The sequence below is a fragment of the Rutidosis leptorrhynchoides genome, chromosome 8 (assembly GCF_046630445.1).
Source record: "Rutidosis leptorrhynchoides isolate AG116_Rl617_1_P2 chromosome 8, CSIRO_AGI_Rlap_v1, whole genome shotgun sequence".
NCBI classification, from domain to species: domain Eukaryota; kingdom Viridiplantae; phylum Streptophyta; class Magnoliopsida; order Asterales; family Asteraceae; genus Rutidosis; species Rutidosis leptorrhynchoides.
The window spans coordinates 207,293,061-207,365,149 of NC_092340.1; the positions used below are offsets into that span (position 1 = coordinate 207,293,061).

A 72,089-nucleotide genomic window follows, 5' to 3' on the forward strand; every position below is an offset into this window, starting at 1 on the left:
TGCTATACGCACCCATGCTATTGCTGATGTGACAGACAAATTAACTAGACGCCTTGCTCCAAACAAGTCTCTCCCTGCTGCTATTACGAATCTGATGCCTCCTGGAACCCTGGAGAAGGTTGATGAAGCTAAAGACAGATTGATTAATCTGAAGATAGATGTTTATGATGAAGTATGCAGCAGAGAGGAGTCCTCTCATCAGGATGTGCTCAATGTTGAATTTTCATAAATTTGTAACCATTTGATGAGCAACCGTTTGTAATAAACATTGATAACTTGAATGCCACAAATATATGCTTATTGTAGTGATTATGCTTTACTTGTGTGCTTGCACCAAATACTTTAATGTTTGTTATGTATAACACATCTGCTATGCACGAAGCATATCATAAAATTTTGTGTACAATTGTGTATTGTACAACTGAACAAAGCATTTTTAAGGTAATTCGTTTTTGAAAGTTTTGCACTGTGAACTTCTACCAAAGGAATAACACATGCAAAATTAAAATCCCACTTTACAAATATTATTCCTTCAAACAATTAATAGGATATTTAAAGTATGTTATACGCCTTCCATCATCAAATTGATGAGGAATAGTTATGGAGTGTTCTTTGAAGAGTGATTATAAAATAATTTTTCTGCCGTACGCCTTCCGTCATAAAGTATATGAGGAAGAATTTTTGAAATATTACATAAATATTAGTTATGAGTTAGTGACTTGTCCGTCATATGCCTTCCGTCATAAAATATATGAGGAAGAATTGTGTAATATATTTGACCTTCATAAAATATAAACTTCTTTCGTTCTGTGAAGTAAGTTTTTATAATGTTTGTCATGACAAGTATCTGAGTTTTGTATCATGCCTCGGTGCGTTCTAGTAAAACTTAAACATTTTCTAGCCGATCTCTTGTGCCTTTTGTTGGCCGGCACAAAAGCTTCCGCCATCGGAGGTATAAAAATACACTCCTTCTGTGGGCAGGATATAAATGCAATGTTCTACATTTGTCACGGGTAGTACTTTGTTTAAGAAAAATATAAAATTTATTAATCAGTACTGAGCAATACATAAACGATTGATGACGAATTTAGGTGGATCAAGCCTAATTAATACATCATGAATGTTTAGTGTATGCTTATTGCGAATACATGAACTGTAAAAATGACCACAATGGTCTACAGTAAATTGATACACGTTGCTCTTCAGAAAATGCTAACAAACTGTGTTTATTGAAATGATAAATTCTGCTCTTGATAAAAAATGCTAACAAATTGCTTCTTCCCACGCCGAGCGCCCAGCGCTGTCCGGCCCAAACACTTGATTATGGAATGAAAAACTCGTGAACCTCATCTTCCCTGAACAACCGATTTCTCCTCCTCTGATTCATATTGCCTTCTGGTATGCTTGCGAATGTTGATCGTTCCCTTGTTGGTGCCACATACTGTGAGTGTATGGCGGCTACTCCGTTAGGAGTTGGGAATCTGATCTCTGCATGGGCCGTTGATGTTATCGCTCCAAATGTTGCTAACGCTGCTCGTCCAAAAAGGACATTGAATCGTGAATTGCCATCCAAGATAGTGAAATCGATTGTTTCTGTTCTCATTAGTGGAAATGTTCCCAAAACAACTTCCAAACGAATTTGCCCCATTGCATTCACTGGCGCTCCTGTTAGCCCAGAAACCTTCAAATTCGTCCGCCTAGCTCTTACCTGCACATGCCTTGGAAAAGCCTTGAAACAATGCCAATAAATGATGTCAGCCTCACTGCCTGTATCTGTGTAAATATGGCTAACGAACTTGTTTGCAATTTCTGCTGAAATGACCACTGGCTGAACGGACAAAGCCCAATTTTGAATTGGTTGAAAAAAAATTGGAGCATATCTCCAGCTATCAACATTTTTATCCGACTGCTCACCGTCCTCATAGTGACTTCCTGATAATGCTGAAAACGAACATATATTTCATAGCATTATCCCTCAAGAAAGACAAGCTTTTAGTTGCAATTGTTCTATTTACAAGTGATATTCGTTTAAATAATAAAAGGTGAAGACAAAAGACAGATTCAACGAATTGAAGGCGCAAACGACCAAAAAGCTCAAAAGTACAAAATACAATCAAAGAGGTTCCAATTATTGGTGAGAAACGTCTCTAAATTACAAAAGTACAAGACGCGAAACGCAAAGTACAAGATATTAAATTATACGCAAGGACGTTCGAAAATCCGGAACCGGGACCAAAGTCAACTCTCAACGCTCGACGCAACAGACTAAAAATTACAAGTCAACTATGCGCATAAATATAATATAATATTTAAATAATTCTTATAATTATTTATATATTATATTTATTTATAAAAACTTCGACAAGCAAAGAAACAAAAATATGTGAGCTGCTACCTACCCCCATGCGATCGCATGTCCTGGAGGCACAAAAGCCATGCGATCGCATGGCCCTGAAATCCAGGCCTGGTCCTTTAAATTCGCGTGTTTTGGCTCAGTTTATATATCATATATCTTTCTTCTTCTTACTCATACGTAAACATATATATATATATATATATATATATATATATATATATATATATATATATATATATATATATATATATATATTATAATTTTAATTTTAATTTTAATTTTAATTCTAATACTAAGGGTATGTTAGCGAATGTTGTAAGGGTGTAAGTCGAAATTCTGTCCGTGTAACGCTACGCTATTTTTAATCACTGTAAGTTATGGTTAATGTTATTTTTAAATTAATGTCTCGTAGCTAAGTTATTATTATGCTTATTTAAGACGAAGTAATCATGATGTTAGGCTGAAAATATTAAGATTGGTTAATTGGGTTTTGTACCATAATTAGGGTTTGGACAAAAGAACGACACTTGTGGAAATTAGACTATGGGCTATTAATGGGTTTTATATTAACTAAACGATACCTCGTTAAATTAATATATAGACTTATAATTTGACGTATTTATATATAACCACATACGCTTGACTGAGTACGGTGGGCGGGATATCTATAAATACCAATAATTGTTCATTTTACCGGACACGGAACTGGATTAATAGTTAATAGACTTGTTGAAATAGGGGTGGATTACATTCAAGGGTAATTGGTGTAATTGTTAACAAAGTAGTAAAACCTTGGTTTACACGCAGTCGATAACCTGGTGTATTCATTAAACAAAGTATTAAAACCTTGTTATAATTCGAATCCCCAATTAGTTGGAATATTTGACTTCGGAAATAAGAATAATTTGGCGAAGGCTTTCGCACTTTATATTTATGAATGATGGACTATTATGGACAAATCCGTATGGACATATCGAATAATCCAGGACAAAGAACAATTAACCCATGGGAATAAACTAAAATCAATACGTCAAACATCATGATTATGGAAGTTTAAATAAGCATAATTCTTATATTTTCATATTTAATTGCACTTTTAATTATCGTACTCTTTAATTATCGCAATTTTATTTTATCGCATTTTTATTTATCGCAATTTCATTATTGTTATTTATTTTACGCTTTAAATTAAGTCTTTCATTTATATTTTACATTAGGTTTTAACTGCGACTAAAGTTTTAAAAATCGACAAACCGGTCATTAAACGGTAAAAACCCCCTTTTTATAATAATAATAATATTACTTATATATATATTTGTATTTTTATAAGTTAAACTAATATAGCGTTAAGCTTGTTTAAAAGATTCCATGTGGAACGAACCGGACTTACTAAAAACTACACTACTGTACGATTAGGTACACTGCCTATAAGTGTTGTAGCAAGGTTTAGGTATATCCATTCTATAAATAAATAAATATCTTGTGTAAAATTGTATCGTATTTTATAGTATTTCGTTGTAAAAATAATACTATTTCCTAGCACACCTCGCACACATCAAGTATTTTTGGCGCCGCTGCCTGGGACAATTCTGCTTAAACGCCGGAAGCGCAACGCTAATATATATAATAATAAAAAAAGATTTTTATTAATTTTTAGTTTACTTTTATAAAAATATATTTTTGTAAAAAAAATTATACGTTTTAAATTTTAAAAACTGAAAATATAAAAAGAAAAATAAAAATATAAATATTTTTAAGAGTTTGTTAAATATATAAGTTTTATAAAGTTTCTTTATTTTTATTTTTTAAAAATATAAGTTTTATATAAATATTCTATATATTTAAAACAGAAAAACAGAAAAAAATATATATAAAAAAAACACATTCGGCCCGATCGCTGTAGCAGCCCATATCCAGGCCTGGTACCCGAGTCCATGCGATCGCATGGAAAACCAACTAACACCTCATGCGATCGCATGAGGTGAGTTGACAGGTCTGGTAACCTTAGCCGCCAGTTTAGGGTTAATAATTATTATTATTATTTAATTTAAACCCTAATTAGGGTTTAGTTATTAATTTAGTTAATTTAGTTTTTATTTAATTTGTATTTTAAGTTTAATTAGTTTAATTAAATTATAAAATTAATAGTTTTATAAAATAAATAATATAAAAATAATATTTTTATAAAATTGTACTTTTTATAACTTTAAGTATATTTTTATATTTTGTATCTTTTTATTTGTTTTAGCATAATATTTGTATTTTTCGTTCGTATTTAGTTTTAAGTCATAGTTTTTGCCATAGTTATTTTTATTTCTAGATTTTTAGGCTTTGCCGTAAAATCCCTTAAGTGATTTTTCTTTAGACTAAGATTTAGGTGCTTTAGAATTTTGCGACGCCTTTTTAAGTTTTAGTACCTTTTTAAGTTATTGCCATTTTGGATTTAGTTTTTCTTTTAAGCTTTAATATTTTTAGACGCAACTTTTAATTCATAGTTTTTAGTGCCTTTTAAGTTACGATGCGCTACTTTCTTATTTTTATTTTTCGACACCTTTTATTTTTCGACCTTTTTCGACGCGTTTTTTTTCTTTCTTATTTCTCGACATTCTAGTTTTAGGACTTAGATTTTTTTTTCTATTTCTTCTCTAAAATTTCTTTAAATTACGAAAAATTATTTTAAGCGGTTAAATTGATAGACATCAAAATTTTCTGGTTCGTAGTAATAGTTGGATTTGTACGTGGACCGGGTTATTTGAGCCAAACAGTACTCAATTATATTGAGACCAAACGAATCATGCCCCTCTGCTGCATCTTTTGGCTATTCGAAACGTGGGCAAAATCAGAAAAGTCTATTAATTTGATAACTTATATAATTTTTCTTCCTTTTTAAAAACTAATAGGATATTCAGTGAATGCACCGAGCAAAACGTTCACCACCTTTTGTACGTTCACCACCTGTAACTCGATATAGACATCTACCAAATATTGTCGCCGTTGATTTTTCTTTAGAATCGTCATCCAGTCGACCAAGTACTCCAATTCAAATTTTCGATAATAAATTTTTTGAACCCGACCTCACAATTGAGAATCCGGAGAATATTCAGGGACGATTCTGAGATCCTGAACCACTAATCTTTCCTCCGGAACTACCAATCATTCAAACAGAGATTGTTGAGGAACTAACCATTAAATCAGAATCCTCTAATGATTCAGATTCAACAAATTCAATTATGGAGAATCTGGAACCTTTAAGTATGGAAGACCGAATGCGAGCTAAACGCACTGGCCAAGGTCACGCAATTACTCAACCTGACATTAATGCGCCAGATTATGAAATCAAAAGACAAATCCTACACATGGTAACTAATCAATGCCAATTTAGTGGTGCGCCGAAGGAAGATCCAAATGAACATCTTCGTACCTTTAATAGGATCTGTACACTATTTAAAATCCGAGAAGTGGAGGATGAACAGATATATCTCATGTTATTTTTCTGGACTTTAAAGGGAGAAGTCAAAGATTGGTTGGAATCGTTACCTGAAGGGGCGATTAATACATGGGATGTTTTAGTTGAAAATTTTCTTAAACAATTCTTTCCGGCATCTAAAGCCGTAAGACTTCAAGGAGAAATTGTTACATTCACGCAGAAACTAAATGAAACTCTATATGAGGCGTGGACAAAATTTGAAAAGTTATTGAGAGGATGTCCGCAACATGGTTTAGACACTTGTCAAATAGTACAAATATTCTACCAAGGATGCGACATCACTACAAGAAAAGACATCGATATAGCAGCTGGTGGTTCCATTATGAAGAAAACAGCAACTGATGCTTACAAAATTATTAATAACACTGATTCCCACTCACATGAGTGGCACCAAGAAAAAGATATCGTTAGATCATCTAAACAGCTAGAGCCGATTCTAGCCATGACTTTGATTTCATTTCTGCAAAGATAGATGCTGTCGAGAGACGAATGGAAAAGATGACTAAAGATATCCACTCAATACGAATTAGTTGTGAGCAGTGTGGAGGACCACAATTGACAAAAGATTGTCTCAGTATTGAACTAACAATGGAACAAAGAGAGAATGTTTCATACATAAACCAAAGGCCTGGAAATAATTATCAGAATAATTATCAACCGCCAAGACCGATCTACAATCAAAATCAGAACTATAACCGAAATGTTCCATATAACAACCAACAAGGTCCAAGTAATCAACAAGTATCCAATAATACTTACAACCAGCAAAGACCTAATTTTCAAAACAAACCACCACAAACCGATGATAAAAAGCCAAATTTAGAAGATATGATGCCGAAGTTAGTTGAATCTCAAACACAGTTTTTCACATCTCAGAAACAAACGAATGAACAAAATGCTCAAGCATTTAGAAATCAACAAGCTTCTATTCAAAATTTGGAACAAGAAGTAAGTAACCTAGCAAGGTTGATAGGGGAAAGAAAACCAGTAAGTTTACCTAGTGATACAAATGCTAACCCCCGGAATGAAACAGCTAAAGCCATTACCACGAGAAGTGGTATTACACTTAAACCACCTGAAATACCTGTAATTTCTGATGAAGCTATTCCTACTCCACAAGAACCACAACCTGAGCAAGATAAGGAAAAAGAACCGGTAGTTGAAAAGGTTAATGAAGATAGCACAGTTAAGGCTAAACCTTATGTTAAACCATACCAACCACCACTTCCTTACCCGAGTAAAATGAGAAAAGAGAGACTTGAAGCCGAGCAATCCAAATTCTTGGATATGTTTAAACAGATAAATGTTAATCTTCCTTTCATTGATGTGATTTCAGGAATGCCTAGATATGCTAAATTCTTGAAAGATCTAATCACTAATAGAAAGAAAATGGAAGAACTCTCGGTTGTTACTATGAATGCTAATTGTTCTGCAGTGCTGTTGAATAAGATACCAGAAAAATTATCAGATCCAGGAAGTTTCACAATTCCATGTTTTCTGGGTAGTCTTAGTTCAATAGAAGCATTGGCAGACTTAGGTGCTAGTATAAATTTAATGCCGTATTCACTATACGCTAAACTAGACCTTGGAGAATTGAAACCAACACGAATAAGCATACAACTAGCCGATCGATCAGTAAAATATCCTAGAGGGATAATGGAGAACATGCTAGTTAAAGTTGGTACTTTAGTATTTCCAGTAGATTTTGTTATTCTAGACATGGAAGAAGATTCTCGAGTTCCTCTCATATTAGGAAGACCATTCTCAAACACGGCCAAAGCAATAATAGACGTGTTTGGTAAGAAACTGACCCTAAGTATAGAGGACGAGAGTGTTACCTTTTCAGTTGATAGAGCCATGCAACAACCTCAATCTACAGATGATACATGTTATTATATTCAAACTATAGAATCACATGCAGAATTGTTAGAAGAATTTCCAGAATTACAAGGAACAGGAGAATGTTCTTTAGGAGAAGGAACTGAACCAATTGATGAAACTGAAATGTTAGCTACACTTATGGCTAATGGATATGAACCAACAACAGAAGAAATTCATATGCTAAAAGAAGAAGACAGATATCGATACAAATCATCAATAGAAGAACCACCGACAATAGAATTAAAGCCACTTCCAAACCATTTGGAATATGCTTATTTACATGATGAATCTGAATTACCTGCAATAATATCGTCTTCTCTTACTGAAAATGAAAAATCTAAACTCATTTCTGTGCTAAAAGCTCATAAACCAGCTATTGCATGGAAAATTCATGATATTAAAGGAATAAGTCCTTCGTATTGCACACATAAAATCCTTATGGAAGAAGGTCATAAAACGTATGTGCAACGCCAACGAAGACTAAATCCTAATATGCAAGATGTTGTTAAGAAAGAAATTATTAAACTGCTAGATGCAGGTTTAATTTATCCAATTTCTGATAGTCCATGGGTAAGCCCAGTTCAATGCGTACCTAAGAAGGGTGGCATGACTGTCATCACAAATGAGAAAAATGAGCTTATTCCTACTAGGACTGTAACAGGATGGCGTGTTTGTATTGATTATAGAAAATTAAATGACGCCACCAGAAAAGATCACTTTCCCTTACCTTTCATTGATCAAATGTTGGAAAGATTAGCCGGAAATAGTTACTATTGTTTTCTTGATGGTTTTTCCGGATATTTTCAAATTCCAATAGCACCCGAGGACCAAGAGAAAACCACGTTCACGTGCCCTTATGGTACTTTTGCTTACAAACGCATGCCATTTGGACTTTGCAACGCCCCTACAACCTTTCAAAGGTGCATGATGGCGATTTTTCATGACATGATAGAAGAATGCATGGAAGTTTTCATGGATGACTTTTCAGTTTTCGGTGATACATTTGAATCATGTCTAGTTAATCTTAAACGAATGCTTATTAGATGCGAACAATCAAATCTAGTTCTTAATTGGGAGAAATGTCATTTCATGGTTAAAGAAGGCATCGTTCTTGCTCATAAAATTTCAAAGGAAGGAATTGAAGTGGATAGAGCTAAAGTAGATGTAATTGCTAAACTTCCACATCCCACCAATGTTAGAGGAGTTAGGAGTTTTCTAGGGCATGCCGGTTTTTACCGACGTTTCATAAAAGATTTTTCTAAAATTGCCACTCCTATGAATAAACTCCTAGAAAAGGATGCTCCATTCATCTTTTCGGATGAATGCATCAAATCTTTTAATATTCTTAAAGAGAAACTCACTAATGCGCCGATCATGATAACTCCAAATTGGAATCTACCGTTTGAACTTATGTGCGATGCAAGTGATTTTGCAATGGGAGCCGTTTTAGGACAAAGGATTGAAAAACGATTTCAACCTATATATTATGCTAGTAAGACGTTACAAGGAGCACAAACAAATTACATAACTACTGAAAAAGAACTCCTTGCTATTGTCTTTGCTTTTGACAAATTTTGTTTATATCTAGTTCTAGCTAAAACGGTGGTCTATACCGACCATTCTGCTCTTAGATACCTATTTTCGAAACAAGATGCCAAATCACGATTAATCCGTTGGATCTTACTCTTACAAGAGTTCGATATTGAAATCCGAGACAAAAAGGGAGCAGAAAATCTTGCCGCTGATCATCTTTCTCGTCTTGAAAATCCCGAATTAGAAGTTCTAAATGAATCGGCCATACAAGACAACTTTCCTGATGAATATCTATTGAAGATAGATTATAATGAAATTCCATGGTTTGCAGACTATGCAAACTACTTAGTATGTGGATTCCTTGAAAAAGGATTATCGTACCAAAAACGAAAGAAATTCTTTAGTGATATAAAACACTATTTCTGGGAAGATCCACATTTGTTTAAAAGTTGTCCCGATGGAATAATACGCCGATGTGTATTCGGAGATGAAGCTAGTCAAATCTTAAACCATTGTCACACAGGACCAACAGGAGGGCATTATGGGCCACAACTCACAGCAAGAAAAGTTTACGATGCTGGATTCTATTGGCCTACAATTTTCAAAGACGCACACCTTCTTTGCAAATCCTGTGATGTTTGTCAAAGGGCCGAAAAAATAAGTCAACGTGATGAAATGCCACAAAATATCTTTCAAGTATGTGAAGTATTTGACATTTGGGGTATTGACTTTATGGGTCCATTTCCAAAATCTCATAATAATCTCTACATTCTCGTAGCCATTGATTATGTATCTAAATGGGCGGAAGCACAAGCTCTCCCAACTAACGATGCACGAGTTGTAGTCAACTTTTTAAAACATCTTTTTGCAAGGTTTAGAACACCGAAAGCTTTAATAAGTGATCGGGGTACTCATTTTTGTAATAATCAACTTGAGAAAGTTCTTAAAAGATATGGAGTAACTCATAAAATCTTCACCGCTTATCATCCACAAACAAGTGGACAAGTTGAAAATACCAACCGAGCTTTAAAACGTATTCTAGAGAAAACCGTAGGATCAAATCCGAATGAATGGTCCATGAAATTGGAGGATGCACTCTGGGCTTTTAGAACAGCCTACAAAACTCCAATTGGAACCACACCTTTTAAACTCATTTACGAAAAAGCATGTCATCTTCCAGTAGAAATTGAACACAAAGCATTTTGGACTTTGAAGACATGTAATCTTGATTTACATGAAGCCGGACGTCTACGATTAAGTCAACTAAACGAATTAGAAGAATTAAGACTTGAGGCATACGAAAATTCGTTAATCTATAAAGAAAGAACGAAGAAATGGCATGATAAAAGAATCAGAAGTTCAAAAGAATTTAAAGAAGGAGACAGAGTTCTTCTTTTCAATTCACGATTCAAGCTATTTTCTGGAAAATTGAAATCAAGATGGTCTGGACCATTCATAGTCAAAAGAGTTTTCCCATACGGAACAATAGAGTTAATAAATTCAAATGGGATTGAATTTAAAGTTAATGGTCACAGAGTTAAACACTACGTACATGGTCCGATGGAAGTTGACAATGAAGTCAATCATAATTTCACCACCCAAGAAAACCTTCAAAATGAAAACATAAATATGTTATCAACAACATATGAAAAATCAAAATTGGAAAATAGGGAGGATTCAAATTGGAGTGATGAAGAAGAATTCTTATACAAACCTCCCATTCCAAGAAACGAAGAAAAATGTGAACAAGAAGTTAAAATAGAAGTGAAAGAACCAAGAAAAGAACACCCGAAAAAGGTTTACAAACCAACTCGACTTACTAAAGCAGGAGACCCGGGTGAATTTATCATTTCTTGCTTGCTTAATGATGGTGCTGTATATAATGGACTCGCAGATTTAGGAGCAAGTGCAAATATTATGCCTCTTTCCTTATACAAAAGATTAGGTATGGGTAAATTAAAATCAACCAAAATAGGTGTTCAATCATTTGACCTAACCATTAAACACCCGGTTGGAATAGCAAATAATTTACTTGTTAACGTGGGAAGTTTGACCTTTGTTACAAACTTCATAGTGATTAATATGGAGGAAAACCTTGATATTCCTCTAATTTTAGGTCGCCCATTTTTAGCAACCACCGAGGCATTCATTGAAGTAAGAGAAGGTAGAATGATACTTAGGGATGGTGATAAATCAATAACCTTTGTGAACCGAAAGTTTAGATCTCCACCAACCAAAACTGTTAAACCAATTAAAACGCATAAGTGTGGGGAAGATGAAGAAACACTTAATGATGATCCGATCACAAAGAACCCCGTTGATGATAAGAAATTAGATGAGCCCGTTTTTAACAGTTCAATGAAGAAACTTTATAAACGGATTCACGATGCTAAGATTAAGGGAAACTTTAAGTTATGTAACCGATTAATATTCAATTTATCACCAAAAGAAAAGGTGATGTTAGTTGAATTTGTGAAACTTACGGAGGAAATCAACAAATGGATTGAAGTAAAAGTCAAAGATATTCAAGTTGTTGATGATCCAATTGAAAATAACATTAATCACAATTTCAACTAAGTGTGGGGAGGTTCGAATCTTTTTAGGGTAATATGTATTTCTGTTAGAGTTAGATTTTCTGTTTTCATGTAGTTCTCGAAAATGGAACCCGAATGGTCTTTCCCTAGCAGACCCTAAAGAACTAGTCTTCTCCCCCCATTCTGAATTTTTAATTTTTTAGGTTTTACGAGATGAAGACTTCCTGTGAACTAAACCATGGTCTAATACTACACGCTTTGATCACTAAACGTAATAATGACACCCTTCCAAGTGAAATAGTATCATTAATCAGAGGCAAATTGGACGGAGTAAGAAAAGAATCCAGGAACGAAAATAATAAGTTACAATTTGGTAAAGGAAAATCAAAATCCGCAGCGAAAAGGAGAGCTCGACACCTTGAAAGATGTCACAAATGCGGAAAATGGTCACACGAAGGAAAATGTTCGACGAATCAGACATATTCCAATACCGAATTTGTTACTTTATGCAGAGACCGACCGTTCATATGTTTAGAAGAAAAAACATTAAATGCTCGAGGTTACGCCTATGTAGCTATGGAAAACCAATTAGTCCGACTATCTTATGAGTGGGCTAAAGCAGGTCACTAAGAATCCTATTTCACAGGTAAGTTTGTACAGTTTTCAATTTTTATTTTTATTTTTTTATTGTTTTTAACCTTTTGATAATAAACGCTAAATCGTTCGCTATAAAGTATTAAATTGGTACTCAATAAAATTAGATTTTGCGACCGAAATTATTGATATCATACAAAAATTTATTTCATCACTGCGAAATTTACCGTTTATTCTTAAGGTATAAATATCTTTAATCAATCAACATATTTCAAAAATTCGTCATGAGTTAAATTAGGTCGTTGAACCGAAATTACTTTACCGAAAAGAGGGACGTGTGTTTTTGATAATATTTGATTGATTAAAGTGGGATAAAAGACCAAAAAGATTTTTAATTTTATTTTTACTTTGTTTTTAAAATTAATATTAAAATAATATTGTAAACTTTTTAAATCAATATATTTAAAATTGTAAATATTTGAAAAATTAATATTTTTAATATAAGTTTGTAGGTTTAAAAACAAAAATATAATTTAAGTTTGGTGTGAATTTTTAATATGAATTTTTAATTTTATGCATTTTAAATTTAAGTTTGGTGTGAATTTAAAAACAAAAATTTACTTTATTTCGTTAAGTTAAAATTTTGATTTTTAAAATTCATCGTGAGTTGAAGACTAGGTCGTTGAATCGAAATTGCTCTACCCAAGGGAGGGACGAGAACTTTTATTATCATTATTTTTAATCTTATTGAACTAAAGTATGCCAAAAAAAAAAAAACCCAAAAATCTTTACTTTTAAAACCGCGCTTTGAATTGACGAATTTTAAAATTTTGTCGAGGGACGGACTAGGACAACGATCCGAAACGCCCTCATCCTAAAAAGAAACAAATTTTTAAAATTTTATTAATTTTATGTTTTATTAAAGTATAAGGTTTTATATAGCGAAAAAAAAATAGGAAAAACACTGTACCCGGACCCCCATGCGATCGCATGGGTTTTGAACTCCAACTCCATGCGATCGCATAGAGCTGAAAAACAGGCCAGATAGAAAAAGCTCAGCGAGTCTGTTCTTCACACAAAACACACATATATACACGAAAACACACTCAAATCCTCTCTAAAATTCACCATTTTTCACCGTAATTCGTCAAATTTCTCGCTCTAATCATGAAATTGTTCAGAAGTTTATCAAGAAAGGTAACAATTACACCCCTAAACCTCTTTAAATTTGATTTTTAGTGTTCTTGAGCTATATTTTTCCTAATTTGATTTTGTTAGTTTCTAGTGTAATTAGAGTTAAATTGTTAGTATTTTATGCATGTATAACCTAGATTGATGCTATTTAACATGATTTGAAGCCAAAAACTTCAAAAATTTTAGAAATCTAGGGTTTGTGTTCTTGAGCAATTTGGGGCTTTTTTGATATAAACAGGTTATGACCGATTTTTGTCATAAATTATTGCTAAATTGAGTAGTGTAACATGTTTAGGTAGTTAAATGATCCAAACATTGATCCTAAACATGATTTTTGGAGATTAAAGTGGACTTTTTAGGTGCAAAATTCATGAACTTGATTAATTTGATATAATTGCCATTTGAGACTTGTTTAATTGTTAGTAATGACTATTTTGACATGTTATTTGAGTTAAATGCTTATGAACTTTGTCTACATTTTCATATGTGCTTATTTGAAAAAGTATAGAATTGTAAAAATTATGAAAATGCATATAAGTTTAAGTTTGATTTAACATGTTATTGTGATTGTTTTAAATTGTTATTTTGCTAACACTAATGCATATTTGGATGCACAAATTTTGTGTTTAATGTGTTTTGCAGAGAGCCGATACTGGAGGTTCATCATCGTCATCATCTAGACGACCAGCTCCAGAACCTGAACCAGAGATGCAATATGAACCCGAACAAGAACCACAACAGGAACCACAACAACAACCTGATCAACATGTACCTTATTATGATCCGCTACAGTTTGTTACTGAATTCATAGTATTTCCGATGCATCCGCCTGTAGAATACCCAACGATTCCTGAACACACATTGCATCCTAATCTGAGATTCGATAGACGATGGAGAGATTACCCGGCATATCAAAGTAATAAATTCAAATTAATAACGAAAGATGTGGAGGTGCCTAGGGTAATTGATTGGGATCCTTTGGAAAGGGTCCAACTTGCTGACCGTGTTAGGGAGCATTTGATACAAAGGTATGGCAGTTCTTCTCTTACAGATTGGGAACGATTATTCACCATTCGTAGACCTGTATATAAGGAATGGTGTGTAGAACTTATGAGTACTTTAGCGTTAAATGTAGATGTAGATAGATTAGATGATAGAAGTTTTCTTAGGTTTATACTTGGCGGTAGGATGTACAGGATGTCCATGCTGGACATGGCTAGGGCATTACAGATATATACGCCCGCTGAATTGCTACTACCCGATTGTATGAATTTGATTTATAGTGATGAAAGGGTAGGTAGGAATTTTGACGCGAACGCCGTCTGGAGGCGTATGTCGGACTATAATGTTTTTGGACGGGAAGGAACACATACCTACTTACATATTAACAAAGCCGAGCTTCGCATAATTCATAGATTTTTGGCTAACTCGATTACACAGAGAGGTCACAACAAGGAAAAATTGACCTTACATGATTTATTTTACCTAAAGTGTATTCGAGACCCAAGAGGCTTTGTTAATATCCCCTACTGTGTTGGTTTTTATTTATCTAAGATGGTTGAAGGAATACAGGAAGGGGGGATAATTGGAGGAGGTATTTTTGTTACTCTCATTGGAGAGTATTTGGGTGTAGATAAGGACCAAGGGGGTCCACTTATGGAATGTAGGGAACAAGTAGAGCTTTTAGGATTGAGGGTTTATGCGGGTGCTAAGGTATTAAAGAGTAGACGCAACCAGGCAATACCCTATGTAGGTAGTCAACCTCAGGTAAAGAGAGGCTCAGATGAGGAGATGGAGGAAGCGGATGACATTAGGAATGTCATTCGGGAGGCTATGACTGATGTCTATCAGCGTGTAGATGAGGTTGACATGACAAACGCGGAGAGATTTCGTCGGATGGAGCAGTGGCAAGCCCGGAATGATTACGAACATTCCAGGCAACGACAGCATGATAGATGGGACTATCATCAGCGTCAGATTATGAGCCGGCTGTCACCTCAGGAGCCCTACATCCCGACCAGACCAGCTTACTATCCTCCACACCAGCCCGAGATGAGACCGCCTTATACTTTCTACGACCCTAACCAGGCATACCAGTACACCTATCACCAACCATGGAACCCGAACGATGACATGAACTGGAACCCCTATCCAGATTGATTTACTTCCGGTTGGTAATTTATATAATTTTTAATTTTTATTATTTCTGTTTATTTATGTTTAAACACATTATATTATGATACTTTTATTGTAATGTTTAATATTTTTATTATGTTGTACTAATATTTCATATTTAATTTGAAAGTGAGATTTTAAGTCCCATTTCAAATTACCATGCATGTTTATATTTGTATGTATGTATATTGTCGATTGTACAAAACAGGGTAAAACAGCGCATTTTCAAAGACTGGCATTAAGTTCAGCAAAAGCTAGTACTTTTGACGACAAAACGAAAAACAAATGTGATGTAACAACAAGACGGAATGAACAAATGATATGCACCATTTATCATTCAGCATACAAACGCCAATATGTTTGGAAACTTTGGTAAAATTTAATCATTTTTCTACGCTAATCACCCTCAATAATTTAAATTGTTACTGATTTTTTGCAAATGAGGGCATTGCAAGATCTTAAGTGTGGGAAGGGGTTAAATTCTTTCGGAATTTTAAAATTTTTTGATTTAAACACTTCGTTACCATTAAAAATACTAGTAACACAGTAGTTGTATTAGAATCTAGTGCTCTCTGATAATAAAGAACAGCCCTAGTCTTATATACTGACTACCCAATTCTAGTAAAAATTTTCAAAATTTTCAATTAAATGAACTCAAAATCATGTTTATACATATTTATGAACAATAAAACTAGGTGTTAACACCGAAATTATTGTTACCTCGGAGAGGACATAAATTGAGAAACAAACTAAAATGTTAAAATTCATTTAAAATGGAATAGAGGACAATAAAAAGAAAAATAAAAGCCAAGTGTGAAAAAAATTACCAAGTTATTTAAAACATATATCACATATTTTTGTGCAAATAACTGAAGATACTCTTGCTTTGGACTAATCTAAACAGTTTTACCCGATTTACTGTAATATATTTGAAAGAAAAGATGGATCTACACGATGAATCAATTCCATCATTAAAAGGAAGTAAAGTCTTCCGAAAAAGACACGCGCTTCTTGATTCAGGTCATGAAGTTGTCGTCCAGACTAGTTGTAGGTTGACGAAAAATCTAGAAAAGTCATCTCTAAAATCAGCAGAAAATCCACGGACCTCAGCATCAAACAGGGTCGTCAAGTGGTCAGACTTATCCTAACCATGAGAGGATCTGTCTAGTAAAATGGGGAGGACGCCGTGCAAATTAGCTGGATAAGACTAATGAATCAGATCCCCAGAAAGGATAATCTCCTTAAAGATCAAAAATCAGCTTTTAAGCCTGATATTACTCAATCCTAGAGATTGACCTTAAAGATTGAGAATTACAAACTCATGGAATTCAATGATATCTAAACTCGAGCTTGAACGAGAAAATATTTTGATCAAAATTACAAACCGATTTGTTTTCTGAAAACCTATTTTTAATGCGTTCATTACCATTGAATGTAAAATCCTAGGAATTCACCTGGAATTCATTAGGTCGCCTGAACCAAATCGGGTGTCAACCGTAAGAACGGTGGTTGCATAGCATGGTCAAAGACAGGACCTTGTGCCAGACCGGAAAATTATAAGGGTGAGCTTTACTATTGCTCCTACCAAGGATAGTAATTGCATCCGACACGTTATAGACCATAATTAAAAGCATGTCAGGGGACATTGCCTTAACAGTTGCTTGTTCAACACTTTCCTTTACAACCGGACGGTAGTTTACCAAAAGGTAATATACGGAGCAAGTATACTGGACGTGTTGCTTTCCTAATACAAGGTTAGCAAGTGGGTGACACAAAACCATAAGTTTTGAGCTAAAATTTTCAAATATGAAACCCACCAAACCCACAAAAATAATTTGCAAACACCGGTGAAGGGTTATTCCGGAAAACCTATCTAGGGTAAAAGCTAGATTCAATTTTCAAAAGATCAAATATTTTCATAAAGATCCAATTTCCTTAATGGATCTAAATTTTCATAGTCATGTGAGACTGTAAACCACAACGTTACTACCATTGTTTATACCGCCGTATAGAAATCACTGATGTACAAAGTGTGAAAAATAAAGAAGTGATTCTAGTATTTTTATTTCAAGACTATATTGCTTGAGGACAAGAAACGCTCAAGTGTGGGAATATTTGATAATGCTGAAAACGAACATATATTTCATAGCATTATCCCTCAAGAAAGACAAGCTTTTAGTTACAATTGTTTTATTTACAAGTGATATTCGTTTAAATAATAAAAGGTGAAGACAAAAGACAGATTCGACGAATTGAAGACGCAAACGACCAAAAAGCTCAAAAGTACAAAATACAATCAAAGAGGTTCCAATTATTGGTGATAAACGTCTCAAAATTACAAAAGTACAAGACGCGAAACGCAAAGTACAAGATATTAAATTATACGCAAGGACGTTCGAAAATCCGGAACAGGGACCAAAGTCAACTCTCAACGCTCGACGCAACGGACTAAAAATTACAAGTCAACTATGCACATAAATATAATATAATATTTAAATAATTCTTATAATTATTTATATATTATATTTATTTATTAAAACGTCGACAAGCAAAGAAACAAAAATATGTGAGCTGCTACATAACCCCATGCAATCGCATGGCCTGGAGGCACAAAAGCCATGCGATCGCATGGCCCTGAAATCCAAGCCTGGTCCTATAAATTCGCGTGTTTTGGCTCAGTTTATATATCATATATCTTTCTTCTTCTTACTCATACGTAAACATATATATATATATATATATATATATATATATATATATATATATATATATATATATATATATATATATATATATAATTTTAATTTTAATTTTAATTCTAATAATAAGGGTATGTTAGCGAATATTTTAAGAGTGTAAGTCGAAATTATGTCCGTGTAACGCTACGCTATTTTTAATCACTGTAAGTTATGGTTAATGTTATTTTTAAATTAATGTCTCGTAGCTAAGTTATTATTAGGCTTATTTAAGACGAAGTAATCATGATGTTAGGCTGAAAATATTAAGATTGGGTAATTGGATTTTGTACCATAATTAGAGTTTGGATAAAAGAACGACACTTGTGGAAATTAGACTATGGGCTATTAATGGGTTTTATATTAACTAAACGATACCTCGTTAAATTAATATATAGACTTATAATTTGACGTATTTATATATAACCACATACGCTTGACTTGGTACGGTGGGCGGGATATCTATAAATACCAATAATTGTTCATTTTACCGGACACGGAACTGGATTAATAGTTAATAGACTTGTTGAAATAGGGGTGGATTACATTCAAGGGTAATTGGTGTAATTGTTAACAAAGTAGTAAAACCTTGGTTTATACGCAGTCGATAACCTGGTGTATTCATTAAACAAAGTATTAAGACCTTGTTATAATTCAAATCCCCAATTAGTTGGAATATTTGACTTCGGGAATAAGAATAATTTGGCGAAGACTTTCGCACTTTATATTTATGACTGATGGACTATTATGGACAAATCAGTATGGACATATCGAATAATCCAGGACAAAGAACAATTAACCCATGGGAATAAACTAAAATCAATACGTCAAACATCATGATTATGGAAGTTTAAATAAGCATAATTCTTATATTTTCATATTTAATTGCACTTTTAATTATCGTACTCTTTAATTATCGCAATTTTATTTTATCGCATTTTTATTTATCGCAATTTCATTATTGTTATTTATTTTACGCTTTAAATTAAGTCTTTTATTTATATTTTACATTAGGTTTTAACTGCGACTAGACTTTTAAAAATCGACAAACCGGTCATTAAACGGTAAAAACCCCCTTTTTATAATAATAATATTACTTATATATATATTTGTATTTTTATAAGTTAAACTAATATAGCGTTAAGCTTGTTTAAAAGATTCCATGTGGAACGAACCGGACTTACTAAAAACTACACTACTGTACGATTAGGTACACTGCCTATAAGTGTTGTAGCAAGGTTTAGGTATATCCATTCTATAAATAAATAAATATCTTGTGTAAAATTGTATCGTATTTTATAGTATTTCGTTGTAAAAATAATACTATTTCCTAGCACACCTCGCACACATCACTTCCATTCAACCACACCATTTTGATTACAACGTCTGGAGTTGACTCACGCTCCGTGATCCGGTTTCCGTACTGGTTTCTGTTATCTCCTCCGCCATGCTCTTCCCTTCTTCTGTTATCTCCTCGACGACCTTTTCCACCATCATTCCTTTGCCATCCAAATTTCCTACGAGGATCATTCCTCCTATACTGTTTGCCTGGTAACAAGTGGTTTAACTCTCCTGCTTTGATCTTTGCGGTGATTTCTCTCATCAGGGATTTGCAATTATCTGTATCATGACCCCATGCTTCATGAAAGTCACACCATAGTTCACTTTTTGGACCCTCTCTTTCCTCCATGGGTGCCGGAGGATTGAAAGTGGTCCGGATTGGTTCAGTGAAAAGAATCACTTTCGGAGTTTTAGTCAGCGCCATTATCAACGGATGCCTCTCTATTGGCCTTCTATTGTGATGAAAATCATTGGGATGGTTGTTGCCTCTCCATTCGCCATTGGAATTGTCATTCCTCCTCCGATTTCTGTCAAAGTACCGCCCTCCGTTGTGCGGTTTGCTACTGCTGCTGCCGTCAAACTTATTCATCCCCCGCTCACTAGCTCGAACATGCTTATGTGCAACTTCCAACGCCTGATGTAGAGTTTTTGGCAAGTCATAACTTAACGCATGAACAAGTGCACTAAACCGTCGCTGATCCAGACAGAAAATAAAACCAGATACTAGCTGAGATTCTGGACAATCAGGTATCTTCTGTGCTTCAAGTGTGTATCGCTTCATGAAATTACTCAAGGATTCATTGTGATGCATTGTGATCTCATGTGCATCAAGATGTGTCAAAGTACAGCTTCGAAGGTTTTGATACTGCATAACAAACTTTGCACGGAGGTCCAAATAACTTGTAATGCTCCTTGGCGGCAAGCTAGCAAACCATTCCCTTGTCATTTTCTGCAGCACCATTGAAAACATATGACAAGCTACCTCGTCATCCCAATGCTGCAACCTCATAGCGCCTTCAAACATGGTGAGGAAATCCTCAGGATCTGTTGTACCATCATAAACTCCAATTGCCGGTATGCCAAGATTCCTGGGCAACGAATAGTTGGCAATTCGATCAATGAAACAGTGAGTGGATTCTGCCATAGCTAGTGGCTTTGTAGCTTGCTCTCCAGTAATGAGGGCGAAGAAATTATCTACAGCCACAGCACGGACGGCGGGCTGCGCTAAATGTTTGCTATACTTGCCGGAGCTGTCTGCTTAAGGATGTCATTTAAAAGCAACACTGCCTGCTTCTCAGACATGAACTCATCTTTGCCATCAACCTCATCATCAGAATCATTATTAACATAGCTCAAATCATTATCATCTTCAGAGTCATCAATAAGACTGCCCAACTTGTCAAGTAGCCTGGATAACCTGTATTTTGATATAGATTGCCTTTTCATGATTTGCTTGTCTTTGCCATCCGCCATCCGCCGAAAAGGTATAAATGATGGACATCGTCGTGGTTGCATCAATGGTCGTCGTTCTGGATTAGTAACAAAATTTGGAAGTCTTTCTACACTTTTGGTTGTCGTTTCTTCGATTACTGGCCTTTTCTCCGAATTAGTTGCCAAATGCTTAAGCCTTTCTGCAGTTTCAGCAACTGTTTCTTCAATCGTACCATCTAGTGGTGGAACAGGTACATCTTCAACAGTTATCATGTCGTCAGTTGATGGATTGTTGACTGCTTCAAGTACAAATGGAGCTTCATTTGTTTTTGTTCCTTTTCCGTTTCGTGTGTTCTTTGCATTAGTGGATGGTGCCATTGTTAACACCTATTTCCTTATAAGGTAAGGCTTAGTGTGTCAACACAATACTAGAAGTTATCTAGCTTTAGGAGGGCGGAGTGTTGCCGATTGATGTTTACCCTTGGGAAATAATCCCTGCAGACCCGGTTCACAAGTGTAGAAACTTGTGAGGTGGCTTAATCAATCTGTCGTCCGTAGAGCGTAAAAGTGCTAGCCGGATGACTTCTAGTGAGAGAGAGTAGAGAGAGAGAGAGAGAAGTGAAGTCTCAGCTCTCAAAGTTGTTAGAATATCTGAACTGTGTAAAATGACGACCCAAGGGGTCTATTTATAGTGTCAGATCCACCAGATTGCTCGGGGACACGTGTCAGATGTTGATACGTTCTGTTACTTGTGATCCGAAATTTACGCTGAAGGTGGTGTCCTCCAGCCAGGGCTTACGCGCTAGGCGGCCTTCAGGGCTTACGCATGACGGAGCAGCCTGTACAGCAGAGAACGCTGGACGGATAACTCCACAAAACTGTTGTTTCCAGTCTTCCTGATGCTACTTTTATTCAACCATTATGCATTTTATGCGTGTATACGATAGGATACACCATTAATGTACATATTTATTGCATTCACTAAGCTTTATGCTTACCCCTCTCGTTGTTTACCTTTTTACGGGTACTGTGATTGTGAAGCTAGCTAGTTGTTAGACGCGTAGGAGCGCTTGGACTCGATGGGGTAGCTTTTGGATAATCGGACGCGGATTGGGGATTTGATAGTCCCCGGAATTATGCTTTTGGTATCAGGTTGGGTTATTGAGTATTAACCCGTAATTCGTGTGATTGAGTCATTATTGCAAATGCTTTTATAATATATCATATGTGTACCAAGAGTCATATTAATATGTTAAATGTGTCATTATGTTAATGTGTATTCGGTTAAAACTATTTGGAATGGTTTATGTAAAGTGAATGTTTAATGGGACCTAACTTATAAAAAAAAGGTGCTTCGTTTTTGTTAAACGATTTTGGGATCGTTACAGTCTTATAATGTATTTTGGCATTATTTGTTAAACTCATTAATCACATTTAGTAAACTTTTGTTTATATATAGTTTCATGGTTAGTACATATGTCCCGAATGTGCAGATTTTCATAGTGGCAAACAAAACATATGCACAAAATTCTACTTGACCACTTGAATAATGGGACCAACATCAACTTTCACTTCAAGATTAATATGTATTCAACCAACTCCCGTCATGACTCTAACTGTTAACACCTATTTCCTTATGAGGTAAGGCTTAGTATGTCAACAAGAGACTAGAAGTGATCTAGCTTTTAGGAGGGCGGAGTGTTGCCGATTGATTTTTACCCTCGGGAAATAATCCCTGCAGACCCGGTACACAAGTGTAGAAACTTGTGGGGTGGCTTAATCAATCTGTCGTCCGTAGAGCGTAAGAGTGCTAGCCGGATGACTTCTAGTGAGAGAAGGTAGAGAGAGAAAGAGAAGTGAAGTCTCAGCTCTCAAAGTTGTCAGAATATCTGAACTTGTGTAAAATGACGACCCAAGGGGTCTATTTATAGTGTCAGATCTACCAGATTTGTTTGGGGACACGTGTCGAATGATGATACGTTCTGTTACATGTGCTCCGAAATTTATGCTAAATACGGCGCTCTCCGGCCAGGGCTTATGCGCTAGGCGGCCTTCAGGGCTTACGCATGATGGAGCAGCCTGTACAGCGGAGAACGCTGGACGGACAACTCCACAAAACTGTTGTTTCCAGCCTTCCTGATGCTACTTTTATGCAACCATTATGCCTTTTATGTGTGTATACGATAGGATACACCATTAAGTCCCCCCAGTTTAAGGACTTAAGCATTTGAAAAATGATTAAGTTGTTAAACTTTTGATAACGCGTGCCAAACCAGCCTGTTCATTGCCCACTTGCATCGGGGAAAACATTTTAGGCATTAAATGCAGACGAATTTTACTGACACTGTTATGATTGTCTTCTTACGGATGAGATCATCCACGCACCTCCAGTTGTAAAAAGTATTATTTCGTACCCTTCGTTTAAACTCGCCCATACACGTGTCTCAATCATGACCATAAAAATTGCACCGATGAACCCTTATAAAAACCGTCATAACCCTGTTACCATCACTTTTTTACCTTTGCCAAGATCCAAAAAGCATATTTCTCCCAAATCTTCATCGCCTTCTTCAATCTTCAACTTTTTAAGGTTTACCGTCTTCCAAGGTCAGTACACTTCATCTTACTGCTATTTTCTTGTTGTTGATATCTGTTACTGTATTATCATGGCTTCTTCACGAAGTACTGGCCAAGAACACGCCAAGCCTTCTTCATCAAATACTGCTAACATTCCAGAAGTTAGCACGATGGCTTCATCATTGACTAGTGAATACTTAGATGGATTAAAGATTGCCTTTCGCCATCTCAATCAATACAACCCTGTTCTTCCCACTATCGGACAAACTGCTGACAATCCTCATGAGGGAAAAATTACTTTATACGCTTTACAAATTACCCACGGCAACCTCCGTGTTCCCCTTACTAACTTTCTTCTTCGCCTTCTTAGATATTACGGGGCCTGTCTTAGTCAGATACATCCCCATGGTCTTCAAAAAATCATCCTTTTTGAAATGTACTGCAATGCTATTAATATAAAGCCTCGCAATAATATTTTTATCTCTTTGTTTAGAATCCGCACAATTAGCGATTGCTGGCTTACTATTGATAGTAAGAAAAATAATCATTTTGTTGGTCTAAATAGAGTTTCAAACTTGAAGGACTGGAAAAGTCCATTTTTCTTTGTTGATGAAACTGTTATTCCGAAAGAATACTCCGTTGTCCGGAAGTGGGGTGCTATTGATGCTGGCATAGGAAAGGGTGTTAAAATTTCTCCCGCAGAACAGCGGATAGTAAATAGCTTGAAAGGACTCCGTATTCCACCCAGATCATACGAAAGGTATGAGGGAATCCTTGTGCTGTGCAAAGTGAGCCAAGAATGGCCAAGCAATTCTGTGCCAGTACTTCGTGAGAAAAAACAGGGTAGGATGTGATATGATCATCCTATTATATATATAGATTTTTGTCCACTGTTTGTCATGTGTACTTATATTGCTATTAATGTGTAATCTTTGCAGGCAACTCCGTGATGCAGGTCCGCTCTGCTCTTTTATCCCCTGATCTTGATGATGATGTGGAGGTCACTGCTCGTGACAAAACTGTTGAAGAGCTTGAGGCGGAGAGAGTTGCAGCTGAAGCTAAAGCTGCTGCTGATGCTGAAAAGGGGAAAGAAATTGCTGTGAGCAGCTCAGACAGCGAATCCGGGTCTGATCATACAGACACTGAGCGGACAACGGATGACACCACCACCGCCACCGCCGATCAGCAAACATCGGCATCAATTGACATCACGGGTGAAACCAACCCTACTCCTCCTCCAACCCAAAAGACAAGAAAGAAGAGCATAGGCTCTAAAAGGGTGAAGAGTACTGAGGAAGGCAAAAAGCAAAAACGTAGGAGAAGTATGTCCATTCTGCTCTTTTTTGAAAATGCACATGTTTTTGCTTATAACTGTTATGTTTGTTCATAATACTAATTTGTTTTTGTTAGTAATTTTAGCAGAGTCGGATGATAGCCAAGGGAAGGCTACGGAGGGCGGTGACCGGAGGCCGGAGAGGAATCTTGAAAGTGAAAGAGAGAAGGGCCTGAAAATGCCTGACCCAAACTTTGCCCCCTTCGATGAATCTGAATTTCATGAAGATAGGCCTGAAGGCAACTCTGCTTATGATTCTCCTATTCCTAATATCACTAATCCTGCTGTCACCTCCTCCAATGTTCAAGAGCCAACTCTTCCTGCTCATGTGAGGGCTTTGCAAGCCATCATTGCAAACCCCGCCACTAAAGATAAAGAATTTGCAACTCTTATTCAGGTATGAACGATAAGACCCTCTGCATATATATGCTTGTAATTTATTGATGTGAGCTGTTTGAAATAACTTATAAAATTTTATTGATGTACAGGGTTGTGTTATCCCCGAGCTGAAACCCCAATTCTCTGCTCTCCGTTCTCATCAACTCAGGGAATCAACTATGGCAGCTCATGTACTGCTAACTAACCACCTGGACTCTGTGCTGCAACTGCAGGAACATCAAGAGTCTATTCTTGCCTTTGCTCGTAAAGACATAGCTGAAAGTGCAAATGCTCGTAAAAGAGCTGCTGATGCTGAGCGTGCCTTAAATGATGCGCAGAAAATAATAAAGGCTAAAGAAGTTGAGTTAAAAAGTGCTCAAGATGTTGCTGCTGTTCTGCAAGGGGAAAAGGATGCTGAGCAGGTGAAAGTGGGTGAGCTGGAGAAACAGCTGAGTGAAGAGAGAGAGAAGTCTGCTGAGCTACTCCGGAGGGCGGAGAAAGGCGAGGGCAATTTTGCTGAGCTTAAGAAAGGTGTGCCAGGTCTGATAGCTAAGGTGCTTGGATCCAGTCTTGTAGGGAATCCCTACAATGATTATATTGATGCTGCCTGCGCCCATGCTATTGCTGATGTGACCGGCAAGCTGTTCAAACGCCTTGCTCCCAACCAAACGCCTTCTGCTGCCATTGCCAAACTTATGCCTCCTGGTACTCAAGAAAAAGTTGATGAGGCCAAGAACAAATTGATAAATCTGAAGATAAATGTTTATGATGAAGTATGCAGCAAAGAAGACTCTTCTGCTCAAGATGTACTTGGCGTGCAGTTTAATTGATCTTTGTAAAAATTTCAAACAATGTTTTCTAATAAACTTCTTACTGACTTTAACATTATATATATATACTGACTTTATTGTGATGACTATGTGTGCTTATATGCTTGTTGCAAATATTTTTATGCTTAACGCTTTAAAACCAATCAATTATGCACCTGAGCATAAAATTTCTATACACAATTGTACAGTGTATAATTTGAGCAAATTATTTTGAAAAGTGCATAAGGTAACTCACATGTAAATGCCTTGCAGTATCAAGAATACGATGTCTGATTACGCCTTCCATCATAAAATTAATGAGGAAGAATTATGAAGTGTTTTAGAAGAATGACTATAAATCAATAAACTCTCCGTCTTACGCCTTCCGTCATAAAGTATATGAGGAAGAATTGCTAATTATTTTGCCTTCATACATAAAATATATAACTCCGTTCTGTGAAGTAATTTTTTATAATGTTTGTCATGACAAGTATATGAGTTTTGTATCATGCCTCGGTGCGTTCTAGTAAAACTTAAACGTTTTCTAGCCGATCCCTTGTGCCTTTACTGGCCGGCACAAAAGCTTCCGCCATCGGAGGTATTTAAAAATACGATCCTTCTGTGGGCAGGTTATAAATGTAATGTTTTACATTTGTCACGGGCAGCACTTTGTTTAAGAAAAATATAAAATTATTGCTCAGTACTGTGCAGTACATAAACGATTGATGACGACTTTTAGGTGGATCAAGCCTAATTAGTACGTCATGAATGTTTAATGTATGCAATTGCTAATGTATGCACTGCAAAATAACCACAATGGTTCACAGTAAGTTTGATAAACGCTGCTTCATCTTATAATTCGAAATGTGTTCTTCAAATGCCAAACAGGCATGAGTACAACGATTGTAAAAGACTGCTTTTATTGAAATGCTAAATGAAACTGCTCTTTATTGAAAAGATAAACACTGTTCTTGATAACTTGTTGACAAATTGCTTCTTCATATGCCGAGCGCCCAGCGCTGTCCGGCCTTCACACTTGCTTACGGAATGAAAAACTCCTGAACTTCTTCCTCGCTGAATAACCTATCACGCCTTCTCTGACTCATTCTGCCTTCTGGCCCATTTGCAAACGTTGATCTTTCCCTTGTTGGCTGCACATACTGTGAATGTATGGTTGCAACTCCATTTGGAGTGGGGAATCTGACCTCTGCATGGGCCGTCGATGTTATTGCCCCAAACTTAGCCAAAGCTGTTCTTCCAAAAAGGACATTAAAACGAGAATTGCCATCTATGATTGTGAAATCAATTGTTTCCGTTCTCAACAATGGGAATGTGCCCATAACAACTTCCAAACGAATCTGCCCCATGGCATTTATCGGTGCTCCTGTTAGTCCAGAAACTTTCAACCTCGTTTGCCTAGCTCTGCTCTGCACATGCCTTGGAAAAGTTCTCAAACAATGCCAATAGATGATGTCAGCTTCACTTCCTGTATCTGTGTAGATACAATTGACAAACTTATTTGCTATCCCTGCTGAAATGATCACTGGTTGGACGGACAACGCCCAATTCTGAATTGGCTGAAAGATAATTGGGGCATATCTCCAGCTGTCCAAATTGCTGTTTGATAATTCACCTTCTTCATAATGACCATCGTTAATCCAAACCATCCTGATTACAACTTCTGGAGTTGTCTCACGCTCTGTGATCCGTTCTCCGTACTGCGGTTGGTTCCGATTATCTCTTCCGCCATGCTGCTCTCTTCTGTTCTCTCCACGGCGTCCTCTGCTACCATCATTCCTTTGCCACGCAAATTTCCTGCGAGGATCATTACTCCTGTACTGTTTGCCAGGCAACAAATGATTCAGTTCTCCTGCCTTGATTTTCGCTATAATTTCTCTCATCAAAGATTTACAATTGTCCGTATCATGGCCCCAAGCCTCATGGAAATCGCACCACAACTCACTCTTTGGACCCTCCCTTTCTTCCATAGGTGCTGGAGCATTGAAAGTGGTCCGAATTGGTTCAGTGAAGAGGATCTCTTTCGGAGTTTTGGTAAGCGCCATAATCAACGGGTGCCTTTCTATTGGCTTTCTGTTGTGGTGAAAATCATTAGGGTGATTGTTTCCTCTCCATCCTCCATTTGAATTGTCATTCCTTCTCTGATTTCTGTCAAAATACCGTCTTCCGTTGTGCGACTTGCTACTACTGCCAGTATCAAACTTGTTCAACCCACGCTCACCAGCTCGAACATGCCTCTGTGCAACCTCCAAAGCTTGATGCAATGTTTTTGGCAAGTCATACCGTAATGCATGAACAAGTGCACTAAACCGTCGCTGGTCCAAACAGAAAATGAAACCAGATACAAGCTGTGATTCTGGACAATCAGGAATCTTCTGTGCTTCAAGTGTATAACGCTTCATAAAATTGCTCAAAGATTCGTTATGATGCATTGTGATCTCGTGTGCATCAAGATGTGTCAGAGTACAGCTCCGTAGATTTTGGTATTGCATCACAAATTTTGCTCTCAAATCAAGAAAACTGGTAATACTCCTTGGCGGCAAACTAGCAAACCATTCGCGTGACATTTTCTGCAATACCATAGGAAACATATGGCACGCAGTTTCATCCTCCCAATGCTGCAACCTCATAACACCTTCAAACATAGTCAGAAAATCTTCCGGATCCGTTGTGCCATCATAAACTCCAATTGCTGGTATAGCAAGATTTCTGGGCAATGGATAATTAGCAATTCGATCAATGAAACACTGCGTTGATTCTGCCATCGCTGGTGGCTTGGTGGCTTGTTCTCCAGTAATGAGGGCAAAAAAGTTATCCACAGCCACAGCACGGACGGCGGGCTGCGCTAAGCGTTGCTTGTATTTTGCGGGAGCTATCTGCTTAAGAATGTCATTTAAAAGCAACACTGCCTGCTTTTCTGACATGAACTCATCTTTGTCAATTTCATCATCAGAGTCATTATTATCACAACTCAGGTCATTATCATCCCCAGAATCATCAATAAGACTGCCCATCTTGTCAAGTAGCCTGGATAACTTGTACTTTGATATAGATTGCCTTTTCATTATCTGCTTGTCTTTGCCATCCGCCATCCGCCGAAAAGGTATAAATGACGGACATCGCCGTAGTTGCATCAATGGTCGTCGCTCTGGATTAGTAACAAAATTTGGAAGTATTTCTGCACTTTTAGCTGTCACTTCTTCGATTACTGGCCTTTTCTCCGAATTAGTTGCCAAATGTTTAAGCCTCTCTGTAGTTTCAGCAACTGTTTCTTCAATCGTACCATCTAGTGGTGAAATAGGTACATCTTCAACAGTGACCATGTCGTCAGTTGATGGATGATTGACTGCTTCAAGTACAAATGGAACTTCAGCTGCTTTCGTTCCTTTTCCGTTTCGTGTGTTCTTTGCATTAGTGGATGGCGCCATTGTTAACACCTATTTCCTTATGAGGTAAGGCTTAGTATGTCAACAAGAGACTAGAAGTGATCTAGCTTTTAGGAGGGCGGAGTGTTGCCGATTGATTTTTACCTTCGGGAAATAATCCCTGCAGACCCGGTACAAAAGTGTAGAAACTTGTGGGGTGGCTTAATCAATCTGTCGTCCGTAGAGCGTAAGAGTGCTAGCCGGATGACTTCTAGTGAGAGAAGGTAGAGAGAGAAAGAGAAGTGAAGTCTCAGCTCTCAACGTTGTCAGAATATCTGAACTTGTGTAAAATGACGACCCAAGGGGTCTATTTATAGTGTCAGATCTAACCAGACGCGTACTGATATCATATATCAGCCTAAATTAGAAACAACAATACAACATATAACATGAAAGATATACAATAGAAATGTAACCAACGTACACCATCCAATGGTGACTTAAAAAAAATTAACCTACCTTCACATAGCTGACACCAAGGTCCTTTCTTGAGTAGCCACGATCCAAATTGCGCATCACGTAATTATTGTAATCCTTTACAATTCTCATTATTATATCTGACGTGGAAATACCTTCAGTCCGTTTTGTCTCCTTAAACCGTCCAATAGATTTGACCTACGCAAGATTCACCCAACAATATTAACAATAAAGCATAAATGCACCACTCTCAGGGAGAAAAAAAAAAAGGCACAACTAACAAATATATCCCATCCCGTAATGAGGAAACAATAAATTCCTTCGATTGCAAAAACATTACAGTCTGGTTTGGGAACAGATGTAGATAATTATCATTGTGGTATATTTTTTTATTATATATAATAAAACCTAGAAGGATACAAGTACTGAAACCATATAGCTAGCTCATTTCAAAAATCTAAAATGGTATAGAAAACAATAAACATTTAAAGTTAAGTAATTGTCCCTTGCAATGCTGACTGTTTTGGTACTATTTTCTTCAAGTTGAAGCAAAAGATGTAATTTGGACAGATGTCACAGGGCTTCATAGCTTTTTATCTTAATTAAATAATATCTAAACTTACAAATTCATAAACATCATTTCCTGCCCCACTTGCATCAGCATAACTGAGAATTTAAGAAAAAAGCAATTAACACATTACATAATTAGGGTGCACAACTCAAAAACATAATTATTTGTTTGCCATTCTGAAAAAACATAATAGCTATTTACCACATTCCATTAAGTGAAGTTTTTGCTCACATTGCACTTTATCAGCACGTATTATACACAAAGATGTTGAAGAGAAAGAACATTTGTGGCATCGCATAAAAAAAAAAAAAAAAAAAAAAAACTACTATGCAAATATATATATATGAGTGTGTTTTTGTCAATGTGTGTGCGCACTTGTATAGATAAGATAAACAAAAAATGTCAACTGTACTTTCATGGAATGATTTCCCATTTGCTAGATCATAACAAGCAGCAATCCACGTTATCAATTATCAAACTGATTTATTTATTAATGGCTAATTTAGAAGCTAACCGGAAACATGTGTATCACATGCCTAAGTTTTAAGCTTAAAAAATCAAATCCAACTTAGAAGTACCCAAAAGAAGATAACATATTCATAGGCAATTAATTCTTCACCTATTATCCATAACAAATGATTTGCCTTTTTAACGAAATTGTTTGACATATACCCCTTTAAGGTAAAGAAGGCCCTGTGAACTTTAAAGAACATATTGAATATAGTTTTGGGTAGGTTGACCTTACGGGAGAGAGTCATGAGCCACATAGTCAATCTGATGCTTGTCTATAAATTCCTGGTTCATAACCCAAGGAGCATCTGGGATAACTTCATCAACCCACCTGCACAAAGGTAAATTTAAGTAAACAAAAAACTATTAGAAAGATACAGTATATGTACAGATAATCAGAATTATAATTTAAGTGTATTTAATAAACAATCATGACTTTCAGTACAAGAATCATACTTGCAATGACGGAGGGATTCTGATGCGTGATTATGACTTTTAAAACGCAGTTTAGAACAAGCTTTCTTCACCCAACAGATCTGAAACTAAACACCCAATTGGTAACAGTAACAGCCCCAAAACAGAGTATAAAACTCTGAAATAAGAACACAAGGATAGAGAATCTAAACCCTTAATTGATAAAGATACCACCACAATTAGAGATCTAGAAACACTCCAAATCTTCAACTACAGCTGATAAAGATTCCACCACAACTATAATATCAGATATGAAGATTTGGATTTCACCACAATGTTTGATAAAGTAACACCACAAACACTGATAAAGAAACCACTCTTAGCCACCGGAATCAAAGATTCGTAAAGACACAGAGATTTTGTAAATAGATAAGCTCTATCAAACTTTTCATTCAATCATTAACCAAGTTTTACAATTACAAGAACTCTCTATTTATAGTAGAAGCTTAACAGCTATTTTCTAAATAAGACAAAAACATAAAAAGGAAATGGAGACAAAAAAGGACAAACAATTACAAATTAGCCAATAAGAATAAAGGACACAATCTGCAAAAAGCCTGCCATTTGTTAGTGCTCCTTCCCATGATAAAAGCATCCAATGATAAATGGGAGTCTTCCTTGGACAGCTAACATTCTTCTAGAACAGCCACACACGTGTTAAGCACATGACCTGACCGGTTTATTGAAAAGCATAAGTAAACTTTGAATTGTGTTGGCCATTCAGACGGAAAATAGCATCGCGCGCTGGTTGTACTAGAGTTTCGTGTGCTGATTGAACTAAAATTCTTTAGCTGGTTGAACTAGCTGGTTCGCCTAAGCATAACTTTGCTGGTTCGATTTGCTGGTTACCCGGCTGAGTGAATTAAAGCTTTACTGGCTGAACTAAACTCATTTGCTGGTCCGGCTAGCTGGTTCTTCTTCGTTGCTGGCTTGCCTTCAACTATCAAAAACTTTATTCATGAAAACATAACTACTTCAGTTTAAGGACTGAAGTAGGGTCACCCCTGAGCTTCTTGAACCAGCTCCAAAAACACTTAGATGATACGAAATAGATGGTAACACGACCATTGCTTGGCCTGATTCGGGTGTAACATCTTTTGAGCTCGAGCTGGCTGTGTTGCTGGTTACATTGCCCAGCTCACCCGCATCATCCTCTCCCTCTAAAAAGGAACTTGACCTCAAGTTCTCGAGGTTGTCATCTTCCAAGTAGGGCATCAAATCACCAACATTAAAAGTGCTATACACAGCAGTATCACCAGGCAGCTCGACCTTGTAAGCATTATCACCAACTTTTTCCAACACTTTAAATGGACCCTCAGCTCTTGGCATCAGCTTGTTCTTCCTTTTTGCTGGGAACCTTTCCTTCCTTAGATGAATCCAAACAAGATCACCAGGAACAAAAGTGGGCTGCTTTCTGTGCTGGTTAGCTTTAGCCTTGTATTGCTGGTTGGTCTTCTCAATTTTGGCCCTCACTTGCTCATACAGCTTCTTCATTTCTTTGGCCTTTGCTACTGCATCAACACTTACCTTAGGCTCAATTGCAAAAGGAATCAGATCAATGGGTGTGAGTGGATTTGCACCATAGCAGATTTCAAATGGTGATTTTCCTGTGGAGTAATTAGGGGCTCTGTTAAAAGCAAATTCAGCTTGAGCAAGCTTCAAATCCCACTCCTTCAAACTTTTCTTCACAAGTGCCCTTAGCAACATTCTCACAGTTCTATTGGTAACTTCAGTTTGACCATCAGTTTGGGGATGGTGAGAAGTGCTGAATAAAAGCTTTGTTCCAAGCAGCTTCCATAATGTCTTCCAAAAATAGCTTAAGAACTTTGTATCTCGATCAGACACAATGATTTTGGGAACTCCATGAAGACGAACAATTTCTTTGAAGAATAAAGTAGCAACAACAGTAGCATCATTGGTTTTGTTGCAGGCTATGAAATGAGCCATCTTTGAAAACCTGTCAACAACCACCATAATAGAATCTTTGCCTCGCTGAGTCCTTAGTAAAGCAACAATGAAATCCATGCTCAAATCTTCCCATGGCTGGTTGGGAACAGGAAGAGGAGTATATAAACCCTTGTGAAAAGTTGACTTAGCTTGACAGCAGGTAGCACAACGATTAATCACAGCTTTGACATCTTTATCCATACATGGCCAGTAGAAGTGTTCACTTAGGATATCCAATGTCTTGTTAATCCCAAAATGACCAGCTAAACCACCTCCATGTGCTTCTCTAATCAGCAACTCCCTGATTGAATCTTTTGGGATGCACAATCTGCTGCCCTTGAATAGAAAACCATCTTGCTCAATATAATCTCTTTTGGACTCAGCAGGAGAACAGTTCAAAATAGGAGCAAAGTCTGGATCAGCTTCATATAACTCCTTAACAAATGAAAATCCAAGAACTCTAGCTTCCAGAATTGACAACAAAGAATATCTTCTTGAAAGAGCATCAGCAACAACATTAGAAGTACCAGCCTTGTGTTTAGACACAAAGGAGTACATCTGCAAGAATTCAACCCATTTTGCATGCCTTGGATTTAATTTGTGCTGCCCATTAATGTATTTTAATGCTTCATGATCAGAAAAGAGAACAAACTGCCTTGGCTTCAAATAATGTGACCAATGATCAACAGCTCGAATGATGGCATAAAACTCTTTATCATAAGTGCTATAATTCAGCTTTGACCCATTTAGCTTTTCACTGAAATAAGCTACTGGTCTTTTTCCTTGCACTAGCACAGCTCCAATGCCAACACCACTTGCATCACATTCAAGTTCAAATAACATATCAAAATTAGGCAAAGCAAGTATAGGTGCTGAACTTAGCTTCTCTTTCAATGATTCAAATGCTGATTGGGCAGAACTAGACCATTCAAATACCCCTTTCTTCATACAATCAGTAATTGGAGCAACAATTGTGGAGAAGTCTTTGATAAATCTTCTATAAAATGAAGCTAAACCATGAAAACTTCTGACTTCAGTGATGGTAGAAGGACTAGGCCATGATCTGATTGCTTCCACCTTAGATGGATCCATTGAAATGCCTTCTTCAGAAATCACATATCCAAGAAACACTACTTTGCTGACAAAGAAATCACACTTCTCCAGCTTTGCATATAACTGATTCTGCCTTAATAGCTCAAATACTTTCCTCAGATGATCCAAGTGTTCTTCTTTAGTTTTTGAGTACACTAGGATGTCATCAAAGTAAACAACCACAAACTGACCAATAAGTGGCCTGAGCACTTCATTCATAAGCCTCATGAATGTGCTGGGTGCATTAGACAACCCAAAAAGCATAACCAACCACTCGAATAATCCACCTTTGATCTTGAAAGCTGTCTTCCATTCATCTCCTTCTTTCATTCGAATATGATGATACCCACTTCTAAGATCAACTTTGGAAAACACACAAGAACCATGCAGCTCATCTAGCATATCATCTAATCTAGGTATGAGATACCTATACTTGATGGTGATGTTGTTAATAGCTCGGCTGTCTACACACATTCTCATAGAACCATCTTTCTTTGGAACCAGCAAAGCTGGTACTGAACAAGGACTCATGCTGGTTCTAACATATCCCTTGGCAACCAACTCATTAACTTGCTTTTCTAATTCTTTTGCTTCATGAGGGGAACATCGATAAGCTGCTTTATTAGGAAGAACAGATCCAGGTACAAGATCAATTTGATGTTCAATACCCCTGATTGGTGGTAAACCAGTAGGTAACTCGGTAGGAAACACATCAGTAAATTCGGATAACAATGGCTTTACCCTAGCTGGTATTTCATCATGCTGGTTCAACTCATCACTTTCAACCATCAGCAATAAATAAGCACCAGTACCACCCTTTAACTCAGTATCAACTTCAGCTTGAGTCATAAACAAAGTTTTATCATTCTTAACAGTAGGGTCAGCTCTAGGTATTTCACTAGGCTTTAAAGAAGTGAGGGTGATCTTCTTTCCATTCACATACAGCGAGTAAGTATTTTGATGTCCATTATGATAGACATACTTATCAAACAACCAAGGTCTACCAAGCAGCAAATGACAAGCATCCATAGGAATAACATCACAAGTAATCTCATCTTGATAAATAGTACCAATAGAAAATGGAACAGTAACTTGGCGAGTAACCTTTACCTCACTGCCTTGGTTAAGCCATTGAAGTTTGTATGGATGAGGATGCTTCTTTGTAACCAGCTCAAGCTTTTCCACCATGTGAGCAGATGCTGCGTTTGCACAGCTGCCTCCATCAACAATCAGGCTGCACACTTTACCCTTGACTGTGCATCTTGAATGAAAGATGTTTTCTCGCTGGCTCTTATCTTCAATAGTCTCAGCTGAGTGCATTACTCTTCGAACCACTAAAAACTCTCCAATATCAGCAGCAACAAACTCTTCACTATCAGACTCATCATATGCTGGTTCAGTTTCAAAACCCCCTTCCAAATCTTCAATCTCCCTTAGTGTAAGAGCACGCTGGTTAGGACATTGAGCTTGAAAATGCCCAAATCCATGGCACTTGAAGCATTTTCTTCTATCATCTTTAGGACCAGCTACAACCTGCTCTTTGCCTTTAGATACTTTGGATTCTGCCTCGTTATGCCTAGGCAGCATAGATGATTGACCCTTCATAGGCAGCACAGCTGGCTTGGAATAAGACTTAAAATTAATTTTCTTTTTTGCTTGTTTCTCTACTTGAATAGCCAGCTTGCAAGCACTCTCAAAAGTCCATAGAGGCTGCATTTCAACTTGATCAACAATAGAAGCATTTAAGCCTCCAACGAATCTTGCTATAGTGTGTTCTTCAGCTTCTTTAACATTTGTACGAATCTTGAGCTGCTCAAACTCTCTGATGTAATCAACAACATTCATGCTGCCTTGCTTGAGTGTATTCATCTGGATATACAGCTCTTGCTTGTAAGCTTGAGGAACAAACCTCTTTTGCATACACTCTTTTAACTTGGACCAGGTTTTGATTGTTTTCTTCCCTTCATATTGCCTTTCTTTTTTTAGATTATCATACCACATTGAATCATACTTCTTTAATCTGATTACAGCAACTTTAAAGGCCTTTTTATCATCATAGCCTTTAACCTCCATAATTCTATCCATGGCCTGAACCCATTCAAAGTAATCTTCAGGATTAGAGGACCCTTCAAAATCAGGTGGATCTATCTTGATATCTTTCAAATCATCAGCCTTTTTCCTATGCCTTCTTCTTCTTTGTGAAGAAGCATGAGATCCATCAGTAGATTGGCTACCATCCTCAGATTCAGTACTAGAAGACACAATAGTTGTATCTCCATTTTCAGATCTAATTCTATTTCTTCTTGGAACACCATCTTCCAACAAGTTAACCATTCTTTCCATCTGTTGTAGAGCTTCAATAGCTCTATCTCTTCTAAGATTATGAGCTTCTTCAAGAGTCATATTCCTTGGAATATCAGCCATTTCAAATATCAGATCTGAAATAGACCTTTAGCAACAAATAGAAACCCAGATCTGAAATAAAGCTTAACAGCTCTAAAACAGAGTATGAACTGAAACAACAATAAAAATGATAAGAAAGCTTCGATTTGAACAACCTAAGCTCTGATACCACTTTGATGCGTGATTATGACTTTTAAAACGCAGTTTAGAACAAGCTTTCTTCACCCAACAGATCTGAAACTAAACACCCAATTGGTAACAGTAACAGCCCCAAAACAGAGTATAAAACTCTGAAATAAGAACACAAGGATAGAGAATCTAAACCCTTAATTGATAAAGATACCACCACAATTAGAGATCTAGAAACACTCCAAATCTTCAACTACAGCTGATAAAGATTCCACCACAACTATAATATCAGATATGAAGATTTGAATTTCACCACAATGTTTGATAAAGTAACACCACAAACACTGATAAAGAAACCACTCTTAGCCACCGGAATCAAAGATTCGTAAAGACACAGAGATTTTGTAAATAGATAAGCTCTATCAAACTTTTCATTCAATCATTAACCAAGTTTTACAATTACAAGAACTCTCTATTTATAGTAGAAGCTTAACAGCTATTTTCTAAATAAGACAAAAACATAAAAAGGAAATGGAGACAAAAAAGGACAAACAATTACAAATTAGCCAATAAGAATAAAGGACACAATCTGCAAAAAGCCTGCCATTTGTTAGTGCTCCTTCCCATGATAAAAGCATCCAATGATAAATGGGAGTCTTCCTTGGACAGCTAACATTCTTCTAGAACAGCCACACACGTGTTAAGCACATGACCTGACCGGTTTATTGAAAAGCAGAAGTAAACTTTGAATTGTATCAGCAAGTTGGCCATTCAGACAGAAAATAGCATCGCGTGCTGGTTGTACTAGAGTTTCGTGTGCTGATTGAACTAAAATTCTTTAGCTGGTTGAACTAGCTGGTTCGCCTAAGCATAACTTTGCTGGTTCGATTTGCTGGTTACCCGGCTGAGTGAATTAAAGCTTTACTGGCTGAACTAAACTCATTTGCTGGTCCGGCTAGCTGGTTCTTCTTCGTTGCTGGCTTGCCTTCAACTATCAAAAACTTTATTCATGAAAACATAACTACTTCAGTTTAAGGACTGAAGTAGGGTCACCCCTGAGCTTCTTGAACCAGCTCCAAAAACACTTAGATGATACGAAATAGATGGCAACACGACCATTGCTTGGCCTGATTCGGGTGTAACATCTTTTGAGCTCGAGCTGGCTGTGTTGCTGGTTACATTGCCCAGCTCACCCGCATCAGATTCATAGCGCTCCGTGTCAGTCATGACTGTTTTTCCCTTTAGGCTGTGGGTGACATCATTACAGCATCCGACCAGCAGATAAGTATTTGGAAACCTGATTCCGGCATCACAAAGATTTTGTATGTGTAACTATATAAAATCAGAAACCAATTCACGAGAACATTGAAACAAATCATCTACCAAAACAACAATCGAGACACATACAATAAAGATGGTTTCTTCAGCACAACCATAGGTCCTATATCCATGAATAAATGGAATGGGTCAATGTTAGTTTAAAAAGGTCAGACTTAAAAGTACATGTTAAAACTCGAATCATGTGATTAATTTTGATGTTTGGCATCCAACTCCTAGACCTAGCAGGATCATGGTAAGTGATAAACTCCATCTCCAGTATTTAAAAAAACTCTAATAACCAATATTTCAATATCTTTACACCTCCTATCCAAACTTGCCAACATAGTCCACTGTGAGCCCTAAACTAATAAAACTATCCTCGCTGCAAACAAAACTTTCCTGTATTTATCTCTCTGCGATATATCATAATCTTATTAACTTCATAATTTACAACAAAATTTGTCCAAGTTTTTAAAGCGTATACATAATAATAATAATAATAAAAGCATATAATCAAACCAAAAACCTAATAATTGATCATATAAATAAATATAATACATAATACCAAACCACCACAAAACACAAATTAATACTTTATACAAACAAATGAATCAATAATCGGGATAAATTCGAATATATTGATTTTCGAAATATAAAAGATGAAAGCGTATTTGTTACGATTTTTTGGCTTGTTCGAGGGAACGAGCGTGACCGAAGTGAAAGAGATCGTAAATTCCATCGGCGTATACACGAACAGGCCGGTCAGTAGGGGGATCGCGCATCCAGATTCTTTGCTTATGATCTTTATTTTGTTCATCTTCCATGATTCATATATGATTGTAATTGCAATTGCAATTGCAATTGCAATTAATGATTCCGTTAGGGTTAGTAACTTGATCGGTTTCAGACAGATTTTTGGGGAATCGAGATTTGTTATTAACGGAATTCAACAGGCTACAAAATTGGGGGTTGAAATGAATCTAAAAGGAAAAACAATAAATGTGTCCGTGGATCAGTTGTTTCTGCGCCTGGCTAAATCTACGGGTGTCGTTATTTCTTAATTGTTTGTTTAATTAGGAAAAAATAAATAGGACACTAAATTTTGATCCATATACACATAAGTTACTATTATACTCTTACCCATGGCCGGTCCTGAGAGGAGAACGAGAGGAGCAAGAATATGTAATTGGGCAAGCGAGCAAGCGAATTACGATGCCCTGTGTGAGTCTACTATATAATGCCCTCACTAAATTTATATATAAACATAGTCACGATTTTTATAGATTTAGAACCTAATTAAGTTTAATGATTATTTTCACTTTAGTATTAACTAGAAAAAAAATTCAGCCGTGCGTTGCTGCGACACCTTTCGGGTTGTATACTCATAATTAACGTCACGTTATGTACTTACAGAATAAAAAATGTATTGCCACGGGTGTGTTATGTATGGAAGATAGCCCAGAGTATTTAGCATTTTTTTTAAAAGCGTCGGTTTCGCGTATAGGAAGTTGCATTGTGTTCTTAAAATTATTTCGAGTTGAACGATGGTGCTGAAAAAATTTAACTCACGGCGAGCGGGAAGATATGTTCCGTTAAAGATTTGGGTGGAATTGAGTTAAGTTTGGGGGTGTAATTTGAAAGTTGCTAAAAGTTTGGGAGGTTTTAGTGGTGTTTTTGGGATGATTTTGGTATTGTAGTTTTGACCAAAGTTTGTGAGTGACTTTGGTCAAAACTACAAAAATTTTGGCGTTCATTAGTAGAGTTTGGTCAAAACTACAAATATTTTGGTGTTGATTAGTATATAAGGTGAGTTTGGTCAAAACTACAAATAGTTTGGTGTTGATTAGTATATAAGGTTAATTAATTAATATTAAGTAAATAATTAAATTTAGCACAACAAATTCAACCTAAAATATTATCATCGATAAAACCTTCTTCATTTGTTTTAAAAATTCATTTATTGCATCATATATAAAATATTATTATTGTCTATATATTAAGTACACTTTCAATACTTTGCTATTTAATTCGTTCGATCTTTTTCTACTTGCATTTATAAGACGTAATAACTTTATATTTAAACAATACTGGGAGTCAATGCCCGTGTGTTGCACGACTTGTCTCAAATTTCAATATTTTGACATTCGTATTCTGAATGGTTAGTAATGGTGTATCATATCGTATACACACATAAAAGGCATAATGGTTGCATAAAAGTAGCATCAGGAAGGCTGGAAACAACAGTTTTGTGGAGTTGTCCGTCCAGCGTTCTCCGCTGTACAGGCTGCTCCGTCATGCGTAAGCCCTGAAGGCCGCCTAGCGCATAAGCCCTGGCCGGAGAGCGCCGCATTTAGCATAAATTTCGGAGCACATGTAACAGAACGTATTATCATTCGACACGTGTCCCCAAACAAATCTGGTATGATTGATATACCAGGAAAAGAGGTTGAGAGTGAACATGAGTTTGAAGAAGCTACATGAAAAGGTGAAGAAACAGCAAGAGAAGGTTGAAGAGAAGGTACGTCTTCTTTATTTTGTTGCTTGCACGTATATGACATCAACTAAGATGTATGCTAATTAATTACAATATGGATGTATGTAATCACAAATATGGCATAGAATTGCTCACTATTACAGTTGTCGATTATTTTTTATTAATTTTTTTTATCTGATGTTGGTACTGTAGATCCATATAGTTGCAAAAACTGCTGGTATGAATCATAACCTGTGGGTTGAAAATGCTGATCGATTGGTTGCTGGTTTTCTTGAGATGTTCGAAGAAGGCTGCCATAAAATGGTGAGATCTTCTTCATAAATATACATAGATACTGAATGTGCCTACAAGTGAGGTGGTTCACGCGTTGGGTAGCACTTCAAAATGCATTTTTATTGGAAATTGGGTTTGATGACCCAAAACCAGTTTTTCATCCGATTTATAGACTTCTTTTGAATGTGATTAACACGTTAGGTATTACACAAAAACTATATCTTCATTACAGTTCCTTTTTTGTTTATTGAAGGAACTGTTAGGTGATTGCTTGCATTTACTTACAAACCAATCGACCCATTTGACAATTGTATAAAAAAGATTATGTGTGCCGTGTGTTATATATATCATATCCAATAACCCATTTATAAGCAAATTGGTTGAATTTGCCACCTCTACGAATAAGGTATCTACTACTACGTTCTCACAGGGAACTGCAATAAGGGATAGGATTCAAGAACAACTGAAAGGAAATGCGGGGGAACTCACATTTGAAAAGGATGATGAGGATGAGGATGACGAGAATGAGTATTATTATGACTATAGTACCGAGGAAGAACAAGTGTACTCTGATGGAGGAGAAACTGAAACTGAACCAGTATCACTATCACAATGAAGTTTGTTGTTTCGTTTTTGACTGTAGCAATGATTACAATATATATATGTAGAGGTCAGTCTCAGTAGGTAATGACTTGGTATATAGACTATGTAGATTTTCATACATGTTTGAAATCTGTTTATGTTATAATTTTGTTTCTGCATTGTGCAGTTTTTGCATGTATCAAATGTTCAGGCCATAAACTTTTGGCTTGTTAATTAATATATTGTATTTTGTATTCAGTCTTAATATGACAAAAAGGTATATATGCAGACTGGTTGCCTTCAATAGATTTAAAATGCATGGGTGCTTCTACTCTCAAGCAAGAATGCAAGATACGTTTGTCCGTTGTGGTCTAAAATTGATTTTTGCGTTGATACCAAACGAGATATCATAGCATCTGATTTTTTTTTTTTTTTTTTTTTTTTTTTGACGAAAATAACTAAAACTCAAATAGAACCGAGGTCGTTTTGAAAAAGAAAACGCCCTCAACGGGAATTACAAAGAAACGAGAAAGCTCGCACCTAGAAAGTAACTATCTAAACGAAAACTATTTCTAAACGAGCCTCCCTAAATACCCGAAAAAACCTTAAAAACAAATTAAGCATACAAAACCGAATACACGCGAAAATAAAGGATCGAAACAAAACGAATAAACACAAGATGAAGGGCACCAATCAAACTCTAGAACCCGCCCTTTTCAACTTGCCATTAACCGTCTCTTTCAAGATATTCTTCCCGGATCGATTCTATATCTTCTAACTTAACACACTGGTGGATCCATCACCCGGCACGCTCTCATCGGCCAAACGTGTCATCAAAACATTGAAAGCCGCGAAAGTCTCCACCGACATATTACCTCTCCCGCTTGCCGATGAACCGCCATCTCTTCCAACTTGAGGGCCCATAAATAAGTTTTGAATTGCGTCCCCGTAATCTAAGTCGTCCATGTTATACAACAACAACAACAACAAAACCCAATACCACATGAGTGGTGTATGGGGGAGGTGAGATGTAGACAATCCTTCCCCTATCCGAGAATAAAGACAAGTCATTTCTCTACCCAGAGTGAAACACTCTCAAAAGTAGAGAAAGTCATCCCTCTCTCTATTCGACGGATAAAGAGATTGCTTCCGAGAGGACCTTCGGCCTTTAAGTAGAAAAAAGTTTTTAAAAAAAATAAAAAATAATAAAATAAAAATAAGTAGACTCCATGAAAATGGTAGAATCAAATTTCCATGGGTTTTAAATCCTGCCTGGAATTTAATTTAGGCTCTAAGAGTCAGTCAAGTCGCCAATAAGTCGTCTATGTTATCTTTAAGTTTATAAGAACCCGGAGTAGACGCCTCAGTCGCCCTCTTTCTTGACCTCAGCTTATTATTTTCCAACATTTCTTCCTTCTTTTTCTTTTTCTCCTTCTTCAATCGATCCAATCTTGCAAATGTAATGTTATCATCATTCTACGAAGCACCACTACAAACATCATTAGGCACACCCTAACTAGTATATGGTGCTCTAAGTGGTTGGGTTGACCCAGAACACTTATAGTCCAATTTTAAAGTACTTTATTATTATCATAATCTTCTCAATCAAAACTAAAATACTTTAGGATGTTTTATGCATTAAACATTCATTTTGGGTTAGTTAGAGGTAAGTACACATAACCTGAATAATTATTCAACTCATAAATAAATGAATCAAAATTACCTTACTAATCATCTGCAGTGTCATGGACTTGGGTTTTGAGCCATCAAAACATCATAGTAAAATGCAAGAAATTTGGAATATAATCACTTTTATTGACTACACTATAACAACTGAACCACTTTAGTATTCCAATAAATACAAATCCTAATGATTCCATCTCACTTTAGAACACTAATGGTATCTACTATCAGACTAAATCAAGAACTTACACTTAATCTTCCAGCTCCTTTCGAACCGATATGGTTGATTCATGGGGTGGTCCAGATGTTTTTGGGTACGCACTTTTTTTATCCTTCACAGGTTTTGCAAGCTCCACGAATATAACTCTCCCATCAAGATACTGCAAGAGCACTAATATGAGTTTCTAAATAGATAGATGTATAATCATTAATTATTAATTTAATTATTGGAATTGAACAAAAGGCAAAGAAAAACTTTTTCATCCATGCTCTCGAGCGCGCTCATGGCATCATCTTGATTTGTATATTGGATGAATGCATATCCTTTTGATTTCTTTGAGGTCTGATCCTTAACAACCTTAACTACACACAACTCAACAACATATAACATAGTTAAGGTAACAAGAAGATAAGTGTACGTTGTAAATTCTCATTATAATAAATATTCTTGAAAAACCTTGTCAAAGCATACCTTCAGCTATCTGGCCAAAATTTGAAAATTCTTCCTTTAAACAACTTTCGCTTGTAGAGTATGATAAATCTACAGTTCATAATCACCAGGTCTATTAGATCGTGGGGGCCCTAAATATTATTCTCAAAAAATGATAGGTAATTAAAGAAGTTGATGCTAAAAAATAAAGTGATTCAAAACAGCTTAAACATGGTAAAAATAATTCAACAATGTCTATTTTGCAGCTTAAAAAAACTATTTTGACACAAAGGACAGTAAGCAGCGTAATATGTCTAGATAGCTTACAACAGCTACATTAAATAGCCAACTATCAACAAAAAAGTGTCAAACTTAAAACATCAAATATCAAATATAAACATTGTAATACAGAAAATTTCGCAAAAATATAAGAAATTTCAAATCCAAAATTACAATGAAATATCTCTATGAATAAAAATTCATGGTGACAAACCAGCACATTACACACTTAAATCATAAAACAGTTAGGAGAAAAATGGAGGATAAGTCTTGTAATTTGGCCATAGTGAAAAACTAAAATGCACCAATTAAGTTCTTCAAACATTAATCAACTAAACGTATACAAGCTTACAACTAAACCTATTGAAGTACAAATATAAATTAGCATTGTTTTTGTTTGAGCATAACTATTGGAGGATCCTAAAAATATATTAAGGATAAGAAGTTATATTAAAAAGTTTGTTTAACTTGATATAACTGATCATAACTGAAAAAAGAAAGAAGAAAAATACAATGAAAGATATTTTTTATTCTTGTGTACTTCAAGAGAGTTTTGGATCTCAGGTTCCCCCTATCGCTGGGGTGTTAAAATTCTCAGCCTATTTGGAAATAAGTTTAAACTTCTTGTCAATTTAAGCTTAATACTAATTACTAACTATAACAATACTCCATAGTTTTACATCGAACAACTGCTTATGTACATCCAGGGGCGGATCTTAAGGTATTTGTAAGGGAGGTATCCGTAAGGGTGGTATCCGCCCAACCAGTGGCGGATCCAGGAAAATTTTTCACCGGGGGCGAATTTTTTTTTAAAACGTAAGGATTTTTTTTTTTTTTGACAAAATATAAAGGTTGTGGGGCAAAATATATAGTTTTTTGAGCAAAATTTAGAGGTTTTTGAGCAAAATACGAAGGTTTTTGGGCAAAATACGAAGGATTTGGAGAAAAAAATATGAAGGGTTTGGGGAAAAAAAATTCCACCTAGGGCAAAATCGAAAAATCGAAAAAATGTGCACTAAAATTTCGAAATCCACCGGTGGCGGGCGCCCCTCCCCTCTAACACACTGAATCCGCCTCTGCGCCCAACTGGATTTGGAAGAAAAAAAAAAATTTACATTAAATTTTCTTGAGGGAGTCAATTTAATGTTTTAATAACAATCAAAATTTCCTAACTTTAATCAATTTCTGAAAAGATGCAACTCTAAATATATTGAAAACAGGAGGAACTTACTTCTGACCATAATTTTGGTAGCTAATGGGTATTGGATGAAACAAGCACGCAGATGCTTTAAAGGTTTTGAATTGAGCGAACGAATTGGTAAAGATGAAGCTCCGGTTGTTGGTTTCAACCATACAGTTGTTGACATTGCTGATTGCTCCACCGCCACAGCATACAACACAAATTGAAACGGCAAGCTTTATCAATGACAAAATTACTTAAATAGTCCCTGTGTGTGGTGTTTTTATTCATTTTATCCCTTTCAATTAATAACTTCACAAACAACCATTAATAACGGATAACGGGTTACACGAAATCTCGATCCAATTAATCACGGGTTACACGAAATCTCGATTGAGATAATACAAGGAATGGTTTATCTTCTTGGCTAAAAGATAATAAACCCAGGCTATTGTAGATTGTATAATCTAGATATTGAGAGTAAAAAATGTGTGTAAATATTCAAAGTGTCTAACCTAATTCCACAAAATGAATTTTCTATTTATAATGGGCGAAAAAGTGCAACCGAAAAGTTACGGTCTTTGGAAATGGTCATGTTGCAATGACACACCACTTGAGAATCAACACCCTTGGAAATGGTGTTAAAATCAAGGTTGCAAAAGACGTGAGACGAGGTCGAGACGGTCGGGTCCTAAAAAGGTAGAGACGTTCGAGACGGGGTCGAGACGGGGGTCGAGACGGACGTTGACCAAAGTTGACTTTTAAATATATATATAAGTATATAAATGTATATATGTGTATATATTGTAAAGCCAAAAACTTTAATTGACTAATTTGTACTCATAATTGCTATCACCGTTAATATAATACAGAAAATTCAAACTAAAATACGACAAATTTGTCTGATTTTACCGACTTTCTGGCTTTTTTGAATTTTGAGAGACTTTGACCTAATTTTTTTCAACTTGACCCGAATTTTGATCGTTGACTGTCATATTAGACGGTTTTCTTCAAGACGGGACGGATTAGTCACCAAACCGTCGCAACGGGCGTCGAGACGGCTCGAGACGGGGTGTTTTGCAACAGTGGTTAAAATAGACTAGAAAACATGTTTAAACCGTGCTCAAACTTCCAGGATTAACTGTATAACCTTTGGTGAACCGATGCAACTTTTGGGTCAAAATTCGCACCTATTGCTGCAGACAGGAAATGGCGCGGCGCCCCAATGTTCTGTGCGGCACGCAAATACATTCATTGCCCACTGTCACATGCACATGCTTTATGGTGTGGCGCGCATATGTACTTCCAGTCCTTGTAGCACTTTTAAACACTATACAGCCTATTCCAAATTAACCAAGTTCATTTCCGACTTCCACAATCCATCTAAATCTTTACGAATGGTACTCCACACATCACCAAATTAGTTTCAGAGCATCAATGGATTGTTAACACTTTCTACCTAGTAAATCAATTTCACTAAAATATTTGTTGGATCACACTAAAATAACCAAAAAAATCCCCCTATTTTAATGTAATCCTTGATTTACTTAAATTTCAATAAACAGTCAAACCAATGCATAGATGGAAATATTTCAGAAATTAAATTTCCATCGTAGTATATTACACATTTCAATAATTCGAAAATCAGGGTGCTCTAACGTTTGAACCCTTCAATCCATATGAATACGAGAAGATAATATACACATCAGTTTCAGGCAATCTACAATATAAAGTTGACACTTTACAAGACATATGTCCCAATCCATTCATGAACATATTGAAAACTAAGTCCCAAGCTTTTTTAATTTAGAAAAACTTCATGTCTATATAGGTAGTTTTCTTCAATATTGCTCTGGCAATGCAATTTGTCAGGAAAACTATCAAGACGTTATAATTCAACCTAACTTTATCTTGCAGGTCCGAACACATACCTTAGGATCATATAATACATGTGTTCCAATCTTCAAATAGGCTTTCCACATTGAATTTTAGCTCCTAACATTGTACTAGAAGGGAATTGGGTATCCCACTTTGAAAGATCTAAATGGACTTCAATCCCACACCAATAACCAACTTGTGCACTAAGTCCCTGGCTAATGCTTTGGTTATGTGATCGGAGAAATTGTGTTGTGACCTCACAAAGTCAACAGATATCACTCCATTGGCGATCAATTCACAAATCATACTATGTCTAACACCCAAGTGTCTAGACTTTTCGTTATACTCGTAAATCAACTCAGTTTCCCCACAACATAAGCAATACCCGGTTTAGTGCTAGCCATAGCATACATTAAACATTATATTGCTTGAGAGTATTCGAGTTGTGACATAGCTTTACCAGTATTAGGCATAAGCTTCACATTTAGATCAATGAGAGTATTTACCAGGGAGCAATTCTCATGTTTGAATTTCTTCAAGATTTTCTCAATATAGTGAGAATGTGTGATCGTGATACCTTTGTCATCAAAGTTTAATCCTTATGCTAAGGATTACATCAGCCACCTTCATGTCCTTCATTGAAAATTAATTCGGATAAAAGTAATTCCACAGCTTCTTAAATTCAGTTACAATGCAATGGTTATGTTTTAGGACTACTTAGGTTCTATATATAGCCCTTGTCTATAGAACCTTCTAATAAGCACATTTCACATTAACACTATCTAACTTTGGGGTCCTAACAATCTTCCTTGTAGTGTTAAATGTGAATTTTACAATGTAATCCTATTTTGTAATCTTCAGAGGTCCAAATGTGGCTTTCCATCTTGTACCAGCTGGATTAGAGAATTGAACTTGATTATCTGAAATCTTCTTTGATGGTTTCCAGGTACCCCACACTTTCCTTGGATCTCCTTCATAGATTGGATTTCGTTCATTTCCTTGAAAAATATTCTTTTCCACTGACCGAGAAGAATCTCAAATTGTGTTGTATGAATCGGAAGCTTTAGACGATCTTTGATGCGTTTGATAAATTCTCCAAGACTCATTTTCATGTCAATGTCATCAAACTTGCTTTGAAGAAACTTGAGATGTTTCAGCGCATCTTTGAGTGTTCCATCGGAATATTTGTTGAGCTCGCTTGTTCTGATGAACACCTTTTCCTTCTGGGAATTAACAAATACAAACCCTCCGGGCTCGAATAGTGTTTGAAACAATGTCATGTCCTTCAGTCCTTCTAAAGATTGATCCGGATAAGTTACTCGAATCTTTTTCCTTTTCGCTTTAAGACCTATTTGAAAGTCCTCCCATCTCATCAGTTCTATAGTATCCATCATGTATCTCTTCACCGCTTCCAATGCTTGATACTTTGCAAAAGGTGGTTTGGTGAGAATACTGAGGTAGTTGTAGATGTGAATGATGTCGATCATGTTGAGATTTGGAAAATTTGCTTCGATGAACTTGTACTCATTCTCATCTTCTCGTATCATGTGGAACTGACTCAAGACATCCTTCTTATCACCGATGTTTTCCCCCAATCATTTAATGTCCAACAATTCTGTCAGTTGATGTTTGTGTTGAAGCCATAGATTATCGCCATTCTTATTAACATTTTCCTCCACATTTAACGATACCATGTTCTTTCATTAGCAGGAAGCAATTTAGTGCCAATGTAAGTAAATATTTCACTCCTTGTGTAACAACCCGTCTTTTTCCGTTTACTTTTTGTTTAGTTAATTTAAAGTCCGTTATTAAATTATAACATCACCCGTTAATTTGCGTTTTTAAAATATTTCGTTTAGATGATTCACGCAATCGCTTTTAAACTCGAGGGACTGAGGTTGCCAAGTGGGCAAAATAGTTGACTAGGTCAACTAGTCAACCCACCACCACCACCACCACCACCACCACCACTCATTCATTCATCACCTCCTCATCTCTTAATACTTCCACTTTATGCTCTCAAACTCCCAGTTCATTCAATCATCATCTAAATCCGATCTAGGAATCGTTCTTCAAAACAAATTACATATTTGGAATCCTTGCAACTTCCTCTTCGATTCCATACCAACTTCATCTCTTTTGGGTAACTTTCTAAAAACTCTAGATTTCATGTTCTTAGTGTTTTTAACTTAAAAGTGTGTTAATTAGTGTCTATGGCTCAAGTCTAATATGATTATGTGATTTATTTGCTTATTCTTGCTACTTTGGTGTAACTAGCTTAAACTTGAAAAGTGACTAGTTTGATCTTGAGGTTTGGGTGTTTAAATGTTGTTAGATGTTAAAGTGCATGTATTAAATGTGTTACTAGCATCACTAGCTTCAATTTGGTATGTAAGCTGACTTGGAAAAGCCTCATTAACATGATTAAGGATTTTATGATTTTTGGTTAGGGTTTGGTAACCTTAAATGTGAAATTTGATGCATTAAATGCTTTGCAATGTTGTTTGTAAGTGTTTAGTAGTATTGTATGCATAATTACCTACGAAACGGCGTATTATTTGTGCGTATTAAGTTCCCGAATCATCACTTGCATTTATGAGCTTGAAACATTAAATGAGGTGCATTAAATGATCATTCAACGGGAATTCGGTTATCATAAATGATGTTTTTGTTTGATGAAATGTGTTTAGTTGTGTTACCCGTTAAATTACTTTTCCAACGATATAAGATACTTGTTTTGAATGTTTACGGTTCATGATTTATGGTTGTTTGAAGTTTGGTTCGTGCACTAAATAAAATTCACCAAAAGCTCCTGGAATCCCAACCTTCGCGATCGCGGAGCCCTCCCCACACATAGCTTCGCGATAGCGGATGTAGTGACCCGAACTTTTCCATTTTTATATATATATTAAATGAAATTGTTATTTACATGATTATGTGTTTCCAACATGTTAAGCAATCAAACTTGTTAAGACTTGATTAATTGAAATAGGTTTCATATAAACAATTGACCACCCAAGTTGACCGGCAATTCACGAACGCTAAAACTTGTAAAAACTATATGATGACATATATATGGATATATATATAGTTAACATGATATTATGATAAGTAAACATATCATTAAGTATATTAGCAATGAACTACATATGTAAAAACAAGACTACTAACTTAATGATTTTGAAACGAGACATATATGTAACGATTATCGCTGTAACGACATTTAATGTATATATATATATCATATTAAGATATATTAATACATCATGATATCATGATAATCTAATAATTTAACATCTCATTATTAAGATAATCTAATAATTTAACATCTCTATATGATACATTTTACAAACATTGCATTCGTTTTTAAAAGACAAAATTTCTTTACATCGAAAATTGACAGGCATGCATACCATTTCATAATAACCACTATCCAACTATAAATTGATTTAATAATAATCTTTGATGAACTCAATGACTCGAATGCAACGTTCTTCAAAATATGCTATGAAAGACTCCAAGTAATATCTTTAAAATGAGCAAATGCACAGCGGAAGATTTCTTTAACACCTGAGAATAAACATGCTTTAAAGTGTCAACCAAAAGGTTGGTGAGTTCATTAGTTTATCATAATCATTTATTTCCATCATTTTAATAGACCACAAGAATTTCATTTCCAGTTCTCATAAATATACGTCTCATGCATAGAGACAAAAATAATCATTCATATGGTGAACACCTGGTAACCGACATTAACTAGATACATATAAGAATATCCCCTATCATTCCGGGATCCTCCTTCGGACATGATATAAATTTCGAAGTACTAAAGCATCCGGTACTTTGGATGGGGTTTGTTAGGCCCAATAGATCTATCTTTAGGATTCGCGTCAATTAGGGTGTCTGTTCTCTAATTCTTAGATTACCAGACTAAAAAGGGGCATATCCGGTTTAATAATTCACCCATAGAATGTAGTTTCGATTACTTGTGTCTATTTCGTAAAACAATTATAAAAGCAGCGCATGTATTCTCAGTCCCAAAAATATATATTGCAAAAGCATTTAAAAAGGGGATAATGAAACTCACCATACTGTATTTCGTAGTAAAAATACATATAACGTCATTGAACAAGTGCAAGGTTGGCCTCGGATTCACGAACCTAAATTAATTATATATAATTATGTGTTGGTCAATATTTGTCTAACAAATTAGGCCAAGTCATAGTGTACCACAATCCTAATGCTCGAGACTAATATGCAAAAGTCAACAAAAGTAAATTTGACTCAAAATAATTTCCAAAAATCTATACATGATTAATATATAGTTTAAATATCGTCGTTTTATATTTTTAAATATTTTTAAAAGATTTATTAGAGTAAATAATATAATTTATTTATTAATAAATAAAATTTTATATTAAATTTATATAATATAATATACTTTTATATATATTAAGTAATAAAATTTATAGGGTTCATTTAATATCATAAAGATAATATGATAGGTATTATTAAAGTAAGTTATTACACGTAGTAAAATATGTTTGTATCACATATTTATTTGATAAAATAATATCTATAATGATAGTAAGTAAAAGTTGTATTATTTTGTAATAATAATAATTATTATAAAAATATCAATATTTATAATTACTAAGATGACATTATGATAAAACGATAATTCTAATTATGATAACTTTAATATTTACGATAATTTTTAATATTATCTTTAAAATAATAATTCTATTTAAAATAATAATAATAATGATATTTTATAGTAACAATGACATTTCTATTAAAATGATATTTTTTTGTTAAAATGATAGTTTTAATACTAACGATATTTTTAATAATAATAGTAATGATAAAAATAATAAGAATGATAATTTTATCTAAATTAATATCTTATAATATTTTAATTTCATCATGATACTCTGACTCATTATTTCCTAATCGTTTCGTTTAATAGCTTTTAATCGTCTTTTATATCGTGTTCATAATAATGATAATAATAGTAATCAAAATAATTAGGTGTTACAAATATTTGTTTTAATTACACTAATATTAATAATGATAGTTACTATAACATTTTTAACGATAATACTAATAATTATCTTAATGATAATATAGTAATAATAATAATAACAATGAAAATATCCATTTTTAAATAATGATATATATATATTAATAATGATAATAATAATAATAATACTAATAATAATAATAATAATAATAATTGGATAATAATAATAATAATACTAATTATAACTTTAACAATAATAACGATAGTAATAATAAAAAAAAATAACAATTTTTAATGATAAATCCATTTTATTGATAAAGATAATAATAATGATAATAATAAGATAAAACTAGAACGACGATAAAAACGACGATAATAATCATTTTTAATAAAAATATAGAAAATTCAATTGATTATAACTTCTAATCCGTTCATCGAAACCATTCGATATCTAAAGGAAAAGTCCTTAATTTTTCGCTAGCTTGCCAAGGACATGCATATCTTATACCTTATCTCAACCGCAAGTGTAACTAATTCAATATTCAACCTAACCTGTCTAAGGGCAATATCAAAAGTACAAGCATGCATAATCCTAAATACTCGAGCACTAGTCAGGGATACACTATTAGTATGTAAAAGTTAAATTATGAGTACTCACGTATCAATATTGAGATTCAATATTGCAGGAAAGGTACGTAGATGCAACGGAAATGATAAACACTATATTGACCTCACGAGCATACCCATGAACCATACTCAATCACCTCCATAGCTATAACCCATAATTTCCTTAATCCTATCCTACTCGAAAAACAATTTCGAAATCACTCGGACAGCACTCCGTCGTAATATTTTATGTATACTAATAATATCTTGAAATAATACGGAGTAAATATATATATATGTAAATCGATTGAGAGAGTTTAGAGAAAAATATTTTCAAGTTTCTATAAAATAATGAAACCTATTGAATTCTATTTATAATAGATTTTTGAATTATTAAAGTGAATTATTAAAGTATGAATTATTAAAGTGAATTATTAAAGTATGAATTATTAAAGTATGAATTATTAAAGTGAATTATTAAAGTATGAATTATTAAAGTGAATTATTAAAGTTAAAGTAAAGTAAAAATAAAGTAAAGGTAAAGTTTAAGTATAGTAAAAGTATAAAACTATGTACGTATAATACGCATATAAATATATATAATATTAATTTAAATCGTTATATATATTTAATAAAATAAAATATAAATATCGTTATCTTTATCATACTAGTTAAGTAATGAGTTGTCAAAAGTGGTTCTAGATATTTATAAAAGTTATATACGTTTTAATAATAAAGTTCTTTTTAAACTGAAAACGTTTTTGTACGTTTGAAACTAAATAGATCAATCGAGTCTTTATGAGATTCAATCTTCCACTATCCTTTGTCTAGTTCTCAATGATTGATAATTTATTCTTATTTATAAATCACTTTACCATTTTCCGAATATTGTTAAAACGGAAAGATTTCTCAAATCAACGTGGGCCTTTCAACAGAGACTTGTAATCATAATTCAATATATCTGATAATTCAATCATTTGATCTTATCTTCTAATTCCATTGATAAATATTTTGAAACAGATACAATCATATAAAGTATTTAATCTAATATTTTGTTTACGTTTTAAGTTATAATATATATACACATATACATATATAATCATATTCGTTTAATGGTTCGTGAATCGTTGGAACATGGTCGAGGTTGAATGAATGTATGAACGTAGTTTAAAATTCTTGCAATTTAACTTAACACATATTGCTTATCGTGTCGGAAACATATAAAGATTAAAGTTTAAATTTAGTTGGAAATTTCCGGGTTGTCACAGTACCTACCCGTTAAAGAAATTTCGTCCCGAAATTTGAGTGGAAAGGTCGTGAATGATAATAAGTATGTTTTCATGATGCATACGGGCTGAAAATTAGAGTTTTATCATCAGCGAATAATTTGGATAAACAATCCATTTATATGAAGAGTACGAATGAAGCTAACATAGAAGAGTGAAATGAGTAAGTGTAGATTCATCTTATCATTTGACGTAGATATGATTGATTCCCATATTTCAAGGGATTTGAAGAAAATCTTCTTAATAAGATTTGACTCTCCGGTAATCAAGGGAATTAGGATCCGCTTTAAATGCGATCGTCCATTTTAATTGTTCTGTAGGAGATTTTCTTATAAATTCACCTCCTTCGTTTTCTTACAACTCACACCTTCTGTTGATGCATTTTATGCAGTTCCTAGACATCTACCCGCGTCCATTGCAGGTACAACAGTTTACAGGCCACCATGATTGCTCGTTATTATCCTATCCGTGTTTGTATGTGGTTACAGGAACTGCAGGAACGAGATTTAAATGTTTAACTATGTTAGACTTAGTCAGACGTACGAGTGAAGCCTCACTAGTACAGCTGACAGGCTCATACGCACGGTTGATGCTGAGCTAAGTAACAATTACAACCTAAATGAGAAGACACGAGTGAGTGATCACCCGTACGACTGATGAAGCCAACTCGTAAGTGTGATGAATGAATCGTATAGGTGAGTCAACAGTAGGGTATATAAAGTCTTATGTTCTTCATTTTAGGTTAAGCCTCTCATTTGTTACACACACTCAGATCTAGTGAGCTCCTTCGATTCTCTCTCAGTCCAAATCACCCAGGTGGTGAATAATAGCTCTAGGTGTTGATCTAATCACACTTGATTTAGTTGTGGTTTGACTAAATTAATCAAAAAAAAAACTTAACCTATTCACTAGAGGGTTTGATTCACTTATTCCGCCATTGTGTGAGTTAAATATGTTGATTTCTAAGTTCCTAGTCATGTTTCATCACCTTCTATTCTTTCCCCCTCAACTCATATTTTAAAGTATTCATCAATATGCTCCATCCAGTTCTGATTCTCGATATACTTCTAACTTTCATATCGGTCATTCTTCTTTTTCATCTACCGCCGGAAGAATCTATTTACTTCTACTATACTCTTGGTTTTATAGTGTTTTTAGTTCTCCCGTGTCTTTATATTGCTATATGCATTGATATATACGGTTTGTGATTTCTGGGTTGTTGTTGGGTTTTATATCTTCCCTTATATTTCAAAGTCCTTGCTTCTTCTATAATCATTGTCATCCACAGTTAATGCTCTCTTCTATTTGCTATGATTTATACTCCCATTTCTAGTTCGGAGCTTTGTCCTTCTGTTTCTTCTTCTTGCGATTAAGCACCGCTTGTAATGGTCCAGAATTCGCAGATATAAATTTCGGAATGAACATTGTTAATGTTCTAGGAAGGAAATTGTAATGACACAATCTTGACTTGTCAAATTACCAGAATACCTCGAAAAAGGCCGAATCATCAAGAAATATTTTCTTGATATTTAGAGATCAAAGAGAATACAAGAGTCGTGTAACATAGCACATGATGACGTTATGATCTGTGAATCATCATGTTTCATTTAGAAACTCAGCATGAATTACTGTAATATAATCACGTTGATCAAGTGTCATTATATTATACTAACTCATGCTTCAGCTCCCAACACTTCTTCAAGAATATTCCTATTTTAAACTCGAATGTTTCAGAATTTAGAAACTAAAATAGTTTCTTTTATGATATAATACAGATAGCGCGAAGAGGTAAATGATTTCAGATAAGAATAATTATAAAAATATCTTCAGAAGTATGGATGATGTTTATAATGAAAGATACGATGATATCTTAGAATGTCTAATATCAGAGGATGATGAAGGATATTGTCCGCAAGGGTTTAGAGTCAGGAGCAAGGTATTCGTTAATGACTTCAGCAAGTACTGAATCATTTGGATTCTTTGAAGGCAGGTTCAGCCTTTGTGATTTGTCCACAGCCTCATTCATACTTTGCTCAATCCGTTTTCCAGTTCCAAAGCTTCTCTTTTTCTGAGCTTTGCCAATATACTATCCTTTATCATCCAACTTTTTACTGTTAAGGTCGTTTACAGTTTTTGCTGCTTCATCAGCATTTTTCAAAATTTCGAGAACTGGTTCGCAGTTTAGGGTGTTTTTCAGAAATTTCTCATTCAAAGAATGTAAGTCTTGGAGGTAGACATTGTGTGTATATGTAATTGTTGATGTAGACATGCTGCGAGGTTTCAAAATACTGATTGCTGATTCTCAATAATTGGTATGGCAATTCTTGTTATAAGGTACGAATGAGTATATGATAGGGTTTCGATAATTATAATGATTTTTTTTTTTTTTGGAAAGTCAAAGATCAATGAAGTTGTTGGTAAGTTTATTGCTAATGTGGTGAATATAAACGATTCTCCGGTAACGTTGGCGAAAGGGCAACGTATCTATCGAGGTTATAATAAGACTTTTTTTTGATTGAGAAGTCGAAGATGACTTGCTGGAGCTGTGACAAAACTGTCTATTTTGAGACGGAATTGAAAAGTTATTTTAGCTAGTAAATGCCAAAGGGTCTAACACGGATACGTGTCGAACTATGACTTGGGTTTTGAGAGTTTTTCAGGTGTATAACTGTGGGTAACATGTGGTTGGATCATCATCTCGATTGTTCCTTAGTTGAAGTGTCTTCAGAAATTTCGAAGGGTTTGAACACAGATTGTAATCGTTAACATACATTTGATGTTCTAACACAGTTTTGAAGTCAAAATATAGCTTGTGAAAGATGTAAGGATCTAAGAGTGATGATTTTGGTCATATCTCAAGTTGAATTTTGAGATTTCAAAATCAGAATATGTAATTAAATTTTGAATGAGTATGGTTGTTTTGATTTATATGAAAGAATGGATATTGTTGTGAAAGTAGGGAGTATAGTTGATGATTGCTGAATCAGTTTCGAAAAATGTAATATATTAATTGTGAATTTATATATCTCTCGGGTATTACCTACCCGTTAAAAAAAATTTCACAATTAATATTTTGTACAAAAGAAGTTTATTACAGTCTTTATGAAAATATATGTGTATATTTTCTTTAGATGTAATATAGATTTAATGAGTTAATATTAAATTAAACTCATTTGTTTTATGGTTGGAACTAGAATTGAGTAATCCCTAAAACTTTATAAATTGCATAAGTATTTCTTCAATAATATTGAAATTATGAATCATTACTTTGTTATTTGTTGGTTTTCGTGAAATTCTTGTGAACTTCGCAAGGTACGAATGATGTTATTTGAAAAGTTTCGAGTACATCGATGATGAAAGCGTAAAATCAAACATATATTCGAATAATACACTTGATTTATTATAAATTGGATTTTTTTATTGAATTGAGACAGAGATTGTAATTAACGATGGTTAAGTTGCGGACGAAGGACGTACATCATTGCATATTTGTAATATGAATTAACTGAGTAGTTAAGATTCACACATAATAGCTTAGTACGGGAAGATTTATTATGGTTTAAAAATTTATACATATAAATCTTTCGATTGGAAATGAGTTAATACTTCATAACTCGTTGATACAATATATTTGTTGTTGATTCGTAATAATGTCCACAATGATTCTTGAACTGATAGAGTTTGTGATGTTACAGGTGCTGTTGATTCTGACGATACTGACGGCACTGACTGTGTTGATGATGCTACGGTCCTGTTGATGTTGTTGGTAAAACAATTCTAGCTTGTAAATCGTACACCATTTTCGATCAAAGTTTCTACTCTACCATCTCCGTTCACTCATCCGATTTACGGTCAGAGTTAAATAATCTCTAAGATTTTGGAGATTACATAACTGTCGCAGAGATATCTCTTCAATGAAGTTTATGAATTAATACTTCATCGTTTGTTGTTGTTGATATTCCTGGATATTTACAGGGCGTATGACGTTGATGTTTGAGATACATATTGTGATGTTGCGGTGTGGGATGTGGATGTTGTTGTTGGTGGTGGTGATGGTACTATTGGTGTTGCTGATGGGGGTACTGTTTATGCTGTTGGTGCTGCTGCTGGTGTTTGTAACCTTTGCACCATATTCTCCAAAGTCACTTCCCGAGCGCGAAGCTCGTTGACTTCTTCTATTACACCGGGGTGATTGTCGGTTCGGACGAGCGGATAAATAAAATCTAGAATTTGGTGTAGTATGTAATCGTGACGAGATACTCTAGAAATAAGAGAGAAAATGGTGTTTCGGATAGGTTCGCCGGTAAGTGCTTCAGGTTCTTCGCCAAGAGGGCAATGTGGTGGATGGAAGGGATCACCTTCTTCTTGTCTCCAATGATTAAGGAGGCTACGAACCCATCCCCAATTCATCCAGAATAGATGATGACTAATTGGTTGATCCATTCCGGTCACACTGCTTTAGGAACTTGAGTGGGATTCCATTTCGGAATCCGAGGGACTTGAACTAATGACGAATTCCATTTCGTACGATTGAATAAAGAATTTTTCGATATGAAATGATTTTCCGGCTATCGGGTGGTATTCTAATTATATAGAGCAAAAGGTTACGTAGATTACGGAGGAATTTACGGAATATGTCAGGCAAAGTTTACAGTAACAGATACGCTAAGATATGAATTAGCAGATACGCTAAGATATGAATTTTGTCTATACACTATTCATGCAATCAATACAATAAGATGTGTCTAGACTAAGAATGATAAGCAGGTAATTTTCGACAAGAATGATGAGCAAAACTTTTGAAATGCAGACACGGTCGAAGTCCAGACTCACTAATGCATCCTAACGACTATCAGTTAGACACACTAATGCAGACCTGGTTCGCTAAGACCACCGCTCTGATACCAACTGAAATGACCCGTTCATATACATTATAAACAATTCACAATAGTTGATTACATTGCGAGGTATTTGACCTCTATATGATACATTTTACAAACATTGCATTCGTTTTTAAAAGACAAAATTTCTTTACATCGAAAATTGACAGGCATGCATACCATTTCATAATAACCACTATCCAACTATAAATTGATTTAATAATAATCTTTGATGAACTCAATGACTCGAATGCAACGTTCTTCGAAATATGCTATGAAAGACTCCAAGTAATATCTTTAAAATAAGCAAATGCACAGCGGAAGATTTCTTTAACACCTGAGAATAAACATGCTTTAAAGTGTCAACCAAAAGGTTGGTGAGTTCATTAGTTTATCATAATCATTTATTTCCATCATTTTAATAGACCACAAGAATTTCATTTCCAGTTCTCATAAATATACGTCCCATGCATAGAGACAAAAATAATCATTCATATGGTAAACACCTGGTAACCGACATTAACTAGATACATATAAGAATATCCCCTATCATTTCGGGATCCTTCTTCGGACATGATATAAATTTCGAAGTACTAAAGCATCCGGTACTTTGGATGGGGTTTGTTAGGCCCAATAGATCTATCTTTAGGATTCGCGTCAATTAGGGTGTATGTTCCCTAATTCTTAGATTACCAGACTAAAAAGGGGCATATTCGGTTTAATAATTCACCCATAGAATGTAGTTTCGATTACTTGTGTCTATTTCGTAAAACAATTATAAAAGCAGCGCATGTATTCTTAGTCCCAAAAATATATATTGCAAAAGCATTTAAAAAGGGGATAATGAAACTCACCATACTGTATTTCGTAGTAAAAATACATATAACGTCATTGAACAAGTGCAAGGTTGGCCTCGGATTCACGAACCTAAATTAATTATATATAATTATGTGTTGGTCAATATTTGTCTAACAAATTAGGCCAAGTCATAGTGTACCACAATCCTAATGCTCGAGACTAATATGCAAAAGTCAACAAAAGTAAATTTGACTCAAAATAATTTCCAAAAATCTATACATGATTAATATATAGTTTAAATATCGTCGTTTTATATTTTTAAATATTTTTAAAAGATTTATTAGAGTAAATAATATAATTTATTTATTAATAAATAAAATTTTATATTAAATTTATATAATATAATATACTTTTATATATATTAAGTAATAAAATTTATAGGGTTCATTTAATATCATAAAGATAATATGATAGGTATTATTAAAGTAAGTTATTACACGTAGTAAAATATGTTTGTATCACATATTTATTTGATAAAATAATATCTATAATGATAGTAAGTAAAAGTTGTATTATTTTGTAATAATAATAATTATTATAAAAATATCAATATTTATAGTTACTAAGATGACATTATGATAAAACGATAATTCTAATTATGATAAATTTAATATTTACGATAATTTTTAATATTATCTTTAAAATAATAATTCTATTTAAAATAATAATAATAATGATATTTTATAGTAACAATGACATTTCTATTAAAATGATATTTTTTGTTAAAATGATAGTTTTAATACTAACGATATTTTTAATAATAATAGTAATGATAAAAATAATAAGAATGATAATTTTATCTAAATCAATATCTTATAATATTTTAATTTCATCATGATACTCTTACTCATTATTTCCTAATTGTTTCGTTTAATAGCTTTTAATCGTCTTTTATATCGTGTTCATAATAATGATAATAATAGTAATCAAAATAATTAGGTGTTACAAATATTTGTTTTAATTACACTAATATTAATAATGATAGTTACTATAACATTTTTAACGATAATACTAATAATTATCTTAATGATAATATAGTAATAATAATAATAACAATGACAATATCCATTTTTAAATAATGATATATATATTAATAATGATAATAATAATAATAATACTAATAATAATAATAATAATAATAATAATAATAATAATAATTGGATAATAATAATAATAATACTAATTATAACTTTAACAATAATAACGATAGTAATAATAAAAAAAAATAACAATTTTTAATGATAAATCCATTTTATTGATAAAGATAATAATAATGATAATAATAAGATAAAACTAGAATGACGATAAAAACGACGATAATAATCATTTTTAATAAAAATATAGAAAATTCAATTGATTATAACTTCTAATCCGTTCATCGAAACCATTCGATATCTAAAGGAAAAGTCCTTAATTTTTCGCTAGCTTGCCAAGGACATGCATATCTTATACCTTATCTCAACCGCAAGTGTAACTAATTCAATATTCAACCTAACCTGTCTAAGGGCAATATCAAAAGTACAAGCATGCATAATCCTAAATACTCGAGCACTAGTCAGGGATACACTATTAGTATGTAAAAGTTAAATTATGAGTACTCACGTATCAATATTGAGATTCAATATTGCAGGAAAGGTACGTAGATGCAACGGAAATGATAAACACTATATTGACCTCACGAGCATACCCATAAACCATACTCAATCACCTCCATAGCTATAACCCATAATTTCCTTAATCCTATCCTACTCGAAAAACAATTTCGAAATCACTCGGACAGCACTCCGTCGTAATATTTTATGTATACTAATAATATCTTGAAATAATACGGAGTAAATATATATATGTAAATCGATTGAGAGAGTTTAGAGAAAAATATTTTCAAGTTTCTATGAAATAATGAAACCTATTGAATTCTATTTATAATAGATTTTTGAATTATTAAAGTGAATTATTAAAGTATGAATTATTAAAGTGAATTATTAAAGTATGAATTATTAAAGTGAATTATTAAAGTATGAATTATTAAAGTGAATTATTAAAGTATGAATTATTAAAGTGAATTATTAAAGTATGAATTATTAAAGTGAATTATTAAAGTTAAAGTAAAGTAAAAATAAAGTAAAGGTAAAGTTTAAGTATAGTAAAAGTATAAAACTATGTACGTATAATACGCGTATAAATATATATAATATTAATTTAAATCGTTATATATATTTAATAAAATAAAATATAAATATCGTTATCTTTATCATACTAGTTAAGTAATGAGTTGTCAAAAGTGGTTCTAGATATTTATAAAAGTTATATACGTTTTAATAATAAAGTTCTTTTTAAATTGAAAACATTTTTGTACGTTTGAAACTAAATAGATCAATCGAGTCTTTATGAGATTCAATCTTCCACTATCCTTTGTCTAGTTCTCAATGATTGACAATTTATTCTTTTTTATAAATCACTTTACCATTTTCCGAATATTGTTAAAACGGAAAGATTTCTCAAATCAACGTGGGTCTTTCAACAGAGACTTGTAATCATAATTCAATATATCTGATAATTCAATCATTTGATCTTATCTTCTAATTCCATTGATAAATATTTTGAAACAGATACAATCATATAAAGTATTTAATCTAATATTTTGTTTACGTTTCAAGTTATAATATATATACACATATACATATATAATCATATTCGTTTAATGGTTCATGAATCGTTGGAACATGGTCGAGGTTGAATGAATGTATGAACGTAGTTTAAAATTCTTGCAATTTAACTTAACAAATATTGCTTATCGTGTCGGAAACATATAAAGATTAAAGTTTAAATTTGGTTGGAAATTTCTGGGTTGTCACACCAATGATCAGCTCTTAGCAGCCCATGTGAGTCACCTAACACATGTGGGAACCATCATTTGCTAATTAGCATGAAATATCTCATAAAATTATAAAAATATGAGTAATCATTCATGACTTATTTACATGTAAACAAAATTACACATCCTTTATATCTAATCTGTGATGACCCGGGAATTTCTGACCAAATTTAAACTTGATCTTCATATGTTTCCGACATGATAAGCAAGGACTGTAAGGTTGAGTCTCAAAAACTTTAAACTGTGTTCATATATACATTTGACCTTTGACGAGTTCCGTCGATTCACGAACCTTTAATTGCAAACATAAATGTTGATATAAATAGTTATATATAATAAATTAAATATGTTAATGAACTATTATGTGATTTATAAAGATAAATTAAAATAACTAAAACTTGTTATTTTGAAATATATAGAGTATATTAAGTGTAATTGATTTCGAACATAAATTGTCAACGTTAACAAAGTATTAGATATATAATATTATACTTTGAGTTACGTGTTTCAATATTTATAATTAATATATGAGATATCTATGCATAAATGATACTATATGTATATTGTTAAAATGGATAACTATTAAATATATATAGTATATATTATATAAATATTAAATATTACATAATTAATAAAACGTGAAATTAATATGTAAATTTCGAGGTAAAATATAATTATTATATTAATATTAGTATCATTACTTTCATAATTATTATTAAAGTTAATATTAGTATTATTAATAGTATTATTATTACTGTTACAGTTGTAAATTATAAATTCTAATAAATCTAGGGTTACCAAGATAACAATTTTAAATATAAATTGAAATTATAAATTTATTATGATTAGCTACTATTATTTTTGTAATTAGTATTTTTATCAAATATCATTATTATTGATATCATCCGTATTATTAGTAATATTTTGACATTATTATTAATATTATTATTATTATTAATAGTATTGTTATTAATATCATTAATTACATTATTAATAATAATATTATTATTATTATTTACTATAACAACATTTTTATTTATATGTGATTGTAATTGAATAAAACACAGATATATACAATACGCTAGTAATCAGGGCACCCCACTATCTGTTTTTTATTTTTTTTGTTTCTTTCTGTTGTCGATTCTCTTCATCTTATTTAACTTCTATCGACATTGGTATACAATAATGCAATCCGTGAATAACCAGTGCTTCAACTCCAATCATCAATTCGTTTTATATATTAAACACTGCATTGTGGAAATCAAAAACTAAAAAAAAAAAAAAAAGAAACTGCTCGGCACTCTATACAATTTCTTTTTTACTAAAACTTGAATTCGAGTCGTTTTTCAAAATCCAAGAATGTAGAGTTGTTAGGAATCAAGTATGTAAACTTTCTTCAAAATCTCAAATCCCAATTTATTATATCCACTTCGAATTTTCGAGTCAAAGTTTTGAAAATAAAAAGTCAACAAATCGTTCATCACGAAATTCGAGTTTGTTGTTGCAAACCAACTGCAATTAACGATCCTTATAGTTTCTATAGATGATTATGAAATTCTTTTGTGTTATAACATTTATCTATAATGTTGTAAAAATTGAAAAACGAATTTTTTTAAAGAAAAACGGCGACAACAGCGTTGAATGCTGTATCTTTTTTTTTTATACAAAAATCACATTTTTTTAATGTATTAATGTTTACAAGTTTTAATAAATCACAAAATCGATTTTTTTGTTATGCTTTTAACCTTCACAGTCGATTATAGTCTAGTGAAGAAGAAGGGTATAGGGAAAGACAGATACATAGTTTAAATAAATAAAAGGTGGGGATATTATCAGAAAGGTAGACGCAGAGGAGTGGTTAAGGGATCGTTCGGGTTATCGAGGGGTCGTGGGTTCGATTCCTGGCCTGGGCAGAATGCTTATTTTTTTTTAGGTAACTCTATTGTTACTAACTATTATTATTATTATTATTATTATTATTATTATTATTATTATTATTATTATTATTATTATTATTATTATTATTATTATTATTATTATTATTATTATTATTATTATTATTATTATTAATATCATTATTAATTATTCCCATTGTTATTATTATTATTATTGTTATTATTAGTATTAAAATTTTGATCTTTGTTATTTACCATTTATTATTATTATTATTATTATGATTAGATTATAGTAATATATTTATTATCAATATTATTAATGTATGTGTACTATTAATATGAAGATAATCAAAAATTTATTAATTTCCCCAGTATTAGTATTATTATCATTATTAAGCATTAGTATTATTATTAACCCAGTTATAATTATTATTATTATCATTAATAGTATTATGAGCATTATTATTATATCACTGTTATTATTATTAATAAAAGTATTATTATTATAGATACTATGGTTATTATATTTATTACTATCATTGTTATTATCGTTAGTATTATAATTATCATCATAAATACTATATTCATTATTATTATTTTTATCATTATTATCTATATCAAAATCAATGAATGTAGTTTTATTTAAAATCTTATAATTATTAGTATTATGAATATTAACACAAGTATTATTATTATTAATAGTATCATTTTCATTAATGTAAGAATCATTAACAATATTATTATTATTAAAAAGTTATATAATTATTACTAAAAGTATCATTATTTTAATCTATCATTATTTTCACAAAAACTATTATTTATGCTATCATTATTATTATTATTAGTAATAGTAATATTAAAAGTATTATTTTTATCATTATACCTATTCTAGTATTATTATAACTATATTTTGTAAACAAAAGACTGTTTATATAAAAAGATATATAATACAAGACTTAACTGTATTAATATTGTTATTTATTTAAATATATAAAATAACATATATAAAATATTAATATAAAAATTTCATCAGTAATAAGTTATAAATATAAACTTGTTCGATTACGATTATATATTTTAATATATATACAAATGATATAGGTTCGTGAATCCGAGGCCAACCTTGCATCGTTTAGTTGTTCAATGTCGTTATATGTATTTTTACTACAAAATACAATACAGTGAGTTTCATTTACCTTTTTACCCTTTATATTTTTGGGCTGAGAATACTTGCGCAATTTTTATAAATGTTTTACGAAATAGACACAAGTAATCGAAACTACATTATATGGATGAATGATCGAAATCGAATATGCCCCTATTTAGTCTGGTAATCTAAGAATTAGGGACCAGACACCCTAATTGACGCGAACTCTAAAGATAGATCTATCGGGCCCAACAAGCCCCATCCAAAGTACCAGATGCTTTAGTACTTCGAAATTTATATCATGCCCGATGGAGGATCCCGGAATGATGGGGATATTCTTATATGCATCTTGTGAATGTCGGTTACCAGGTGTTCACCATATGAATGATTTTTGTCTCTATGCATGGGACGTATATTTATGAGAAATGGAAATATGAAATCTTGTGGTCTATTAAAATGATGGAAATGATTATTTATGTTAAACTAATGAACTCACCAACCTTTTGGTTGACACTTGAAAGCATGTTTATTCTCAGGTACGAAAGAAATCTTCCGCTGTGCATTTGCTTAATTTAAGGATATTACTTGGAGTCAGTCATGACATATTTCAAAAGACGTTGCATTCGAGTCGTCGAGTTCATCAAGATTATTATTAAGTCAATTATAGTTGGATATATTATGATATGGTATGCATGCTGTCCACTTTCGATGTAATGAAAGTTTGTCTTTTCAAAAATGAATGCAATGTTTGTAAAATGTATCATATAGAGGTCAAGTACCTCGCGATGAAATCAATTGTAACGTATTCGCCCTGATGGATTAGGACGGGTCGTTTCAGTTGGTATCAGAGCGGTGGTCTTAGCAAACCAGGTCTTGCATTAGTGTGTCTAACTGATAGTCGTTAGGATGCATCAGTGAGTCTGGACTTCGACCGTGTCTGCATGTCATAAGTTTTGCTTATCATTTCTAGTCAGAAATTATCTGCTTATCATCCTTAGAAAATTACCTATTTATCATTCTTAGTCTAGACACGTTTTACTGCATTGACTGCATGAATAGTGTATAGAAAAAAAAATTCATATCTTAGTGTATCTGTTATTGTTACCTTTGCCTGACAGCTTCTGTTGATTCCTCCGTAACTTATGGGATTTTAGTATTATATATGCATATGTAAATTATGTATTGCAGGGTATTAATCTACATCCTATAATCTATTTCTTATCGAAAATCATTCATCTGATCGTACGAGATGAATCCCTCAACCAGTTCGAATTCCTCGGATTTCGACAGCTATTCCAATATGGAGTTTCACCTAAGCTCCGAAAGCAGTGTCACCAGAATGAATCAACCAATTATCCATCCCCAATTCATCTGATGGGTTCGTTGTCGACTTAATCGATGGAGACGCGCAGACGGCGATCCCTTCCACTAACCGAATTCACTTCTTGATGAAGAACCTGAAGCACTTACCGGCGAACCTGTTCGTAACACCATTTTCACTCTCATTTCCCGAATTTCTCACCACGACTATATCATAACTCAGATTCTAAACCTTATTCATCCACTCGTCCGACCGACAATCATCCCGGAATAATAGAAGAAGTCAACGAACTTCACGCTCGAATAATTAATTTGGAAAACGTGGTGCAAAACCTACCAGCTTCAACAACAGCACCGACAACACCAGTACCACCAACAACCTAAGTTTCAACATCACACACCTCAACATCTCAATCTGTACCTCGAGTATAATCATTGTTCTACATATCGTTCTACATCATTTATTTTCGTTCGACATGGCGATCATGTAATCTCTAATGTTTTAGAGATTATATATTCTTGTTCTAACGGTAAATCAAATGAGTTTAATATCATATTAACTCATTAAATCCATGATTACATCTGAAGAAAATATATATATATATATATATATATATATATATATATATATATATATATATATATATATATATATATATATATATATATATATATATGTATATGTTTTCATAAAGATTGTAATTAAAAATTCTTTTGTACAAACTGCTAATGGTGAAAACATTTTAACAGGTAGGTAATACCCAAAGAATATTTAGATTTCATATTAATAAGTTACACTGTACATTCTTCGAATCTGATTCAACAATCATTTACTATCCTATTTATAACCACCGATATACAAATCCGTTCACCACCAAATAACCAATTTCATTCAATTTTCTAATTGAATTTTGACCTATCAAAATTCAACAAGTGGCATAATGAAGAAAACATTGGACAAAATAAAATTTGTTAGAAACAAACAAATTAACTATGAGAAATATTGTTAAGAATCCACGCTAACAGAATCCTAGCTAACTGTTCCTAGCTAACTGTTAATTCCGTATCGCAATTTATTTATCGCAATTTAATTATCGCAATTTACATTCTCGCAATTTTATTTATCGTCATTTAATTTCTGTTATTTACTTTACGCACTTTATTTATCGTCATTTAATTTCTGTTATTTATTTTTACGCACTTTAAATATCGGGACACGTATACAAGGTTTTGACATATCATATCGACGCATCTATATATATTATTTGGAATAACCATAGACACTCTATATGCAGTAATGATCGAGTTCTCTATACATGGTTGAGGTTGATTCTATAATAATATATATATTTTGAGTTGTGATCGAGTCTGAGACATGTACACGGGTCACGATACGTATTAATTAATTCAAATATTATATATTAAACTATATATGAATTATTGAATTACAAACTGTGAACTATCAACTGAAGATTAACAACACTGGATAATTAAAATGAATTAAAATATTGATTATAACATATGAAACTAAACAATTCTTCAAGTTTGCCACTTGATTTCATCTTAAACCTCATTTGTATCTTGACAATTCTAATCTGCGTTCAAACCTTTCATGATTCTTAAAAACACCTCAATTGAAAGGATGAACCAACCACACTTCATCTATAGAAGAAAATATTGACGCATATAGTTATGCACCTGAAAACTCCCGGACCCTAAGTAAAAGTTTAACACGGGTCTGTGTTAGCTCATTTGGCATTGTTATTACCAAAAATAACATTGCAACTCTTTTTCAAATTAGCCAATTTTATCACAGCTTCAACAAATCAACTTCAACTTCCATTCGAATTAGCCTTATTATAACCTCGATATATAAGTTTTCCTGTCATCATCGTTACCAAACAACCGTTTATATTTCACCACATTACCAGTAAAATTACCAGCAACTTCAATGAATTTGGACTTTTTGAAAAATCATTATATTCATTGAAACCCCATCTAGTAATCATCTATACCCTGTAACAATAATTGCCATACCAATTACCGGGAATCAGCAATCAGTATTTCGAATCTCGTAGCATTTCTACATCAATAGTTATATGTATACATATAACAATTATCTCCTAGGATTACGATCTTCAATTCTGAAATTTTGAAAAGGCACCCAGTTTACGAATCGATACTCTGAATGTTGGAAAAGCTCAGAAACGTTGGAACTGGAAAACGGATAAAGTTAACCATGAAGGAGACCAAGGACAAATACAAGGACCATACCCTATATTCAAAGAATCCAGATAATTCTGGATCCGTTGAAATCTTTAGAGAATATCTTGCTCCGAAGTCATGTTAAAATCTTGCGGAAAATCTTTCTCCATCAACCATCGAACTTAGAAATTCCAAAATATCATCATCAATATCTTCGATATTTCTGAGGATATTTTCATAAATATTCTCGTCCGAAATTATATACCTCTTCGTGCTTCCTGTGTATCATTATATTGGAAACATTCAATAGAAAATTTAGTACCGAAAAGCAGATTATGCGAAACTATGAAGAAAGCCGTGGACAAATCACAAAGAATAAGTTTGACTTCAAAGAATCCAAATGATTCTGTTTCTGATGAAATCTTTAGCGAATACCTTGCTTTCGAATCTAAACCCTTACGGATAAATCATCTTCATCATCCATCGATATTAGAAATTCCAAGATATCATCGTATCTTTCATTATAAATATCCTCCATATTTCTGAAAATATTTTCATAACTGTTCCTATCTGAAATCATTAATTTTTTCGTGCTATCAGTGTTACATCATATAGAAACTGTTAGTTTCTATATTCTGTAAACTTTCGAGCTAAAAATATGAATGTTATTGAAGTAATGTTGGGAACTGAAGCATGAGTTAGTATAATATAATGACACTTGATCAACGTGATTATATTACAATAATTCATGCTGAGTTTCTAATGGGACATGATGATTCACAGATCATAACGTCATCATGTGCCATGTTACATGACTCTTTCATTCTGCTTAACTTCTGAACATATCAAGAAAGTATATTCTTGATAGTTCTATTAACAATGATTCTAATAATTTGACAAATCAAATCGTACGATTTTGTTCTTTCTTGGTTAGAACATTAAGTTCATTCGAAACTCCATACTTACGAATTCTGGACCATTATTCGCTTGACTTGAAGTCGGGAAGAGAAAACAAAAGAATAGAACTTCAAAATATAAGAAAAATATAAAGCCCAATAACAACACGGAAATTACAAACCGTGTATATCAATGTTTATTGCAACATAAAGACACAGGAGAATTAAAAACACTATAACCCCAAGGGCGAAGTAGAAGTAAACAGATTCTTCTGGTGGAAGATTAAAAAGAAGGATGACAGAAATGATAATTAGAAAATATCAGGGATTAGAAAGTATAGGAATGGTGAGAATAATGGAACGGAAGAGTTTAATTTATAATGGGAATATCAGACAGAGTAATCGAGGCAGATCACCGTATTTAATTATAGAGATCTTAATTTCCTTATTCGCCGAAGAATCAAACCTTTTAGATTTCAAAGATTTCCTTTAGATCTCTTGAATTCCGGAATTCAAACGTGACCACTGTAGGGATTTAACAAGTTTCAATATCCTTAAAACCATTTATTAGTAAGCTTGCGGAAGCGTGTTAATATGAGTATGTTTAGCCGTTTAAGAACTTGTTAATCATTCAACCATTTAAATGTAAATCCCATGGATCAAGTTGTGAAATAATACTTACTAATTTACAAGAAAGGATAGTGTTTATACCTCCTCAAAACAAGTTTGAGGGTTCTTCAAAATGAGCAGAAAGTTTGAAGGAGATGATGATGAATGGAGCCTCTAACTTGAAGCCTCAAGCAAATAATACCCCAAGCAATAACCCCAACACCTTTGCCTTTAGTTAGAATTTGTTTGACACTTAAAATGAACTTGCAAAAGCAAACTTAGAATCCTCCTTTGGTCCCTAAACAGCCACGGCCAAACAGCAGCTGAGGGAGAGTTTTTTTCCAGTTTTTTCTTCAAGTGTATTGATGTGTTTGCATGTATTAGTTGAGTCAAGGCATTGGTAAACTACTTAAGCATGTGCCTTAGTAGTTGTGCTACCTTAAAAGTGATAAAACAAGGCATGGGTGTCTCCTTGGAGACTCCAAAATTCTGCACACTTTTGAATATATAATAAGGTTTATATTTTTATAAAACATGTTATAAAATACTTGTAATTTATATAAAACTTATTATATAAAGTATGCATTTGTTAAGTCACTTATTTTATAAACCAATTTTATAAAATATAACACAACATAATTATTTAAACCTATAAATAATTAAATACACATCATATGTAAATTATCCAAATAATTTATCTCAAGTGATTATAATTTAGAAAACCGATTTTCTAAAGTTCAAGTGTCGCGTATTCATTTAACAATCCAACCGTTAAAATAATTACATATAAAGTGTTGGTAAGCTTGT

General features: G+C 33.8%; 3 protein-coding genes across 3 annotated transcripts; 1 reads left to right on the plus strand and 2 right to left on the minus strand.

Annotated features, from left to right (window-relative positions):
- Window positions 1-30,130: 30,130 nt before the first annotated feature.
- Window positions 30,131-35,601, minus strand: LOC139864009 (uncharacterized). Its single transcript, XM_071852602.1, has 5 exons — window positions 35,356-35,601; window positions 31,756-31,841; window positions 31,535-31,630; window positions 30,842-30,884; window positions 30,131-30,416 (listed from the first exon to the last, which is right to left on the minus strand). Exons 1-5 carry the CDS (start codon window positions 35,599-35,601, stop codon window positions 30,252-30,254), a joined length of 636 nt encoding a protein of 211 aa, XP_071708703.1. The 3' UTR covers window positions 30,131-30,251.
- Window positions 35,602-41,079: 5,478 nt separating this feature from the next.
- On the plus strand, window positions 41,080-42,271 carry LOC139864909 (choline-phosphate cytidylyltransferase 2-like). Its single transcript, XM_071853475.1, has 3 exons — window positions 41,080-41,182; window positions 41,351-41,461; window positions 41,862-42,271. Exons 1-3 carry the CDS (start codon window positions 41,123-41,125, stop codon window positions 42,045-42,047), a joined length of 357 nt encoding a protein of 118 aa, XP_071709576.1. The 5' UTR covers window positions 41,080-41,122; the 3' UTR covers window positions 42,048-42,271.
- Window positions 42,272-43,740: 1,469 nt separating this feature from the next.
- Window positions 43,741-46,022, minus strand: LOC139864838 (organelle RRM domain-containing protein 6, chloroplastic). Its single transcript, XM_071853405.1, has 4 exons — window positions 45,856-46,022; window positions 44,388-44,456; window positions 44,172-44,278; window positions 43,741-44,076 (listed from the first exon to the last, which is right to left on the minus strand). Exons 1-4 carry the CDS (start codon window positions 45,989-45,991, stop codon window positions 43,948-43,950), a joined length of 441 nt encoding a protein of 146 aa, XP_071709506.1. The 5' UTR covers window positions 45,992-46,022; the 3' UTR covers window positions 43,741-43,947.
- Between the last annotated feature and the right edge of the window lie 26,067 nt (window positions 46,023-72,089).

Bases quoted from the DNA above. Each gene is read 5' to 3' on its own strand.
- LOC139864009 (XM_071852602.1), bottom strand. From the start codon at position 35,601: ATGGTTGAAAGTGATGAGTTGAACCAGCATGATGAAATACCAGCTAGG. The intron at 31,631-31,755 runs GTATGATTCTTG...ACCTTTGTGCAG, and splicing joins GAATCCCTCCGTCATTGCAA to GTGGGTTGATGAAGTTATCC. The intron at 30,417-30,841 runs GTAAGTTTAGAT...AATCTTGCGTAG, and splicing joins GAAATGATGTTTATGAATTT to GTCAAATCTATTGGACGGTT.
- LOC139864838 (XM_071853405.1), bottom strand. From the start codon at position 45,991: ATGTCAACAACTGTATGGTTGAAACCAACAACCGGAGCTTCATCTTTA. The intron at 44,279-44,387 runs GTATGCTTTGAC...AGTTGTGTGTAG, and splicing joins TTTTGGCCAGATAGCTGAAG to TTAAGGTTGTTAAGGATCAG. The intron at 44,077-44,171 runs GTTTTTCTTTGC...GTGCTCTTGCAG, and splicing joins TCGAGAGCATGGATGAAAAA to TATCTTGATGGGAGAGTTAT.
- LOC139864909 (XM_071853475.1), top strand. From the start codon at position 41,123: ATGAGTTTGAAGAAGCTACATGAAAAGGTGAAGAAACAGCAAGAGAAG. The intron at 41,183-41,350 runs GTACGTCTTCTT...TTGGTACTGTAG, and splicing joins AAGAGAAGGTTGAAGAGAAG to ATCCATATAGTTGCAAAAAC. The intron at 41,462-41,861 runs GTGAGATCTTCT...ACGTTCTCACAG, and splicing joins AAGAAGGCTGCCATAAAATG to GGAACTGCAATAAGGGATAG.